The sequence below is a fragment of the Melanotaenia boesemani genome (assembly GCF_017639745.1).
Source record: "Melanotaenia boesemani isolate fMelBoe1 chromosome 2 unlocalized genomic scaffold, fMelBoe1.pri SUPER_2_unloc_1, whole genome shotgun sequence".
Taxonomy (NCBI): Eukaryota; Metazoa; Chordata; class Actinopteri; order Atheriniformes; family Melanotaeniidae; genus Melanotaenia; species Melanotaenia boesemani.
The window spans coordinates 337,805-409,893 of NW_024580582.1; the positions used below are offsets into that span (position 1 = coordinate 337,805).

Below are 72,089 nucleotides of genomic sequence, written 5' to 3' on the forward strand. Positions count from 1 at the left end.
TGTGCATCCAGTCAGTTAGCTGGTCAGTAGCATCTTGGCTTTAACATGAACACATGCACATACATAACAGCAGCTTCTCTCATTCCAGTTCAGAGGACAGTGGTACTGACCACTGCTAACGTTTCTTAGCTAGAAAAACGTTGGCTAACTCCTACCTACCAACATAAAGAGTAACCTAAGCTTAAATGCAGCAAACATGAGGACTGCTGATGATAAGAATGTGTTGGTATTGAGTGGTAGAAGTTAAGAATTGTGCCACATCTCCTGGTTTAAGCCAGGTTCTTCCACCACTACAGCAGACACTCAGGAAGGCAGCACCGCTCTGTGCAGAGAGCTCAGAGCCCGAGGTGGGGAAGGCAGGCGGGATCACACCATTTTAGAGAAAACAAGAAGAATATTTTTCTTGTTAAAATATTATGTTTCAACCAAGCACAGTATGGTTTTTACACATTTCTAGTTTGTTAAAAAGAACTAGAAATGTTAGGGGTGCTGGGATTCAGTTTAGGGGTTGTTATGTAGATAGATGAGCAAACCAGTTGGTTTAGGTGCTTTACGGTAAACAAGATGGTGTATGGGTCAGAATACAGGGAGGACGCGGATGGAGTATCTTTATCTTGAACTGTGGGTCCAGCTCCGTTTATTTACAGTAGTTCAGCTCAGCAGTGTCATACCAGTCCTGCAACCACAAGCAGACATCAGTCAGTAACTGGACTCAATATTACAGGCTGTGTTACACAAGCATGATACACACAATACCCTCAAGCAGACCTGCACTAAACATTAACATATGAACCAGCAGGTTTGAGGATAAACATCCCCCTTCCTGAAGAAGTCCAAGCAGCCAACTAGTCCCCACATAATGTCAGCATTACTATTAAGGATCGTCTCGCTGGCTGGACTAATCCAGATGGAGCGTTGGCGCCACCTGGTGGCCAGCGCGGGTATACGTCCACGGCAGCATGTGCCGCTCACGCTCTCCCATCATGAACATGGCACCGTGTCTCCTTTCCTCCTAACGAAACCCTCACCTGCACCGTGGAAGAACACAGATATCTAGGCAGACTTATGGAAGTGTCTGCTGACTAACACCCATACATCCACCTAACAGAGACTCCGCCCAGTTACGGGTAAATGTCTGAGCTTAACTTCGCTCGTATCAGATAGAACTGAGCCAACAGGAAATCCTCACTTTCCTCATCGACTTAACACTCAGGATAATGAACCAGCTGACATAAACCTCTGTAGGACGTCTCACGTAGGCAGAGGAGAACTTCTACAGCAGAACTCGTCTGCTTCACTCGTGGCTAAAACCGGAACAAACCCCAACTCTACTACGTCACTTCCCTCCAACCGTCACAGAGGCTCAGTCCTACACACCCACAACCCAGTCTTTACTACAGGGGCTTCAGCCCCCACAATGGGCTAGAAATGCCTCTGGTGTACACGCCATAGACTTTGCTGTAATGAAATGTGCTTTAAAACTTAAATGCTTAAATTCCTTTTCTAGACACAGAGATTCCTTCTGGTTCTGCATTCCCAGGGCAGTTTTCCAAAAAATGGGAGGTACTGACTTTGTACTACGATGTGACGATGATGTACGCAAACTACCTGCAAATGATCAGATTTCCACCAGAAAGTTCTCCTCTACTGGAAGTTATTGTTCTGCCATCATGTTACACCACACAATACACCCCTTTGGAACAACCGATGCATCCTATGGAATAGAAAATCAATGTTCTTAAGAACTCGGATGGAAAGGGAATCTGGTCTATCACCCACCTAATGGACGATACAGGTGAACTATTAAATGATCCAGATTCCTGTAATTAACTGAAATTTCACTGCACAATTCAAGAGTATAATAAAGTTAAAAGCAGTTCCCATTACTGTGAGAAGAATGATCCAACAAACCAGGGAGCGTTCTGATATTCCAGTAGAACTGAAGCCGCTCTGGATCAGCGGCGACACTTCAACAGTTTGACTTCAATAACAGATTCATTGGAAACGGCTTAACAGCCACTATTGCCCTTTCCACTTAAAAAGAAAGGACATTCTTAAGGACGATGATAAAGAAACATCAGGAAAAGAAGGAAAAGATATTTGTCTCATCCACTTCTACCTACAACTAAAGAAGTGTCTTTTAAAATCCTAAATGGAATATTCCCATCACACAACTTCCTACATGAGAAATTTAACTTGGAGAACAACTCATGTGGATTCTGTGAGACAGAAATGGAAACAACAGAACTTATTTTTCTACTGCAAACAAGCGTATGAATCTCGGACGTCTTTCAAAGTGGCTTCACTCAGAAAATATCCCAGCGCCCCTCTGAATATGTGCTGAGTCACTGCTGGAACATTAAAGGAGAAGAACTTGGAATTTCTTGGGAATAACTTGATCTGCTGGCCAAACATTTTATTCATAGATGTAAATCTGCCAGAACTAAACCCACTTTAATGGTTGGAAGAATGAAGTGAAAATCTTCTCAGAATGTCTTTGTAGAAAATGAAAAGAAGCCAAAGACTTCTTTCCTGGATAGACTTGTTCATGTTACTAGGCTGAGACCCACCTGCTGTTTGTTCTTAATCCCCTTTCTGTTCTCCTTTATGTTATTCCTCTGAGTTCAAGAGCCGCCTTAACACATAGAACACGGATAACATGGATATAGTGGCTTTTCCCACATGTTTGTAGACATGTTGTAAAGCAATAAAGCTTTATTAAAATCAGCTTGTTTTCTGGTTCCAGACAGTAAAGCATGTTGGAAAGAAGGTGAGAACGATGTTCTGTGCAGAACAACTCATGAAATGAACATAGAAGGAAGAACATCGTTACTTAGTTTGAACCAAAGAAAAAAATGATGCACTTTTGTCCATCTTTATATTTTAGGAGGAAAATTCCACATCCATAAAAGTACATTTCACAATCCAACAGCAGCATTTAAGCTGTTTCTGATTGAAGCTGATTTTACTTTAAGTCTCTAAAACTGATTTCTAATCAGAAATGCAGATCAATAATTAATATTCATTCACAGCTTTTCACCCAATAAACTGTCACAAATACTATTATTATATATAGAATATTATGAAGTCTGTCACGCCAGTTTTTCTTTCATTTCTATTTCTATTTGTTTACTTTCTATACTTTATTTTATTTTCTACTTTATTTTTCCTCTTCATTCCGTTTCTTTCTTCATGTGCATCTTGTACAAACTGGACTAGATTTACTTTCACTGTCTGTTTATTGTTTGTCAGGTTTGAATAAAGCATAAAAACAATGAAGACACAAAGCCAATAATGTGAGACAGGTCCAGTTTCTCTGAACATCTGATGACGTTCAGCTTTAGTTTCACAGCAGTTCTCTCAGAGTTTCTGTCATACGTGTTGTTTTCTGCAGCCTGTCAGGATGTCTGATCACAGAGGAAGGCTGTGCTTCTCTGGCCTCAGCTCTGACCTCCAACCCCTCCCATCTGAGAGAGCTGGACCTGAGATACAACCATCCAGGAGACTCAGGAGTGAAGCTGCTGATGGCTGCACTGAAGGATCCACACAGACTCAGGTATGGAGAGGCTGCTGCAGCCACACAATGTCTGATAGAGGAGGAAGATCTGCAGACATTTTCTCTGTCCTTCACTCAGTCCTGCTTCATGCTGGATATGAGTGTTATATGAACCATCACACATGTAGGAGCCTTTTTCCTTTGCTCACAGCAGATATGTGAGTAGGAGAGTCTCCAAGGAGAACATCTGCAGGAACAACAGTGATAACTGTCTGTTGCTCAGAGTTTCTTCAGTCTGGAAACATCTCTGCAGGTTAAAGGGACATTCTGTCATAGAAACATCTTTTCTGTCCTCTGACCCTGGATCAGACACAGAGATGCTCCAGGAAATGTTAGCTTAGCTTAGCACAGATATTTATAAAAGCGTGTGAACAGTCATGTTCTTGTAAAGTTCTCTTTAGAAATCAGTCCATGTGGAAATGTGCACGTGTTGATCAGACCTGTATTCCTACCTCTGTATAGATACATTTAAACACATGATGGATGAAAAGCTTCCCATGAATGATGATGCTCAGTGATTCTCCCACTTACTGGAGGCTCCTGATGCTGAATCACAGCAACAGACCCACAACATGAATTTAGATGAGACACATATAGAGCAGGAAGTATTCTGGTCCCTGAAGACTCGTTCCCTCTAGATTCTTTCATTCATGTCGTCTTCTGTTGGTGCCGCTGCTCCGTGCAACGTCACACATGAGTGTCGTTGCAGTTTTTATCAGTTTCCTTCAATTAGCTGCACACAGCTGATCACAATGATGGAGACAGTCAGTGGAGCCCCTCCCCCTGATCTGATCTGAAAAGAGGAGTTAGACAGGAAAACACAAGTTCTTTACTTCTTCATGCTCCTGAAGTCTGGCTTAGTGTTTGATGATCTGGACTCATAATGAGGACATGAATGAAAATGACTGAGAGAGTCACTGGATTTCTGTCCAGACTTTGTCTCTTTACACTCAATATTCACTCAGCAGTCACATGACTTAAATGTAGGTTGTTTTACCAGAAAATGCAGCGTCATGCTAAAGATTTCAGACCTGCCGGTGGACTGGATTCCTGTGGGACTGGATCAGGAGTCTTCCTGTATCAGTGCTGCTGATCAGTGGTGTAAATAGATGATAAGGACCTACTGGAGCCACTAGGAGGCGGAGTAGAGCCCTACTGTCCCGTAGGAATGGACTGATAACCACTGATAATGCTGCTTCAGTCATGTGATAACGGCTGGATCGGGTGCTGGAGGAGGTGATGGAGATGGCAGTGTGTGTGTGTTGTGATGAAGATGATGATGTTACATCAGGTTTCCTGGTTAACGTGAAAGGACTCAGTATGTTCACAGCTGATGTTGAGGAAAGATGAGACAGACTTTCCTGAATCCTGTCACATCCTGTATTTCAGCAGCTGCAGCTCCATGTCTGACCACCAGAGGCAGTCTAACCTCTCCTCTTCACTCAGGACTTTAGAGCTTTGATGATCCCATGCTGCTGATTCAGTAATTACTAATTCAATCATCCATCAGATGATCAATCAGCTTCAATAACAGTGTAGATGTTGGAGTCAGTAGAAGCTGGTGATGTGGCTGCACTTCAAACTGGAAATGAATCAGCAGACTGGATCAGATGTGGAAGAAGTGTGGTGAGTTGATGCTGCTGATCCCTCTGATTTGTTCCTGCTTTAGAAAGAAATGTGTTTGTGTCCACACAGCAGCAGGATCTGCAGGAATAATGTGAGGGAACAAATCCTCAGTGTGATGATGAAGCAGCTGTTAGTGGTCAGTAGGAAACAAGCCGTCACAGCTCCAAACACACACATCATGGCCTCAAACAGAGTCTCTGACAGTCATTTAGCTTCATGTGCAGGAAAAGAACCACTTTAACATTTCCCAGCTGAGTCACAACAAAGAATCTAAGCCAATCTGCTCTGCAGAGGAGATTATTGTCAGAAGCTGATCAATAAGACTTCAGGGCAGAGAGAAGATGCAGCTCTTGGTTAGATCAGGAGTTTCTGCAGAGTTCTTCATCTGTGAAGAGATGAAAAGGAGAAGATGGTTGAAAGAAGAAACTGGGACTTCCACAAAGCAGTTTTCTTGGTGTGGGTGTGGACCAATCAGCTTCCTGATTCTGCTCCTTCTAGTCTGGAGATGCTCCAATCAGGTGGACGTGTCCAGATGTTGGACTGTTCCTTTCTCAGTGTAGAACAAAGTGTGTATGAGAGCCATGTAATGTCCATGTTAGCATGCTCTGACCCCCTCCTCCTTTCAGGGTGGAGCCTGCTGGAGAACCATGGTTGAGACCAGGAGGTGTGAGGAAGTGTAAGTGTGTTTTTCATTGGATTCATCACATTCAACCATCTTCACACTGTCCCATCACTCATTCATCAGTCAGCATCAAAGTGTCAATAGATCAATAACTGCAGCTGGATTGTGTTTGTTCTCTCCATCAGATTCCTGTCCACTCACCGTCCACATGGACACAGTGAACAGAAAACTCAAACTGTCTGACAACAACAGGAAGGTGACACGTGTGGAGAAGCTTCAGTCATATCCTGATCATCCAGACAGATTTAACTGGTTTCCTCAGCTGATGTGTGAAAATGTTCTGACTGGTCGCTGCTACTGGGAGGTCGAGTGGAGAGGAGACGTTTTAATATGAGTGAGTTACAGAGAAATCAGAAGGAGAGGAAACGGCAGAGACTGTTTGTTTGGATGGAATGATCAGTCCTGGAGTCTGAGATGCTCCGATGATGAAGGTTACTCTGTCTGGCACAATAACCGAGAAACACACATCTCCTCCTCCTCCTCCTCTGTCTCTAACAGAGTAGCAGTGTATGTGGACTGTCCTGCTGGCTCTCTGTCCTTCTACAGAGTCTCCTCTGACTCACTGATCCACCTCCACACCTTCATCACCACATTCACTCATCCTCTCTATGCTGGATTTGGGGTCTGGTTCAGGCCTGGTTCCTGGTCTGGTTCCTGGGTGTGTCTGTGTTGAGTGTAAAGAGTGTGATGGTAGCAGAGAAACTCTGACTGGTGAACAGATAGTTCAGTCTGTACATGTCTGTCTCTTTCACTCAGAAACATCTTTTCAGATTCATGGATTCAATCAGTTTGTGTGTGAAACTCTTCTAAATGATTCCTTGGAAACTTCTTCCTCTTCCAGTCCTTTAAAGATGGAAGCTGTGCTTCTTCCAGGATCCACATGTTGTTTCCAGTCAAAGCTTCACACTGAATATCAGGATGTTGTGTTCACTTCATGTCAGCTGCAGTTAGTTCCACTTCATGATGCTGGAAATGAAAATCCTCCCAGTGTTTCACTCTTAGTTTGTTTGCTTCATTCTGTCTTTATTTGGACTTTCTCACATTTTCACATGTTGAATTAAAGATTCATTTTCACATCACAAATTTCATGTTTTGCTTCATTTTCACCACAAATGTTTGACTTTCTACTTGAAATGTAGAATTTAAAGAATTTTCATTCAAACTTTCACATATAAATTTTATGTTTATTTTCATTCAGATTATTTTAGACTTTTTATGAAAATATTTTATGTTTAATGAAAAATAAATACGATGTAATTTCTCTTATTTCAATTAATGTGGTTTTGATGTTTTATCTCAAATTTCATTTTTTTATTTTTATTTTATTTTATTCTAGTAACTCATTGGAATTTTATTTTAGAAGTTTGAATGCTTTCATGTTTATTTTTTATTAAATTTAATAAATCATTAAAAATTCTCTGACTCATTTTGAATCTTTTTCTTGATATTGATGATGAAGAATAAGATAAATAAACCAGGTTGTTTAGTTTTTATAATAAAGAACAAATATAAAGCTGTTCTAACTTCATCCAATGTAGAACAATGAAAGAAGTAAAATAGAAGAAGAATAAAATTAATGAAGCACCATAATGAGAACATGCTAGAACAATTATTATTGTAAAATATTAGAGGAAAATAGAAACAACATAAAAGAGATTAGGAAAATATTAAATGGTATTATTAACTATGGGTCTAAGGAAACATCATTTTCTGATTATTTTACTGAAAATGGTAAAAAACGAGCAACATAAACACAAGCAGCAGCTTTAATGAGTTCTTTGTTACCGTTGGACCAAAGCTGCAGAGAAATGAATGAAAGTGGTGCCTGAAGATGATGATGAAGAAACAATAGCAGGAAACGTTAGCTCCATGTTCACATGTAAAGTCCAAGGAAATGAGATAATAAATATAGTAAGTAAATGCAGAAATAAGACACCAGCAGACTGGAATGAAAGTGACATGGTAATATTCACAAAGGTTATTCTGGGAATTTCCAGTAAAATGAAAATAGAAAAAGTTTTACCGTCGTTCAGGAGACAAACACCAGTCTACAAACTACAGCCCGTTTCATGGCTTTCACAGTTTTCTAAAATCCTGGAAAAGTTCTTTATAAAAAGACTGGATAACTTTATTGACAAACTAATATGTGATCAGACTGTCAGTTCGGATTTAGAAGCAACAGATCAGCATCTCTGGTGATGACGCATTTAATAGAGGAAATTACTAACTGTATAGATCAGAAACTCTGCAGCAGGGTTATTTATTGACCTCAGAAAGCCTTCCACACTATTGATCATGGTGTTTGATGGATAAATCGGAGCGGTGTGGGATACGAGGGCTTGTGCTGACATGAATTCAGAGCTGTTTAACTAAAAGGCAGCAGTATGTGATGATTGGTGAACACAATCACATTGTTTGGACCTTGTTTGTGGAGTCCCCCAGGGGTCCGTGTTGGGCCCAAAGCTCTTTATTCTCTACATAAATGATATGTGGAAAGTCTCAGATACATGAAACTAATCCTGTTTGCAGATGATAGCAGTATTTTATGTCCTGGAGAAGACTTGCAGCAGGTTCTGGAACAATCCCACAGGAAATGAAGGAAGTAAAAAGATGGTTTGATAGAAATAAATTAGCAGTGAATTGAAATAAAACAAAGATGATGTTGTTTGGAAGCTGTGGTACAGATGCTGGGAGACAAGTGAAAATAAAGGATGTAATAAGTGAAAGGGTTTATGATTATAAATTTCTTGGTGTGATTATCAACCACAGAAAATGCTGGAAGTCACATATTAAGTTTGTTCAGACAAAAATAGCAGAAATACTGCAGTTCTGACCAAATCTAAATGTTTCTCGGATCAAAAATCACTTTATATTCTGTAGGGGAGAGTGGGGTCATTTGTGCCAAGGGGCAAATAGTGCCCCCCCTGTTATCTAGAAAACCATGGAAGAAATTGGTCATGTGACCACATATTTTTCAAGAGGCATCCATTTCACTCATCCTCCAAAGAAGGGAGAAACATGGCTTGAGGGGGAAGCACATTTAATTTCAACAAACAATTTTTCACCCTCCAGAGTAAAATTTTTACAATGAAGTTTTTTTGATTGCTGTGTTTGAACAATTATAGACAACTCTGAAAATAATTCACACACGTTTTAGTACTTTAGTAAGCGACACCATGAGTCTATACAGTTAGCATGATGCTAGCTCAAAACATCTGGGGGATGCATTTTTTTCAAAATGGTGGGCTTGGGGTGATTTGTGCCAAAGGGCCTGGGTTACCCCATCTTCTGATTATTTACTATGTATTACTTCATTTGAATTTTATTGTTAATTGTACATTGTATTCTTACCTTTGATCACTAAAACTATGCAGCATTCTTAATTTTAGACCAAAATCCATCATAGCACACAAATACAAATGTAAGACAGACACGGTTTCAGCTCCTCTTGAGGAGTTGAAAAGAGCAGTGAAAGAGGTCCAAGAGGGGAAGAGTTACGTCAGGTTGGAAAGGAATCTGCAGGATGAGCATAAAAACACACAAAAATAGGAAAAATGAAAAAGTCAGGCTATGAAAAAACAGCAGTTGCCAAACAAGTCTTCAATGAAAACATGGAGAAAGAGCCAGTTGACCACATGAAGATACATTTTGGATTTTTTTATTTTGTAGGATATAGGTAGGATGTAAAGTAGGATGTTAAGTTATAGGCCTAGTAGGCTGGATCTGTGAGGAGTAAGAGTCAGTTAGGTGTTCATGTGACAGTATAGGCTTTGTTACAGAAAAGTAACACAAAACCACTTTTCTTCTAAAGCTGTATTTCTCATACAGTTTATTTAAGATCCAAAGTGATTGTTCCTAGGGATGCACAACATCCTGAACTATATGTAGGGGAGACCGGGGATGGTTGTAACACTTTTTGCTGCAACCCCTGTAACTCATTGAATTTTTGAGCTACAGTTCTCAAACTCTTATATGAAATACCCACATTTCTTCACTACAAAATGCACCAATTCAAAAATCTGCAAGAACATCACAGACATCGTATGTTAATGTCAAACACATGGTTGTCCTTTGTTACAACCTACCCCACTACCGGGTGTGGTTGTAACACATACTGGGGAGGGTTGTAACAACTGGACAAAAGAAGCCTAAACAGATGCCACAACATATAATATGCCTCAAAAATGGATTTATTGAAAAGAAAAAAAAAGATCCCAAACAAAATCTTTTCTCTTTAACTGACTACAGCTCAAACGTTCAATGTTCAATGTTTAACTTGAATTAATGTGACTTTGTGTGTGAATAAGCCTACTTGAACAAACTTTCATAACAGGACTATGGCTGCTTAATGATAACTCTGCACTTGTGTAAAAAGATTCAGGTGTGATATTGACCTTACATACTTTTCGCATATAAAAAACAAAGAAAAAAGAAAACAGGGCTTGTTTGTACATATTTTGTTAGACTATGTTCTTAATCTTAATCACAATATTGACAAATGAAAGTTGGTAACCCTGGAGTGCAAGCTTGGTGGCCCCATAGACTACATTGGGTACATTTTACCCAAACTTCCTTTGGCCTTGAGCTGCAAGATGGCTCCATGTAGATCATACAAATATTCCCATCATCCAAGGTCTCAGAATCTTCAGCACTGCCTTTCAGCGTTTTTCATGTGTTTTTATTCATGCTTTTTTTTAAAAAAAAGCATGAATAAAAGCATTTCCATTGCCTAGATATGCTTTAAAAATAATAAAATAAAAAAAAAAAACTTAATTTTATGAATAGGGATGGTTGTAACACTGTTAACATAAATGTTACAACCCACCCAAACCCTGTCAGCCAATGTTTAGGTAGCTGTGTTAGCATAGTGATTTGAAATTAGCAAGGGGGGAATGCATCACATTTTGCCTAAAAGACAACTTTTTCATTTACTGTAAGTCATATGGTTTTATTTTAAGTTACAAAGGTACTAAACTAAATTAAGTGTTGGTAAAAAAAATTACTTTCTTATCCCAAAATCAGTTTTTAGTCAATAAAATCAGCGTACATGTGTTTTCAGCCTTGTTCACTGCCATGTGAGATTGAGAAGGAAGTGGGCAAACACTGGAATGATCATCTGACTCCTGTCTCATTCTTGATTGGTGAAAATAGTGGCGTTTCAACTCTCCCCATGTTACAACCATCCCCGGTCTCCCCTACATATTTTAGTTGGAGGAATTATTGTACTCCCCTTGCTTTAAAGGCACTTTAAGTAAAAGCTGGCACTACTTACCCCACTCTGACCTACTGTTCACTGGTTGTACCATATTTAAATGATGGTGTTGAGCTTTGGGGAAACACAAAATTCTCTGTAACCGTTAAATATTCAAGAAAAAAGCAATAAGGGTCGTCTGCAGAGGCGGATATAGGAACACACACATCTGCTACTTTGGAAGTTAAAAACAGTAAAATTCAGTGATTTGGTGGAGTTAAAACAGCAATAATAATGTACAAAGCTAGAAATAATTCATTACCGACCACATACAAAAATCTTCTTTAACCGTGAAGGAGAGATAATCTGAGGGAAAATTACATCTGAAGGTTTTAAGTGTGAGAACAACTATGAAAAGTACGACGGAGTATTAGGACCACACTGAGAAAAACATGTGGAGGAAGATTTTTTTTTCTTCCTGCTTCACTTAGAGAATAAAGTAGAAATGTGGAGAATAAAGTAGAAATGTGGAGAATAAAGTAGAAATGTGAATAAAGTAAAAAGAAATAAAGACAGAGGACGACCACATGCCAGATCCAACGTGTGTGAGCAGCTTCTTGATGTGAAAGTGAGCCACGGTTGAGTTTTATTAAAGCCTCATCGTGTCTCTTTATTGTGATTCTTCTCGTTGTGAACAGGTTTAAACTGTGGAAATGACATGAACTATATCAGGTATCGTTAGCTAAACACACGCCATTGTTTCTAACTTGATTAGCTATCGAAGATTACCTTAAGTGAACCTCACGTAACTTGTTTATGATATTTTTTTTTTTTTTTAAACCTGTCTTGTCCAGCATCGTTGCAAACAGAATGATTGTCTGGCTGCCGTCTGGTGCTGGGCAATTTTACTCTATCAAGCAGGGATTTATACTACATGTATAAAGTCCCTCTTGATGACATGAAAAACTTTATTAAATCAGACTCTTAATGCTGGACTCGACCGGAGGGGACAGAGAGAGAGAGAGAGAAAAGATAGTAGAGAGAAGAGGGAGGGGAGAGAAAGGGACAGAAAGGGTGTGGGGAGTGCGGGTGGGGACTTGAAACATCATACAGAAGACCATGTAATCCATACTACTTACAACATATATAGCTAAGATCATCCTAGCCAGTAGGTCATTACACAACTAGTTGATAATAGTAACAATAATAATAATAAGAGTAAGAGTAATAATAATAATAAGAACAGAAATAATAAAAAAAAGAAAAAAAATATGATAATAGATATAAGTGAAACTGCTGTATTCAAGAACACGCGCAGAGAAACCTGTGTGGATGTGTTGGAGAACTCGGCCACACGGCGACGCAAAGACTGTGTGGAGACGTTCAGGAAGGAGTGACCATGCAGAGTGATCATGCAGATGCCACCTCACTTGAACAGAGGCCAGAGTCAGGCCAGCGGTCCCGAGACCCAGGCCACCAGCCCCACCGCAGGCAACAGATCCCGACCGGTCCACAGAGACGACCACTCGCCCGCCCAGGAAGGCAGCAGCAGGAGACCCCAGCAGGAGCCGCCCCGCGGACACAGGGCACCGGCCCCGGCGGGCCGAGGCCAGCAGTCCCCGACCCCCCCGGGCACCGGCCGCCCGGGACAGACGGGGCAGAGGGCCCGGGCCCAGGAGCGCAGGGACACCCCCCTCCCCCACAGGCCGAGGGCCAGCACGCCACCCGGGGGGACCCGGCCCGCCCAGACGGCCACCACCAGAGGCCAGCCCCACACCCCAGCGCCCAGCCGCACACCCCGAGAACCAGTCCTGCCCCCCCCCCCCAGACCAACACACACACACACACAAACACACACACTCTCCTTCCACTCCTCCATTCATCCTCCCACGCATACACCATTCAACCCTCACATACTCTGTCCTCCCACACACACACACCATCCTCCCACACACACACACCATCCTTCCACACACACACCATCCTTCCTCCCACACACTCACCATCCTTCCTCCATACACTCTCCCACACCTACCCCATTCTCCCACACACACATCATCCCACCACCACTCATCCTCCCACACATACACCATCCTCCCTCTCATACACCATTCATCCACCTTCACACCTCCCACATACACACACACACACCATCCTTCCACTACCCATCCTCCCACACATACATCATTCTCCTACACATACACCGTCCTCCCTCTCCTACACCAAACATCCACCTTCACGTACCCCATCCTCCCACACACACACACCACCCCTCCATCACCCACTCTCCCAAACATACACCACTCCCCCACACACACACCATCCTCCCTCCCATACACCATCCATCCTCCCGCACACACACCATCCTTCCACCATCCATCCTCCCACACACTCCCCCATCCCTGCACCATACATTCTCCCACACATACCCCATCCTCCCACACATACATCATCCCTCCACCATTCATCCTCCCACACCCACACCACCCCCCCTCCCACACACCACGCATCCACCTCCACACACCCCACCCTCCCACACACCATCCCTCCACCACCCATCCCCCCACACCCACACCACTCTCCCACCCACACACCACCCCCCCCCAACACACACACACACAAACACCATCCCCCCACCACCATCCTCCCGCCACCCCACGCCGCGGGGGGACAGCCCCAGCCAGGAGGCGAGGAGACACGAGCCAGGCCCCCACCCCCCCACCCCGCCCCCGCCCCCCACTCCCCACCCCCAAAACAGCACCTTCCCCCCAGGGCCAGCAGCCAAAACCCCCCGGGACAGCCCGCCTACGCCCCCGGGCCATCCATGGAGACAGGGGCGCTTGAAGACCCCATTCCCCCTCCCTCCCCCACTAGTGATGGAATATATTATGTGCTGTTTGCAATTAAAAAAAGAGGGTTAAAATTGGGGGGCAGTAACTGCATTGAGGAGGGGGCGGGGCCACCTGAGCAGTCCCACCCACCTGACCTCGCATGTTCCACCCCCCAAAACGTGTTTGTATGTTGCAAATGTTATTTGTGCTCAGTGACTAAGTGGAATTAAAAGCTGGGAGGCATGCTGCCGCTCGGCGAAGCAACGGGGCCACTATGATGACCCCCCTGCCCCGCCCAGCGCAACAAGCACACCTCCCACAGCCCTACCTGTGTATGTAGTGAAGAGTGGGGGAGGGGAGGGGTCAGGAGATGTAGGTCCAGGGGGGAGTAAGCCTCCCCCCTGGAAGGCGACCCGCCAGTGGCTTAGGGCACCCCCGTCCCCCGCCGGCCCCGAAGGGCGCCACAGGCCCGGAGCAGGCACCCCAACCCAGGCACGCCACGAACCCCCCCAGGGGCCAGCCACCAGCCCAAGGGGCCACTTTCCTCTTTCTGAGTGGGAGGGGGGCGAGGCAAAGGAAGGGAACCCCAGGCCCACGCCCCCAACACCCGGCCAGGGCGCCCCCCCAGAGGACACGTCCTAACCCCCTGCAAACGCACACACACTCTTTTTTCTTTTTTTTTTTTTTTTCCCCTGCCACTCACACACCCTCTCACACACCTCTATACACCAACACCTCAATACCTCAACACACACACTTCACGCACATACCTATAAACACACACACCGGTGCCCACATACACACACACTCTCATACCCCTCCATACACATACACCACTACACACGCACTCACATACATACCCGCATATACACACATGCACCTCCATACATACTCACGCCTCCACCCACTCCTTCACTCCTCCACACACACCTCGACCTCCACGTGCACACACTCATATATACACACCTTCACACACACCCACACACACATCCCACATAGACCTCCACACACACACCCGCACACCACTCACACACACATACACGCACACACCTAGACCTTCATACACACCCACACACACATACAGCACACACATCCCTCTACACCCACCCACACACCAGCATACCTACGGACACACACACACACACACCCACCTATATACAAACACACCCCCACCCAGGTTCCAGGGCTGCGACCAAGCACCAGGGCACGGACCAACCCCCGGCACGGCACATCCGGACGGGCCCAGCCCCCCCCAGCAGCGGCAGACCCCCCACCCCCAGGAGAGGGGGGAGACCCGACACCCCAGAGCCCGGGGCCCCCACCCGGCCCACCCCGGGCCCGACCGGCCACCCAGCCAGGGGCCGACGGACACCGACCCAGGCACCCCGGCAGCCACCCCCCACCGCCACGAGGCAGCCCCACCCCGGGGCCCACCCAATGCCGCCCGCCCAGACCGGAACCCCCAGCCGACCCAGCAGCGGAGCAGCCGAGATCCCCACCCAGGAGACAACCGGAGACCCGAAGCCACCAGGGACCCCCCACCCATATCCACCCCCATCCCAGCGAAGCCGCAATCCTCCACCTACATTAGGTGATGTAGCCAGTCACAGGGGACCAGAGGGAATGAAAGTCATCTGATTGGTTCCTGGAGGAGGCAGACATTGTCTCAATGCTGATGTGATCTAACAGGAGATTTCTAAACTGCTGGATAGACAAATTATTCTTATCTTTCCAGTTCACAAGAATAGTTTTCTTTGCGATGCATAAGACTGCGAGGACCAAGTTTATGGAGTGTATTCCTATGTTAGTGTCACCCAGGTCGCCCAGTAGGCAAAGTGTGGGGTTTGCAGAAAAACTGGTTTTAAACCATTTTGAGAGATCTTCACACACCTTAATCCAGAACCTTTGGACAGGTGTGCAGGACCACAGCGCATGGATGTAGCTATCAGAAGTGTTCTCAGAGCAGTGTGGGCAGATATCTGATGGTGAAAGGCCCATCCTGAACATCCTGTGTCCTGTATAATGAGTTCTATGGAGAATTTTGAATTGTATTAGTTGTATATTTGAATTCTGAGTCATTTTAAACGTGTTTAAACATATTTGTGACCATCTTTTCTGATCAAAGTTATTAGATAAATCATCTCCCCATTTTGAAGTTGGGAGAGATATCCTGTCTTCTAGCTTTGCAAGTAATCTATATATTTTTGATAATAATTTTGGAGTATTAAGATTCAAGAATTCTGCTATTCTGACAGGAAGCTGCAAGTCTAACTGTACAGGGGTATACTTCTTACATATAATTGATTTTAGTTGGTGGTACTCTAAGAATTTATTGCTGTTGATTCCATACTGTGAGACAATTGTGTTGAAAGATACAAAGTTTCCATTTTCTATTATCTGTCCTAACTGTTGTATTCCTTTAGTCTTCCATTGAGTAAAGTTTATCATCTTTTTGTTCTGCAGGATGTCAGGGTTGTTCCAGATGGGTGTAAGTCTACATGGAAAGAGGGAAGATCTGGTTATCTTACAGAATTCCCACCAAGCCATTAAGGAAAAACGGATGTTAAGGCTTTTAAAGCACTTATATGGTTTAATGGTTGAGCTGATGAACGGCAGGTCAGAGATGACTAAGTCCTCACACAAAGCCTGCTCCCCATCTAGCCACGGCTCATCCAGATAACTGGGTTTGAGCCACTTTGAGATGTACTGCAGCCTGTTAGCTATAAAGTAGTGATTAAAGTTTGGTAGGTCCAGTCCTCCTCTATCTTTAGCCTGCTGTAAGGTTTTAAGACTGATACGTGACGGCTTGTTTTTCCAAAGAAACTTGGATATGAAAGAGTCCAGAGATTTAAACCAATTGGTGGAGGGTTTAGTGGGTATCATTGAAAATAAATAATTAACTTTAGGTAGAATCATCATCTTAATGGTGGCAACTCTCCCCATTAGTGAGATGGGTAAGCGCCTCCACCGTAAGAGATCATCTTCTATTGTTTTTAGTAGCTGAACATAGTTTAATTTTGTTAAATCTGATAATCTGGGGGAAATATTTATACCTAAATATCTAATGTTTCCTGTCTGTATTTTGATATTAGGGATGTTTTGTAGGTCACAGTTGATGGACATGGCTGTAGTCTTAGACCAGTTAATAGAATAATCAGATATTGATAAGAACTTATTAATAACTGTGATTGTCTCAGAGAGTGATGTTTGTGAGTTCTGAAGGAAGAGTAATACATCATCTGCATAAAGACTTATTTTATGTTCTATATTTTTGCCCTGGATTCCTTTAATTTCTATATTTTGTCTAATAGCAGCTGCTAACGGCTCTATGAAAATGGCAAAAAGTGAGGGGGAGAGTGGGCAGCCCTGTCTGGTGCCTCTCTGTAAGCGGAAGCTTGGAGAAGTTTGATCGTTGGTTTTCACACATGCATTTGGGTTATTATATAATATTTTAATCCACTCTATGAAAGCAGATCCAAACCCAAATTTGTCTAGTGTTGCAAATAGAAACTTCCAGTTTACCCTGTCGAAGGCTTTTTCTGCATCTAGAGAAATGATTGTGGATTCTAGATTATGTAAAGTAGAGTAATCTATGAGGTTTATTAGTCTACGCGTGTTAGTAGATGAATGTCGACCTTTTATAAAACCTGTCTGGTCCGGATGTATTATAAGAGGGGTTATTTTTTCTATCCTTCTGGCAAGAGCTTTACTAATTATTTTCAGGTCTACATTTATTAAAGATATGGGACGGTAACTGGATGGAAGTGTGGGGTCTTTGCCTGGTTTTAGCAATAGTGTTATATTAGCTAAGTTCATATTTTGCGGTATTTTTTGTTTTTCCTGTATTTCTAACAACATATTATAAAATGTAGGAGCTAGCGTTGTCCAGAATTCCTTGTAAAATTCTGCTGAGTAACCATCTGGACCCGGGGCTTTATTGTTGGGCATATGTTGGAGAGCTTCGTGGAGTTCATCTACCGTAATAGGTGCATCTAAATTTATTTTATTTTCATTTTTTAGTTTTGGTAGATTAATGTTGTTTAAAAATTGTTCAATATGTTCATCTGTTGGATTAATCTGTGATTCATATAATGTTTTATAGAAGCTTCTAAACGTGTCATTTATCTTGTCTGGGTCATGGCTGATGTTTCCGTCTTGGTCTTTAACAGAGGAGATTGTTGTTTTCTCCTTGTTTGTTTTTAGTTGATTTCCTAAAAACTTTCCAGATTTGTTACTATGTTCAAAGTTCTCCAAGCGAAGTCTTTGCACTAAAAACTGTGTTTTTTTATCTATAATTTCTTTAAGCTGCAATTTAGTTTTCCTTATATTATTCATTGTGTGCTCTTCAGGGGAAATGCGGTAAGCCTCCTCCAATGATTTAATCCTGAGTTCTAATTCTAAAACTCTTGCTGTTTCCTTCTTCTTCTTATGTGAGGAGAAGGAAATTATTTTCCCTCGCATTACTGCTTTTCCTGCTTCCCAAAGGAGACACGCTGAAGTTTCAGGCATGTCATTTTTTTCTATATAAATTGACCATTCTTTTTTAAAATAATCAATAAACTCAGGATCTTTCAATAAAGAGGTGTTAAATCTCCAGCTTTTACCAATCGGTTTATTATTTTTGTTTCTCAGACTGAATGAAACTGGTGCGTGATCGCTGATGCTGATTGGATGTATCTGAGTCTCTGAAATGTCGCCCATTAGTGAGTTACTATTTAAAATATAATCTATTCTAGAGAAGGAGTGGTGAACTGAAGAGAAGAAGGTGTATTCTCTTAGTTTAGGATGGTGAGAGCGCCAAGCATCGCAAAGACCAAAATCCTTCATGTACTGTTTGATAGTTTCTGACGACTGCCAGACTCGATGACTACCTGATGTGCTGCACCGATCTTGTTCAGTCAAGACTACATTAAAATCACCAGCTAGCACTATTCTGTTATCTGAATAATTCTGGAGTGTAGCAAACAGGGAGTGGAAAAAGGAGGGATCATCTGCATTGGGGCCGTACACATTGGTAATACATAATTTGATATTACAAATAGATAATAAAGTTATCAGAAATCTGCCTTCCGGATCCACTACTGTGCTATCTATGTCAAAATTTAGTCTCTTATTAATAAGAGTAGCTACTCCTCTCTGCCTAGAATTATAACAAGCTGAGTAAACATGAGGAAACTGAACTGTTTGAAGAAGGTCTATGGTTGAGTTTGTTAAATGAGTCTCTTGTAGTAAGACAATGTCAGCCTGCAGCTCCTGTAATTTATTAAAGATCTTCAACCTCTTCTCCCTGGAACCGGCTCCATGTACATTCCAACAGACGATTTTTAACATGGTTATTGTGAACGGTTTAATGCTTCATGCGTGTTACTGACGCGTGTGTCTTTGTGGCCCCTCTTGCGTGTTCGCGCATGTTTGCATGCAGCCTGATTGCGCGCGTTTGTCCGTATGTTAAATGTCCGTATATGTAGTCTACCTTAATGCGTGTTCTCTCATACATAAAACGCGAGTGTTTATATGTATCATGTATGGTGCGGCTGTGCGTCTTGACGGTGTTCGACCGGTTGCATGCGCTGCTGATATTACGAGCTGGATTACAATTAACAGTGAAGACGTGAAATAGAAAGATAGTGAAAAGTGAAAAGTGAGAAGAGTGGTAAAACAGAAAAAAATACATCGATCTAGGTGTAGAGGCTGTGGTGAGACGAGCAGTGTGTTCTACTGTCAGTGATCAATAATGGCGAGTTAAGAGTGATCATTTGGAGAGATTGACTTACAGCACCTGGGATCAGAAGAGCCACGGAGTGATGTCCGGGTCGCGGTACAGCTGTCCATTAATAAACAGTTTATCCACCGCGATGACAGCGCGAGCGCCATTGGCGATCGATTTCTGATATTTTTGATAGTATCATAAGCCGCAAGACTGGACCTTGTAAAATGTGGATCTCCGTGATGGACTTTCTTGGAGGTCGGGGTTTACCAGAAGAAGCTCTGGCACTAATGGAGGAGCAGAAGGTGTGTTATGGCAGCTTGGTAACTGCCTTGTATACTGGCTAACCAGGTATATTCATTTTACCTTCTTTCAGGAAAGTGTATCCAAAATAATTAAGATTATTATTTTAGCCATCTCAAATTTAAAGTCTATACTTTTTAAGAATCTCCAGATTATTTAAATATTATTTTCAGCCACATATCTTGATGTTGGAAAGTCCTGATTTAAGACTTTAATTTTATGATAATAGTGTGAAGATACCAGTGATAGTCTCCACATGGGATGAAAATTAGAGCTTGAAAGGACAAACCAGTGTGTCAGAGAGCAAAAAGTCTTTCCTTACACTTTATAAGCTGACTTTTCAAAATGTACTTATATGTTATAGTACTTATATGTATGTACTTATATGTACTTATATGTCAAAGTAAAATTCACTTGAATTTCACTTTAAGGAAATACATTTTATCTGCTTATATTTTGAATTTACTAATCCACCAAGAAGTGAAAAGTATTTGAGCAGAGATTGACTGCATTCATATATAAATATGAGTTTTTATGCTGTAGATATCACAAATAAAAAGCAAACACTTCTTCATAATTATTAGCAGACTTAGTGATATTTGATTGCCAGAGTTTCCCCATGAATTGTTCCTTCCTGAATTTAAGGAAGGAAATCTCTTTTTAATAAAAGCAACCTTAGAATTGTAGATTCCTATTAGAGAGATTTGAGATGGATGTGAGCAGTAGAAATGTTTGTTTCCATTTTGGGTAAATCATGAAGTTAAATGATTAGTTGATTTACCACTTAGATCAATTAGTCATATTCATTTAGCCGTTCATGTACCTTCTACTGTTTCCATATCATGTTGTGTCTATCGTGACCACAGCGAAGTCTTTGCACATTTACAGTAGCATGAAAAAAAGGCGAACCCCATGAATGAGACAGAAAGTCTAGAGCTTTTCTAAAATATGGTTTCTATCAAATTTATTCTTTGAGAAAATGAAAATTACATCAGCAAGAAAATGATATTTGATCCTAAAATGGGGGAGCAGGAAAAAGAAAGACATCTGCAGCTGATGAGTCCAAGTATGTCAAACTTCAGCTGGAACATTAACAACGTTTTTATTGTTCAGTTTACCGTTCAGGTGATGGCATGGTGCTAAAACACTGAATATTTTCCTCTTCAGCTATTTGTTGACCTTCCTGTCTGCTGTGCTTGTTTTCTAGAATAACAAGTAAGATTCAAAAGTATTGTACATTAAATTATTTGTCTCATTCAAGATATTCCTTTGCTTTCCAGATTGACATGGATGTCATTCAGCTTATGGATGATTCCGCTTTGGCCAACTATGTTCCCTCATACGGAGACAGAATCACTTTTACATTTTTACAAAAAGCAGTTTCAAAACAAAAATTGGGTCTTTTTGAAAAACTGGGTGAGAAAATGAAGTTAAGAAAAGAAAAGAGACAAAGTGAAGAGGAGCCGGAAACTTCACAACCACAATCCAGACGAAAACTAAACACACGGACAATTGAAATGGGCTGGATACACAAGGAGAAACATGAAACTAAGCAAGTCAGGACAAAACAAGGAGGTGGCACAAGAAAGGTTGTTATGGACATCAGTGCTGGAGATGATGAGATTCTGAAAGAGGGAAGAATCTTTTTTTCCCAAATGGTACTTGGAGTAAAGGTCATGAATCTGACTTCAGATTTGACGTTTGGGACTTTAAACAAACATCTTTTCTGATGGCGTCTCAATTGGCACAATTTATGACCCTGTTAAACTTCCCAAGCTGCGTTTCTACGTTGCCACTCAGCCAAAAGCAGTCAGTGAAGATTCCTCTACAAGTCAGTCAGAAGGCAAGATGGTTCCAGCTTTGAGGGTCCAGATGAGATGATTGAAGTTTCTGACACCCGATCCCTGTCTCAGGTGTCTCTTTACTCAAGACCAGGAACAGGTTGCCACAGTCCGCTCAAATATTACAAACCACACCGTCATATCTGATCTCCCAGTTGCTTCAGAGATCCATTTGATCTTACCAAAGATTTCACAGGGATACAATTTTTCTTCCAGACCAAATAACCCTTGGAGAAGAACTTCATGATAACTCTGACCCTGAAACTGTCTTTGGTCCAAACCGAGGGGCTGAGTTTGAGCCAGATGACACACTTATTTATCAGCCTGATACACCTGTTCACACTCCTCACACAAAGGTTATATATATGTATATATACACACCATGTAAACTGCTTTAATGACATGATTGAAGCATTTTCTGATCCAGACATTTTGACCAGTCCACTGGAGGTGAGGCGATTACTCCCAGATAACACTGAGGAAGCTGGTAGTGGTAGTGGGTCAGGCTGCTTTTTGGCATGATTTCTACGATCGCTGCACACTGGGGACAACAATGAAAGTACCTTCATCAGACATGATTTCAAGGCTGATACCTGGAAAGCCACTGGCAGAATTCTCCTTAGAGGACACCAAGATTACCACCATCTTCCCATTAAGCTCCGCCCCCCTTTTTGGAGGAGATGTTTTTTGGAGAAGTTTACTTGACAGAGGCCTTTCTTCAGTTTGTAAGCAACCAAGAGCGAGAGATCCTTCGGCATGCTTTACAAGATTTCTCCTCTGTCCAACCTGATGAGCTTCTGGAGGTCCTCGACAAGGATGCTTGCAGAAGAAGGGTCTCAGCAGACACCCTTAAAGACATTGTAATAGAAATTTCCCACAAGGAGCTTGTGCAGAAGCCAATGTTTGTTGTTGCTGCTGGAAGGACATCACAAAACCTTGGATCAATCTAAATGATGAACAGCTGACAATGATGTATGCAAACCTTAAAGCGAAATCTAAGAAGGTGTTAAAGATGTTGAGATTCCCAGCAGATGTGACAGCAAAGCAAAAAGAGCTTGAACATCATCTTAGAAGATATATTGGAGAACTTGATGAAGAAAAACTTGGGATGTTTTTGAGATTCTGCACAGGGTCAGATTTGATTGTGTCAGACAGTGTAACTGTGGAGTTTATAGTAACGTCTGATTTCACTAGACGGCCAATTGGTGGCACCTGTGGAAAGTTTGTGCAGCTACCTGACTGCTACGAACGTTTCCCAGACTTCCGTGCTGAGTTCAATGACATCCTTGAGAGCAATGTTTAGGTGATGGACATTATCTAGGACACAGTATGTTGCTTCATAGCCATGGCTGTAGCCATATTGTTGCCAGGCCAGGGTTTCTAAAGCAATGACAAGGACCAGTTTTTCTTAAGTGATATATTTCTCTTACTAAGTTACATGGAACCTTTAGATGAAGCTTGTTCAAAGCGTTCACTAAGTTCACTAAGCTGTAGGATGTTATCATTTGCTCTGTGAAACACAGAAAACATGTTAATGTCATACAACGTGTCATGCATGGTGGAGGGTTTTTGGTTCTGGAAATGCTGTGATTGCCCACAATTAGGGAGAATTCTCTAAACGGAAAGTCTTGTTCTTTGCAAAGAGGATGGAGCTCATAACTTTGCTTTCTTTTAAATAGCCCACCCTGGCCTAGTCCTGTTATCACACTGTTTAGACTTTATTTTGTAAAATAGAACTGCATTAATGGCTCCAGATAGCAGTGTGTCCATTTTCCTTGGCAGTTAAAGGTAAAACTGTCATGCAGGAGAGTTTCATCTGACATTTTTTCCTTTAAAGATTGTTCATTTCTTTATTTGTACATTTCTACAAAGATAAGATGTGAATGGCATAGTTAAGTTTAAAAAGGAGATATTTACTTAAAAACTGTGGCCAAAGACTGAATGCTGCTTGTCTTCAGGTCTCCTGGATTCACACTGCACACTAAGTGAAATGGAGAAACAAATTCTGTGTGAAATTCTTACAACCTAACATGCACAGGCATTTACAAATGAGGTAGTAAGCAAAGTTGTTCCATTTGGTGGCTGAGGAGGAAATAACCTGCAGTTTAAGAAATCTCAGTCTTCCTACAGTCTTGCAAGACAAACTGTTTTTGTGAATGTTCAGTTCATTTTTTCATAAATGTGTTAACAGTAATACATTTCCTAATTCACTATGTTTACATTTCTGCATATTTATTTCATTTCATAGACCCATTGTAAATAAATTGGAAATGTAAGTGGTCATGCACATTAATTTCTTATAGAATTTGTACAGGTTTTGTTATTTTTCCATAAAACCTTTACTTATGGTAACTTTATTATGGTATATTAAGTATTGGTCATTTAAGTGTTCATTAGATTTTTCTTGCGTTTTGTATTTGAAAGGCTGTTTAAATGTTTGTTGGAAACACTAAGCAGAGGTATTTTGTGGGTTAGTCTTTTACAGAAGTTGACGAGAGAATGTCCATGCTTTGATATTAAAAAAGAAAGAAAGAAATTCTATTTAATCTGTGTGTGTTCTTTTTTAACAGTTCATCAAGTTAAAGGTGGATTCACCAACGCGGAGGCGTGAACCGGTTGCCTCCGCAAAGTCCATTAATTTATGATAATGGCCACCTCAGAGGGCATTATCCCGCTTAAACCATGGTCCATTAAGAAAGAAAAAATATTAAATAAATTATTAATGTGTTAATGTTGTTTTTTTTAACGGTAAAATCGTAAGTTTTTCATAAGAAGCAGCTGAGTGGACTATTTTGTTGTGACGTGTTGCTACGGTAACCGGCTCTGACACAGAACCTGCAGCTCGGTCGGCTGCAGTTATGTTACGTGACAGAATCATTTCAGAGGCGGGTTCAGCTCTTACAGCTTGTGTGTGTCCAGAGGATGATGCAACATTTTGTTTCAAACAGTCAAAGTCCACAGATAGTTTCCTACATGTTCAATAAGCCTGCAGGCTGCTCTGATCTGGCGTCTGCATCTGAGTTTCTGTTGCCACGGTTACCAACTACCGTTTAGTCAGCACATGCATGTAGAGGACAGAGGGGGCTTGCTGAATAGGTATATTTTTAAAATAATTCCATTTCAGATGGTATGTCGCGTCAGCTCTATTAGGCGTTTCATTTAATATATTATAGAGAAGTTTGCAAAAATGATGCAAAAGTTTATGAAGACAGGACATAGTGGCCGTGAGAGCTCTACTAACTGCAGCTTAGTAAAATACATTCAAACAGATAAATGATCAGCAAATTAAGAATAAATTTTCATCAACTTGACTGTACAACAGACAAGCTGGTGTTATGCTCCAGCCTGTTGAACTCTCTCTGCTGTCATACAGCAGGGCCATTTTTACAGAAATAACACCTAAACACAGTCAAGGTAAAATGATGCAAAAGAAAAAAAAAAACAGATGGAGACAATGTGTTATGTGTGTTTGGTAAAATGTAAGAGGTGACAGGTCTCAGACTTACTGCGGATAGGCTGAATCCGATGAGGAATGACAGGAAGGATCTTGGACCCTCCGCATTCCAGCATTTCATGGATTCCCTTACAGGCCAAGAGCTCCAACGGATGATCAGTTTCAGATAATCCGTCAAAGAACAGTGGCAGGTTGTAATCCAGCTTCTCAATATCCATCTGAAGACAGAAATGCTCATTTGTACATTTATGTTCAGGTATTCTTGGCAACTGTCATTTGCAGGGAAACAGAAAGAGGGGAGGGGGGCAAGAATCCTCGTAATGAAATTGTTTTTCTTTTAGAACAAACCACAGACACATGCTTTCAGTTATCAGATTAATGTCCTAAAGCCATAAGTCAAGCTTGATGTCACCACCCCGTCGCGCAAAATAGATCAAGAAAGCTTTTTTTTCCTTATAGAAGATCAATATTAAAGAAAACAAAATGATATTTCAGATTGAAATCAGATATGCTGAGTCAGCTAGCTTACCATGTAGTGAACTGGCAGCTAATTAATGTTGAAATTTACCACCCTGTCACATTTTTCATTATTAAGGGGTGGTACTGATGAAGCATATATATCTGTGCAGCTGTTTTAAACTTGAATTACGTTTTCATATATTAATTTCTAATAAAGGACACTTTACTGGTAAGAAAACACACAGTTTTTAGAAATGATTTAATGTATTGATGGTCATTGTGTGCATAATGTCCATAACAGGGTGGCACAAGAATGACTCCCAGGTCTGAATAATTATAAGTAATATTAAAATTAAAGGTTATATTAAAATATTTTATACCTGTGGAATAGATTTATTAAAGTGGAAATGACACCCGTTTCATAGAATACCTCAACAAATATACTGCATTTCCACCATCAGCCACAAGAGGGTAGTATTTAACAAACTGCAGTTCCACCACCAGCCAGTAGAGGGCATGTAACTGGCTTATTCTATGAAACTGGTGCCATGTGAGTCCTCAACAATTGATGACATTAAAAATCCATAAAAATGTGTCCAACTGTATTTTAAAAGTTCCAAGCTGTTAAGATATGTGTTTTTAACACTAGAAAACCCAGAGGCTTCCCATTTGGGATTTTGATGGACAAAGCCCAGAGAGGGGCCAAGTGGGAGCACAGATTTCAGCCAACATTCTGTCTTAGGTGCGAATAGCTGCCTTTGTTTTGTAAAAGAGGCCATTACAGGTGAACCCTGGGGGGCACATAACACCTTTAGCAAGAAGCTGCCACATTATTAGCATACTGGTCAGACCACATTCCAGGGCAGGAGGATCAGATGAAGAGTCTCCAGAGCTCCTGAAATGGCATTTGTTTCTTTACAATTATGATGTATTGCTGAAATAAAAAGAAAAAATGTATAGCCTACGTTTTCAAAAGATATACCACAAAGATTGATTCATATTTGTAAAGAAAAATCATTTTCGTTTCATACACAAGAAAAAAATAGTTTTTTTCTGAATTTTCACCAACTTTGCCAACTTTATAACATGATGTTATGGCACAAAAAATTAAAATATTTTTTAATTTTAAAAATGGAACCGTGTCCTGGTTTTACAGCCAAGGGTCTTAAAATGACCTGAAAAATTAGTTTCTAAGTAAGGAGGACTGAAATGTCAACATGACAAATGTACAAAGATACCTGTCATTTTTTTTCCAAAGCATTTTATTTTTGTCATTAAAATACAAAACAAATGAAAAATGGACATAATATAAAAACTCCACATATTTACATTAGGAAATAGTGACTTGAGCTGGCATTTTAGTGCTCTTGCAGTCCATCTGCAGTGTCAGTGTCACAACATGCTTGGCACTCCCATGGTGTCTCCTTCTTGCATTTGCCACAGGTGTACTTGTAGCAGCGAAAACATCTCACAGAGGCAGAATTCTGTATGCACTGTCGCTTGACCTGACACTTGGCTCTTTTCCCAGGGCTAGGTGTGAGAGGTTGCTGCAGACGCACTTCCTCTTTGTGTGCCTTCTTCGCGATCATATGAGATTTGGCCAACTCTTTGGCCAGCTCAATCAGGAAGTCCACCCGTCTCTCCTGCACTCCAGTGCATGCCTTATGCACAATATGAGCATTCAATGCTGCCATGTCAATCATATTGTAGAACACGGCGACTGGCCATCTCCGTGTTGGTGCGCTTACACTGTACTCACGCACCATCTGGTCCATCACATCCACTCCGCACTTTGTGGTGTTGTACTTTGTCACAGTGTTTGGCTTCTTTTTGGGGGTATCTTCATCTTCATCTTGTTGACGGTGCCGAGGATGGAGGTTCTACGGCTACGCAGGCGTTGTGCAAGAGACAGAGATGTGAAGAAATTGTCTGTGGTTACAGTTCTGCCCTTATCCATGAATGGCTCCATCAGCTTCATGACAACACTCTCAGACAGTCTCTCTCCGCTTGGACGACTGGGGTCCTTTCCAAGATATGGGAGGACGTTGCAAATGTACTTCGATTTCAAGTCACAGGCTACCCAAAACTTGATGCCAAACTTGTCGGGTTTACTTGCAATGTACTGCAGGAAAGTGCAGCGAGTCTTTGATGGGAAGAGTTGTTCGTCGATGGTGATGTGCCGACCAAGGTTGTAGGATGAGATGCAGTTATTGACGAAAGATCCCCAAACATCCAAAATTGCTGCAAACCTATCAATCTCTGCTCTCTGGCTGCGTGTGAACATGTGATCAAAGCGTAGATGTTGCATGATGTTTTGGAAGCGGTTTCGGGCCATAGTAGCAATGATGTGTGGGTTTCCCAGATTGGTGGACCAGCTGTCACGTAGGGATGGAACATGGGTCACCCCCCGCAAGATTATGACTACAATAAATGCCTTCAGTTCTGGGAGGTCCATGAACCAATCCACTTGCTCTGTTTGCCGTGCATGCTGATTTGTCCATTGCTGAATCCTTCGAAGCATGTTGAGCGTAATGAAACACAGGAAGCTCTGAAGACGACTCCCGATACTTCTCCTGGCCTTAGCTGTTGGCTCTCCATCTGCGTCGTATGCTTCTATTGGAGTGAAATGGAGATGTGTCCCCAGCTGTTCTTCACGCCACTCTGTACCATCTTTAGCGATTTCTGTCGGCTCACCCTCCAACCAAGCTCTTTTCTGGAGGAAGAGTGGAAGTCTCCTCATCTGCACGTAAACACATAGAAATTAGTTAATCTTCTTTTTAAATTACCAAATCAAATTATAGATCCTATACCCTATTCCTCAGTCGATTGATTGATTTTACAACTTGGGAGATTCACTCAAACAGGAAGAATTTGTTTTTAGTTCTAACTGTATACACAACAAAACATTTCTTATTTGTCTATGAAAACACCATATACAATGAAGAGGCAGACAATATATTTATTTTCTTTTACAAGACAATTCGAGGCATCTTTACTTTATATCCCCCTTTTCTCTTTTCATTGGTTAACTCTAAAGTTTACAACTGTCTCATGGTTTGAGTACAAAGTAATCATGGGATGAAAATAGTATTTTTGGGAAAGCTTACCTGAAGACTGCTCAGAGTCTGAATCCACCTGAGGGTGTATCTCTTCGTCTTCTGAGTCACACGGGCTTGTGTCCGCCAGGATCAGTTCCAAGGCCTGCTTCGTTGTATAGTGTCTCTGCATTTTTCCTTCTGTGCGTTCAAGGTGAAGCAAGCGGGCAGCAATATATACCCCTCAACACAAAAGGCTGCATGTAAATTTCATCCTTACAAAACCGCTCAAGTTCCTTTAGTTTTGATGGAGAGTGTTTGTGCACAGAATTGAGCAGAGTCCTGCCCCCTGCTGAATCCTCAGGTAATGACTGCATTTGCAAATGAAAAGATGCTAATTGTGGCTGCCAGAGTCGTTCAGTTTGGACTAAGGGCCTTTTGGGAAGGTTCTGGGTTTTCTGGGGGGTTATAGAAATTCCTGGGTTTCCTAGTGTTAATCACATAATAAGAGGCAATGCTCATTTAAAAGAAAAATATACAATCTTTCATCATCTTTAATTGGCACATGGAATATACATGTGACATATTAACAAAAATATATATATTTTTTTAAACAAATGTTTCATTAGTTTCAGGATAAGAGGGATTTTCTTGACATTATGAACTATATTTACTAAAAGAATAAATATTATTTTCATTTATAAAAATTACAACTTGAGCGTCTCCCTTAGTATAACTTATGTTTCCGTCACACTTACTTTTTAGTCTTTAAAGAATATACTCTTATTTTACACGGCATCACAAACAGAAAATGAGATCATGTGAGCCTAGGAGCCAAGTTCAAAAGCAGACAAGTTCCCACATTATCTGATATTTGATGTTATTATAGGTTGGATGTGGTCTGACAAGCTTGATGTCACCACCCCGAAAAGCAAAATAGATCAAGAAAACTTTTTTTTCGTTAATTTTTTTAGTCGCACGTTATTAAAGCATTTTGTTTTTTTTTTCTGGCCGCTGGCTTTGATGACAGAAACATGGCGTCCATGTCTCTCTTCCCTGCTGCAGCGGTGCGTCTGATGTAATCAGGAGAGAGCGGGTTTATTAAAATGAAGAGACGTTTTCTGTCTGGAACTTAAGGAAGAAGAAGAAGAACCGACTTTTCTCTTTGTCTAAACCCATGCAGATGGCAGAACATCGTGATTTTTGGATGGGAAACTGCTTCCAAAAGACCACGAGGAACTTTTTATTAAGTTTTTTAATAAATGCGGTTTTAAATTTATGCAAGACAGCAAAGCTAAGACATGCTTTCTGACTTTTACAAACGTGCAGCATAAATCGGGTCTTCTTCTGCCTCTGGTTCGGTGAATCTTGGTCGTAGCGAGATGAAACTTCCAGCTGTGGAATCTGCGAGATGTGAGCTTTCAGTAGAGGAGCCGTTTGTTCGTGTTCATGGGGAAACATCATCTGTGTTTATGTATTTTTCAGACTTTATGTAGCTGCTCTTTGAATTATTTGTTGTCTTAACTGTGTTTGTTGGTGATAGAAATGGTTTTACTGAGCTGGTAGCTGAGATTCTGGACTTTCTGTGGACATCACACATGTTTATATTTACATCTACAGACCTGACGTTACACCCGAAAACAAGATGTTAACCCCTTAACTCCCGGTAGCGGAGGCTGCAGGTGCAGTCAAGCTAAAAATGAAAGTTTAGAGAATTTATAGGCCAGAAATGTGGATAATGAAGCAGTGAAGGTGCATGGATGGAAGTTATTGTGCATATAGTGAATATTTCTCTCTCCTCACCATCTAGAAGCTGTGAGATTCTAATCCTGCTTTCTGTCTGTTCACCTGATGCTGATATTCATCACATATTGTTCCTTCTGTGTTTAGAAGGAAGCAGCTTCACAGCTTTAAATTCATCCTGCTGACTTTTTACCTTTTAGTTAGTAAATCCTGAACATTTCATCCTTCTTTCTCATAAATATGTGATTTTATAAATATATATGAAGAAATATTTTAACTGTTGCTGTTTAAAGAGAAAACTGCTGCTAAACCTGTTTATGTGTTTAGTTCAGGGGTCTGCAGCCTTTCCAATCCAAAGAGACATTTTTCCCTCAGACAGCTAAATAAAACTCCTTTAGAGACGCAAATGTTACCAGACTTTTCAAAAAGGAAACTTAATATATATTTTTAATGAAGAGCTACCATAGGATGTTTGTTATTTTTAAAGAACCACATTTTTATTTCTGTTTTTAGGTTTTAAAATAAACAAAAACATAAAACCTTTATTTAAAAAAAGAGGATAGACAGACTTTCTTCTAAGGGATGTAGATATTTGTGGAAAATGATGTAAAGTAAAAGAAAATAAAGTCCCTGGTTTCCAACCTAATGACAAGAAAGAAAGATTTAAAAAATATTTTAGCCAAGTATTTAGAGACATTGTGGAAGGTCCAGAGAGACACTTGCAGCTCCAGAGTTGCAGGTTGGAGACCCCTGATGTCGTGTTAGTAAACCAACATTTACTACATTTTCTTTATATAACCGTAGGCCTTCTTTTAAAGGAAAGAGACATTTTGCACGTAACAATGCGATTAATCGGGATTAAACATTTTAATGGTTGCCCAGCACTACTTTTTTTTTTTTTGTATAAGTTTGTTATAGAATCTTACAGCATCACATTTATCCAGTCTGTTTGAATACTGCTTTAATTATGTGGCCTGTATGGAGTCTTATATGATGAAGTCTGCATTAGTGTTCCTCCAGAGCTCAGGTACAGTTGTCCAGCCTTAGATATTCATCATAATTTCACTTCTTAATAAGGTGTACAGTTCAGCAGCAGAAGATGCATCTGTAGGAGCATCCATCCCTTTTCCTGCATTAAAAGACAGCAGAGCTCAAACACACTTTCATCACATGGGTTTTGGCCTTTGGGTGAACACTCTTGCTTGCAAAGGGCCAACTCCACCATGTCACAGGGTTTCATGCTGTCCTCGGCACCATACATCTCGGGAAGTGTGTACATGAGAACAGGGCGACCTCCAATAACACCATGGCCGGACTTTGCTCTTATCTTGTGTGAATTCATCAAGTTCATCCTGCATAAAAACAAACAAACAAAAAACTTTTTATATGAACCAATGTTTGCATTACACACACACAATCCAACCGTTGCTGCGTAAAACCAACTGATGTGGGATTTTTTGTAATAAAGCCACGGAACAAAGACATGAAGTTAAAATTGACGGTGACAGGACTTTGCGATTCGCTGCTCTCCAAGGTGCTGACCCGCGTACAGGTAGAAACATGTTTATGGTCAAAATGCTCTTTTTCTTTTGCCACTCAAACTGCCAAAGCTTTTATTGTCAAAATGTAGTTTTCACTTGCTTAGTAAGATTGCTCGCTCCTCTCAGCATCACAGTTTTACTCTTTAATTCTATTTCATAGAAAAATGTTTCAGTTTTGTTTTTCTTTGTGCATCATTATTATATCATTACCACATGAAGAGCATCGTGCATTTAGCTGCTATTCCCATTGTTATTCTGTAAACTAGGTTTTACCTTTAAAATGTTGATTCGTGTGTTTTGGCCATGGGGCAGTCATGACAGACAGTAAGCTATAGAAGAATAAGAGGACAGATGTCTGGAGACTTACCTGAACTAGATTTATGAAGCAGAATTGGATAAGACTTTTATCTAAGAAGTCACCAGAGAAACGTCCATCACCTTGGAGAGTTTGGAAAAGGTTTATCCAAAGTGGTGCACTTTGTTTCCTCAGGATTCTCCACCACGACTCCATCCGCTGGTTTGCAGTACTGCAGCCGTAGAGGAAACTTTGTCTCTTGCTAAACTATCTGCTTGATTCCTGCACAAAAAGACCATCATGTTCTCGATGTGGCCGTTCTCAGTACCTCTGTCAGCACGTAGTCGCTCTGGACGTCCTCTCAAGCGCTCAATGGAAGTAATGAAATAGTCCACAATTACTTTGGGGTGGTTGTTTGTTCTGTAGGCTTCCATCCACACAACATAGCGACTGAAACCGTCAATGCACCCGTTAATGGCAGTGCCATATGGCTTCAGTTTATCATAAGAATCCACATGCCATAGAGCGTTGGGCCTTTGTTGTGGTGATGCCTGCGTCTCAGGTGCCGTGCCCGCCTGAGTTCAACGTCTTCAGGGTCGAACAGCTTGATCAGCTGTCTTACTGTGTCTTGTGTTACCACATATCCTCTCTGTATTGCACGCAGGTGTAGCCATCGATACCCTTGCATCTGTCCATTACCGGCTGTTTCCTCTTGCAGGAATGCAGCCACGTCTTCCAAGTTGGTTTCTCCTCCTGAATAGTTGCAGTTTCTGACACAGTCTCTTCAAAGACGAATACTTATTATAAAGCTGTGTTTCTATCTATCTATCTATCTATCTATCTATCTATCTATCTATCTATCTATCTATCTATCTATCTATCTATCTATCTATCTATCTATCTATCTATCTATCTATCTATCTATCTATGGGATCTGGTGGAAAATAGAAAAAACCTAAATAATAAAATAATATTTGAATACACATTAAAATAATTCCATGTAAAAATATACAAGTTATTAAATGAGTAATTATAGAAAATAAAATAGATTTTCTTTGGTCGGGGTTGATGTTGGAGGGTTGGGGCGCCCCCTAATATAATGATCAGGGAAACACTGGGTTTCATTTATTCATAAATGAATGAATGAATATTTTATTTAAGTGTCATACACCTGCGTTCCAGCTCATATTGGCTTATTAGACACTATTAACAGGGACCCCTTGTGCTCTTTGGGGGAGGTCCCAGATCCCAGATTGGGAACTACTGTTTTAGAGATTTAAAACATCAAGATATATATTATGTATCGCTAAAGCGAAAAAAACAAATCTTGATATCAGTTATAGGCCACATGGCCCAGCCCTACACATAGTCGGGCTTTTTGAAAAGACCCTTACAAACATGTAGACTTTGGGAAACTTAATGTTTGAGGCAAACAGCCAGCAATCACCCAGCGAGCAGATGATACCACCATGTTCATGAAGCAGTTAGTAAATGGACTGTGCCAGTGCTTGCAGGTGATTGGCTGCTGATCCTGTGTCTGCAGCTCCGCCCTCTTCCAGGATTGGTCGCCAGCAGCTCCGTTGTCTCTGTGATTGGCCAGTCAGGAAGACTCCTCTATATAAGCTCCTGATCTCCTTCATTCTGGGCAGCTGTGTCAGACTGGAGCAGTTCTCCACTGAGGACTGGGTTCTGGCTGTTTACTTCTGTCCCAGGACGCTCCAGTCCTCAATACACCTAAAAGTAAACACTAAAGAGCGTATGGATCCATAAACATGTTTGAGAGTAAAGGATTGTTAGCTTTTATTTCCATTTAAAATGTCCCTTCTGGGTGGTAAATAAATACATGTAGAGAATTATTTATTCCCAGTCAACATGACCAGGAAACGTCCAGATAGCAGATATTTTATGGCCAGTTAATGTACTTCATTAGTGTTCTGTGTATTTAATTAGGATCCGTGTTTATAATCAGGGTTTTCCAGGATCGGGACGACTTGTGGAAAAGTGTTCAGTTCTTTGTTTGCTGGACTTTTATTTGTGATTTATTTTTTCTAATTTCTTTCAAAGACACTGGAAGCCGAGCTGCTGTGTTAGAGTGTTTCAACCATGTGAACAGTTGGACGGCACAAAACTTTCTACAAGTCAACAGTTCTAAATCTGAAATGATCTTCATCAACCCTCCTCACTCCACCGCCCATATTGAAGACAGTCTTGGTCCTCTCTCCTCTAACATCACCCCCTCTGCCAGAAACCTGGGTGTTATACTTGATTCCAGTCTTAATTTTCATCTTCACATGAAAAAAGTCACCCAGTCCTGTTTCCTTCACCTCCGCACCATCAGTAAAATCAAACCTGTCCTCTCCCGGCCCGATTTAGAAAAAGTTATCAATGCTCTCATTTTCTCCAGACTCGACTACTGCAGCTCCCTACTCTCCGGTCTTGACAATAAATCCTCTCTCGCCTCCATCTTGTTGAAAAGGCAGCAGCTCGGCTTCTCACTGGTTTTAGCAGAAGACAACATATGACCCTGTTTTAGCCTCGCTGCACTGGCTCCCTGTACGTTTTAGAATTGATTTGAAGGTTTTACTGATTACTTTTAAAGCTTGTTTAGGTCTGGCACCCGGCTACATGACAGAGTTACTGACACCCTACGAGCCTCCCCGCAGCCTTAGATCCTCAGGCAGGTCCCTTTTAGCTGTGCCAGGGTCCAAACTCAAGACCAGAGGTGACCCAGCTTTTTGGCTTCGAGCCCCTCGACTCTGGAACGACCTGCCTGAGGAGATAAGGCTGGCACCATCAGTTTCATCTTTAAGTCACTTCTTAAAACACACTTTTATCCACTGGCCTTTTTATAACCTTTTTATTTACTTATTTACTTTATTTCTGACTTATTTATTGTCAGACTTCTATTTGTCTGTGGAAATGTACTCATGCATGTGTCTTTTCTTTGTTGGTTTTATTACCTTACTTTGCTGTGTGCTGTTCAGCACTTTGTAAACCTTGTTTGTTAAAAGTGCTATACAAATAAAGATTTATTTATTTCTTTATTTAAAAGAACAAATGTTCAGCTTTCATGTTTAGAGTGTGAACTCTCTTTATGTGTGATGGAAAGAAACTCTGGGTCGGCCTGATCCATCACATCTACCTGTAACGTCCAGCTGCAGCAGACCCAGAAAGAGTTCTGACACCAAGACCACCAAGAGACCAGGACCACTAGAAGAAGGACCTGTCTGGACAGAACCTGGAGAACATCAGAGAACAGGTTTATTGTGAACAATAGACGTCATTGTTGACTCTCTTGGTGCTGTCCAGGTCAGGTGTTTCTGGTGGCCTCAGGTGCAGCGTTGACTGCACTACAGTAGCTACTTCCACACTGTCTACATGTGGACTGTCTTCTTCTATGGTGCTTTTAAGAGCTTACTTATCCCAAACGCTGCTCCTGCCCCTATCAAACAAAGCCGCTACTGCAGTTTTAAAGCTGAGAGAGTTCTCACTTCACACAGTTTGTCCGTTCAGAGACACCGTAGTAAAAATGGTGGCACAAATGTGGCAGCTGCACGTCTGTGGACGTACGCCACGTAGATATAAACGTCTCATTGTAAAAGAATAAAGCATGTTATTTTAGTAAAGTGTTTAGATGCCAATAGAAGCAGTTTCTGATGATATGTGACATTTTCTGTCAGTGACCTTTGTTTTTGTTCCACGCTGCACCTTTAAGCTCAGTTTTGAAGCTTCCTTTAAAGAACTCTGACATGTTTTTATATTTCAGGTTGCCTCACTTTAGTCCAGCCACGGTCATGTTTTTCCCAGCATGCATCATTCTGACCAGTAAACAGGGATTATTGCTTATATCCAGGTAGAAGTATGTTTTCAGACGGCCTGTACATGTTTTACTTTTCCCTGTGAAGAAATGCTGAGTGAAAAGTTGATGCTGAAATCAGTGGATCCATTCAGCTCAAAGACGTCATAAAAACTTGTATTTAGACTCAGTTTCAGCTCAGATGAATTAGTTATTAAACTGCATGTTTCTATGTGCAGTTAAAATGTTTCCAGTAAATTCCTGCATGGTGCAAGTTGTCAGTGATGTTTCCAGCTTTGATCCGTCATTATGAGCACGTTCCAGCCTGATGCAAAGCTGCCGTCTCCCTTTCACACTCGCTGCTTTAACACATTTATTACATGTTTATTACAACTGATGAGAGAACGCTGAAAAACCAACAAGACACATTTAACCAGCTTTTATTTTCATGTAGCTTGTGATAAAAAGGTGAAGTATTAAATTTGTCTTAAGCTCTGGTTTTTGGAGGCCATGTTGAAACAAAGTGTGAACGGGTTAAACATCAGTATTCTGCTTTACAGTCATGGTGGCCTGGAGCTTCCAGCTGCAGTTGGTAAAAACAGTTAAAAAGCAAACATGCCCACATTAAAACATCCAGTCTGGAAGCAGCAAACCTACCATGCAGGTTTCTGGACTTTGGGAAGAAAGCAGAGATCCTGGGAAAAGCCCACATGGGCAAAGTGAAGAGGAAACTTCCACATAGCTGAGGTTTGACCACGGGGCCTTCTCTGGGAGACGATAGTACCTGCAGGGGATTTTATATCGGTGGGAATCTTTGACACAGTATTGAGGCCTTGAAGAAAAGTAGACTTGTATTTCCACTAAATAGACTCAGATGTGTGTGTGGGCAGCCTGAAGGAATACATGCTAACAAAGTAGCCTGAAGTGTTTGATTCACACATAAAAGCAGCTGCTGGAAAGTTGTCCACCTCCTCATGGCCTCAAACAGACGTCTCTGTTTTCTTTTAGCTCTGTGCTTCATTTGATGGAATTTCAAGTGAGTTCGCTTTGAACATGTGATCAGAATGAAGCAGCACTAGACTGTCTGAAGGCGTATTTCCACCATTGTAAAGCTAAACTGAGCTGATGTCATTGGGACCAGGTCACAGATGCTTTAGAAATGACTTTGGAGGGAGAAATCATTGGTTTTTATCTTTTTATAAAGGTGGATTTTACACTGGAAATAAAAATGTAAAACTTCAGATTATCTGGTTTAAGGTGAAATTCTATGTCCAGCTACAATAAATATTTAGTGAAATCCCTGCAACGGCTGCGGGATGTGAAAGTAGATTTTAGAGCCTTTTTGGAAGCAGAAAGTAAACTGAGAAGTTTTTATTTTTCTTCATTTAGATCTTCACTTCCACTTTTTTGGGCTTTTTGGCATCAAACTTGCATATTTGCTGCTTCTGCCATGTGTTTGCCTCCATATGTTGCTTTTATGTATTTATCCCTGGAAAGTTCCTCGTCTTCCTCCAGTTTAGAAAAGCCAAAGTAAACACAAAGAGGGGAAATAAAATGGCTACTACATTTTGAACCAACCTCAAAATGAACCCAAACCCCCCCAATGACTCTGCAGTGTCATAGGGGGGTTGTGGTGGAATCCAATGAAGCTGCAGTAGTTTATCAGTCCTCAGACCTGGACCAGGCCTTTGCTGCACCAGGAAGGAGAGACTGAACCCAGGTACCTGAAAGAAAAGAAACACATGAATACGAACATAATCTGACCTCACAGCGTGAAGGTGTGTTCAATATTGTAGGTATGAGGAATGAAAGGAAGGAAAGAGGTGTGTGAAATAGTGTGTATCGTGTTTAGACTTCTGCCAACATGACAATGAAAGTGGAAATCTACTGGTGGTGAGGTGGAGATATTAGCATGTGTGGCTGGCCGTCACGCTCATACACAGGAAGTGGAGGAGAATGAAATGTGTTTATTGTCACGTCTTTGTTCCAGTTTGAACACAAGAATCTTCATGATGCAGTTTCCAGAAGTTTCCAGTCTGAAACGACATCATCACAACACAAGCACCAACATGTTGATAGAAGGAAAGAATCTGATGGAAAGGCCAGAACGTTCCAGATGTTTTTCCTGCTGGGATTAATGCATCATCTGAGCATCATTAGAACTGTTCACACTGAACTCGGATTCAGGTTTAAGTCCAACTTTAGATCATGATGAGCCTTCAAACAGCCATGAGATGAGCTCTGAACTCAGAGGATCAAAGCTTTTTCTCCTCTGAGTCTCCATCGTTCCCTCTAACATCTGCATCATCCAGCTGTGTGTGCATGGCTACAGCGGTCCAGTCTCATGAGTCCAGTCTCAGGTCCTGCTGGCTCTTCTTTCTATGATAAAATGGCAGCTAGAATCAGAACAAAGTGCAGGAAACTGTTGTTCCTGCTGCTGATGGAAACATCTTTTAATCCCATCAGTGATTCATGTTGAAGCTGATTTTAGAAGCTGAGTGTTTCTAAAAGGTTTCCTCAGACTTCCTCTGCTGGTTTAGTGTCGCTGCTTCTTTTCCGTGTAAAGGTTTGTCAGAAATGAGCTCTTCTGCTTCAGCATCACTGTTGGCTTGATTGTGTAGAAATGACAGAAGTTTCTAGTTTAGCTCTGAAGTGTAAACTCTGGTTGAGGTGATGGCAGGATTAGCAGCTGCTCTCCCTGTTTGAGCCGCTACATGCATCAATACTTCACAAAGGCCTTAAAGGTCTGAATTATTTCAATGTGCACAAATGAGCTGCTTTTCCATCTTTAAATTCCCTGATGGTTCATGCAGGTTCAGCTTTTACTGCCAGGTGAGTTAGAAGCTCCAACCTTCAATTATCCCTGTGAGAAAGTCAGGAATGTTCAAATAAAACCATCAAAATCTTCATTTAAAGAAACATGAAGCTGAGTGAAGCTGATAAACTACATTTAAATGAAACAGTGAAAGTTTTCAGCTCAAACATTTAAAATTCACCTGCTGACTGAAAACAGATTCATGAAAGTTTATTTGAAATGTGGAGTTTGAAGAATTTAATCCAAAGTCAAACATCTGGAGGCAGAATGGGAAAACTGAACATTCGACTTTTTGTTTCAGAAACTATTTCTGATGTGAAAAAATCTCTAATTCAACATGTGAAAGAGTGAAAAAGTCAAATGAAGGACAGAAAGAGGCAAACAGAGCGACACACTGGGAGGATTTTCATTTCCAGCATCATGAAGTGAAACTGACAAGAACTAAACACAAACCATGTCCAGTTGATCCTGGAAGAATCCCAGCTTCTATCTTTAAAGGAGGGAAAACAGGAAACATCCAAGGAATCATCTAGAAGAGTTTCATACGTGAATCTGAAAGGCTGTTTCTGAAGAAGACAGACGCTTCCAGACTGAACTCTGGTTAATAATGTCTGACAGGATCAAACTCTTTACACAACACAAACACTGAGGAAGAAAACAAGCTGAACAAGAAGCCAAACCCAGGAAGCAGAGGATGATGAAGGTGCTGATGAAGATGTGGAGGAAGATCAGAGTCAGAGGAGACTCTGTAGAAGGACAGAGTTCCAGCAGGACGCTCCACATACGCTGCTACTGCTGGAGACGGAGGAGGAGGACATGCTGTTCATCTGTTATTGTGAGAGACAGCGTAACCATGACGATGAGAGCAGCTCAGACTCCATGAGGATTCATTTCCTCCCAACACGCCGTCTTTACTGGTTCCTCTCCTTCTGGTTCCTCTGGAACTCACTGACAAACGTCTCCTCTCCACTAACATCCCAGTAACAGCGAGCAGTCAGAACATTTCCACACAGAACCTGAAGAGGGCGCCATCACATCTGTCTGGATGATCAGGACATGACTGAGGGACGTCCACTAATGGAAACTTCCTGTTGTTGTCAGACAGGTGGAGCTTCCTGTTCACCGTGTTTGCTTCCATTGACTTTCCAGGAATCTGATGGAGAGAACAGAACCAATCCAGATTCAGGTGTTGATCTATTGACACTTTGATGCTGACTTTGAAAGTGATGAATCCAATGAAAACACACACACACACTTTCTCAGACCTGGTCTCAGCCATCGCTCTCCAATAGGCTCCACTCTGAAAGGAGGAGGGGGGTCAGGTTTGGCTTCTGTCTCCATCTAATCCCTTCTCCTCTACATCTGACTGTTTTTAAGCAGCTTCATCAAACATGAGGGAAATGAATGAAATGTCTGAGCTCCTTGTGTGTGAGAAGCTTTCACCCCCAGCCTCTAAGAGACCAATCACCACTTTGACCTGCTTCTACTTTAATATGAGACTCCTCAGTGAGGACATGATGGAGGAGATGAAAAGATGCTGCTGACAGGAGGAAACTAGACAGGTGAGGTAGAAGTGGACAGACAGGTATGAGGAGCTGTATAGGCCATAATTCATCCTCACACACACACAGTTTTATTCACACATACACACATTTTCTCTCTCACATACTGTACATATATTCTTACTCTCACATGCTCACATTTTCTTTCCCTCTTTCATTTATTTTCTCTAATTCAGTGGACGTAGTTAATACGGTAATATCTGCATGTAAGAATAGAACATGTATGTAGAAGAAGAGTGTGTGTGTGTGTGAGGAAAGATATGGTGGAAACGGAAGGAGTTTGGTGGAAAAGGCAGGCAGTTTATGCTGCGCTGTGATTGGCTGAGAAGCAGGTGCAGGTCGTCTCTAGTTCCCGCCTGACATGGATGGAAGAAATGAGACGCAGTGGTTTCAGAAATCTTTCATCATGACATGGTTGTGTTGGTCTCTTGAGCAGCAGAGGACGGTTCATCCGTCCCTAATAAAACTCAGACCGGGTCCAGCATCAGATGAGAGAACTCTTCAGACCTAAAGCCTCAGCAGTCCAGGCATGTACTCAAGACCTGGACCGGAGGGTCGCCACGGTCTTTAAGACACAAGACTCACAAACACTTTGGCAGCTGGACGTCCCGACCGAGGAAAAGGTGAAAATAAAATGTGAATAGAATCTCCAAGTGTTAGTTCCAGTGGACTAAGTCCGTCCTGTAGTGTGTGTTTGCTCATGTAGCTGCAGGCTGTGCTGCTGCTCCCATTAAAGAGAAACACACTTCTGAGAGTCATAGAAGCATCAGCAGTGGCAGCTGGGGAATAACGTGTTGTATGACATGTTGTCAGAGGACAGAAAGTCTTTCTTTGCTGGAGGCTGCGTTCACACCTAATAACCTGCAGACTCTAGACCCGGTCCAGTTGGGGGTCTGCTCCATTCTTCCTGCCCCAGTTAATGGGACTATTTTAATAACACACTCTCCTCACCAGAGCAGCTGTTACAGTCGTCTTTCCACCACTTATCTGGATCACACATTACATAATTAGTTTATTCACAAGCTGATGGGATAAAAATAAAGCTGGTAAAATGAAGCTGCTCTTTTATTTTTAGTCTTTTAGTAAAACACAAAGAAAAGTGACTTTTCTTTTAGGCTGAGTTTTATCAAACATGTTTCTGTCAGTTCAGATAAAGAGTTCTGGAAACTGCTTCCATCAGTCCAGTCACATCACTGTTGGAGCTTAGTGTGTGTTTAACACAACTAGCGGCCGTTTGCTCCGTCCGTAACCACGGCAACATGAGGACGTCTCAAAGCATTTACACTGGCTAGAGTTTGATTTAGTTAGTGAAGGTTTGCATGATTTATTTAACATTTAACAACTGTGGGAACTTTCTACAAACATCAAATATTAACTATAAAATGAATGTGTTCTATTTTCAGGCTAAAATCAGGATCATGATACTGGAAACAAGGACGTCGTCCTTCTTCCGGGACATCCAGCTGTTCTGTCATCAAACGTGGCACAAAGCAGAAGCTGCTGAATGAGGGCATGAACTGAACGGATCTGAATTCCAGAAATCTGGGACCAACGGAGTTCCTGAACCAATAAGAGACGCCTTTGGAGGGAAGCTGTCAGCTGATGTCAGGTCTGCACTTATATGTCATTGTTGTTTCTATCAATGTGTAAACGTGCTGTACTGACTACTGACATGGATTTACCTTCATGATTCATGTAGTAATTAATAAAGTACATGTGGTAAATTCCTGCTGACTCATGTTATTGACGGTAGACCTGCTGAGTCATGTCCTCATGAAGGATGGAAAACAAGCAGATGTGTCGCTGTTTTATTGGAGCTGCGTGTTGAGCATTAATAAGTTTGTTGTTGTTGTGTTTTTTAAGGACTGTTTACTTGAAACTTTTCTACATTGTACTTGATGTTTTCCAGCCTAGAGTTTCTGACGGCATGTGGCAACAGACTGATTTCAGCCAAACTGCAGCTGGACAGCAGCTGGATGCAGATCTGATACACAAAGTCTAGAAATGGAAAGTTGTGTCCATCAGACCAACACAGCGGATTCTGGGATGTTCTGCTCTCTTGGTGAAACAAGCTAAACATTGTCAGTCAGCACTAATCTTTGTAACGTCAGCTCTTCATGAACTTTCTTTAAACTTTGTGTCTATGAACAAACTGAAGACGTGTTAAATTTCTAGCGAGGAGTAAATGTGGGGCTTTGCTCTGGAATTTGACTGAGATCTAATAATGAGGGAATCTGGTGCTCTACAGAGATGCCGATCACCAAAGTCTGGACAACACAGCTTTTAAAGAAACCAACTGCTGACTTTTCACATATTTTTCAGTTTAACGTGTAAATGTCGTCTTTTTGTGCATTTTTACTGAATTCTATTTGAGTTTTTTTCTTTTTAAACCAATAAAAGCCTCTTCAATCTGTCTGTCTCTGTCTTAGATTCAGAGATGGACTGAAAACACTTGGTGTGCTGGACTAAATCCAAGCTCAGCTCTTCTGTGCTGGTCTCCTGCAGCCTCTCAGCTGATGTGGCTGACAGTCTTTTCATTATCTGCCATCTCCAGCTCGCAGCAACAGAAGCTGCTGAGGAAGTTCTTCCTTTCTGGAGACACATGCAGAAGTAAATCAATGGAATTTGACCATTTCTTCTTCCAACTGAAATATTTAGCTGCATCTGGTCATTGTGTGTCAGTTTAGAATAGTAAGAGATGTTCTGCTTTCTGTTTATTGTCCAGTTTCTTTCTTCCTTTTCCACCAGATGAGGAAGGAACAGAAACTGGGAACGATCCTCGCCTTTTCCACAGGAGCCAACACTCCTTCACCGACTGGGTTCTCTCCTCCACAAAGAGGAGGATTCAGGAAGCTGCAAAGCTGCCGCTGCAAACAGCTGCACTAACTGCTTGAAGCTGCGCTGCAGACCTCATACGGAGACCTTCAGGAAAACAGGGGCTCTGCGGTGGGCGGGACCCTTGGTTTTAGCCCAGCGTAATATGTGTACAGGTCTGGATCAAAGTCTTCTGTGTTAAGGTCAAGTTCATGTTCAGTTAATTACACAAAGCAACGTGAAACTTTTCTTCTTTTCTCTTGTTTTTATGTATTTTGTACAATAAATACAAACCTGCTGCATATTTGTCAAACTGAAGTTAATAGATGTGAAGAACGGTTCACATTTTCAGCTGCTTTCTGCAAGTAATGTTGAAATCGAACTTCACTGCAGCTTTTTAGTCAGACACTATTCCACTTTTAAATTTATCTACAGCTCACTATTTTCCTCTTGATTTTATCGCCTGCTTTTCAAACGGATCAACCAACAAACACTTTGAAATACTTCTTCTTTTGTTTGTTTGCAGTTTTTATGTTTTGGGAAAAGTTTTAGGGTTCATTAAGTCTTACTGCCTTTATTTTTACTGTACAATGATGTAAAATCCACATGAGCCACTAAGTGAAAGAATCTTCTGGCTTTGCAACAAACTGGAATAAAGTTTACAATAAGACGGGGTCTCCCAGGCTGCTCATCAGGGGCCACTATCCTGCAGGTTTTGGATGTTTCCGCTGCAGCACACCTGAATCAGGTTAATGGCTCAACATGCTTTGGCAGAACTTTAAAAACAAGCTGCTGAGAAAAGCCATTTAAAGTGAATTAGGTGTGCTGGTGAAGGAAATCTCTTAAAACCTGCACAAGTTCAGCCTTGGAGGACTGGAGCTGGACAGCCCGGCAATGACGAAGCAGAACTTTCAGTCTGATGAAACTCACATTTACATGAAACTTGTGTGCTTCTAAATGATCTGTATAATAACTGATTTCTGGATAACAATTAGAAGAAGTTCATGGATGTGATTTAATGTGATGTGCAATCCATTTCCTCTTACATGAACATCTTCATGAGCGTCTGAGTGCAGCTTCTATGAAATGTAGATGGACACATGTGGCATATTGTACAGTAAGAAGGGCAGCTCATCTGGTAAGTTCTACATATTTGTGCTACTTTGTGAACGATGTGAAACAAGCTTCTTCTAGCGGCCGAGCAGGGCTCTATTTTTCTCCTGCATAAAAGCTGAAGCTTTGTTTCTGCAGGTCGTTGCACATGTAATGTGAAATGTTTGTTTCTGCTTGACTCTTCAGCTGTTAGACGGTTTTTCTCCCAACTTCTAGTCTCACATCAGAGTCCACAAATTTAGCATTAATGATGTTTTTATTTTAGTCTTTCTGTTCAACAAAGGATGTTAAATGTTAACGTGATTATTTCTTTATGGCAGTTTAGTGAGTTCTCCAGAGCCAGAAGCTTCAATAAAATGTTTCCTGTGGGACTATTTTTCATACCTGGAACCTGTATAAAAGAAATATCTTTCAATGTCAACATGGAGGTTTGAGCTTGGAGTCACATTTAGAGACAAAGTTTCTGAACAGACCAATAAAAAACTTGAAATGGAGCCATTACAAAGCTTGGCACAGTGTTACTTGACTGGAACTTTATAAACTGGATGATATTCATTTTCTATTTGTCACATGATGGAAAACTGTTAAAAAGCTTCTCAGCATCAATCATATGGATAAAACCAGGAATTCCTCCTTCCAAGAAAATGCACAAGGCTGCAGAATAAATACACCATGATTTCCATCATCTTCACATGGATGAAGGTGCTGAAGAGAAGACGTTGTGGCATCACTGAGAGGAATATTAATAGATGAATAACAATATTATTGTGTGGAACTGCTGCAGGATCATCGTTGCCAAAGCCACTAAGGTAAAAGTGTCCTTCATACTTGGGTTATGTGTTCCTGCATTGTTGTTAACACCCTGCTGCCACAGCTGAAGAGGAGTTTGTCCTCCTTGTGGTGAAAGACGTGGTTACTCCACCCATTCTGAAACTCACTGGCAGCCCTTTGACTTGGTGGCAAATAGATGTAATGAAGACAAACGTAGCTCATGAAGAGAAACTAGTACACCTTGCTCCTCCATAAAACTGAACAGATCAGCAAAATGAAACCACACAACTGGATTCAGTTCTGCCCACAATCTCTCAGTTCTTCTGCTCTGACCTGCCAGTAACAACGCCGTCTATTTAATCCTCTCCTGTGATGCATGAAACGGCAACACCAGTGTTTTCCAGTCCGTCATCACGTCTCACTCTAGATGCTTTTACAAAGTTCTGATGCCACAATGAAAAGGGACAAAACACTTGAGGCTCTGCTGCTGTCTGGACCAGCGAGGTAGATAATGGTCCAACTGAAGCATCAACACAGCCGTGAAACATCATCTTCAGTCTCACCAGCGTGTGCTTTCCATCTATGTGCCTGAGAGAAAGTCACATCAGTGATTTATTAGTGGGAAAAGCAGAACAAGGCCCAGATTATACATCACAACTTGAAGACAAAACTATTTTAATGGCATTTTTCTTTCAAAGCTTCATTTAGTTGTATTTTCCTAAAACTGTGAATCCAGTACTTGTACTGATAGATTTACATTTGTATGTATTTTATGTAGTTCTGTGTATTATTACTACACATGGACACGCTTAGCGAGTCTTGTTAAAGGACTTCCTGGTTTGAGAGTCACTTCCTGTTCAGGGAAGAACTTCCTGTGTCAGTGAAAGTGAGAGACACCAAGTAAACAACAAAAAGGGTTAAATACACAATATGTGTGTCAGAGGAGAATATATATGTGTGTGAGTACAATATATTTGTGTAAGAGGGTAAATGTGTGTATATGTGAGAGGAGAATGAATCCTGGCCTCTACGGCCCTCATAGACAGGTGAGGTAGACGTGGACAGACAGGTGATGTGTGGTCAGCTTCCAGATGAAAACAAGACTGATGGAGAAAAATCTGACCCTTCAGATTCAGATGAAATGAAGTCCTGGTCCAGTTCTTTGCAGGTCTGTTAATGAGTCCTTCATCTCAGCCTGGTGGGTTAAAGTGTGGAAACATGGAGACATGCAGGACGGGGTCCTGAGGACCAGGATGGAGAAACACTGCTGGAGAACATCTCAGTGGTGCAGGTGAGGCTGTTAAAGAGGAGGAGGAAGGTCTGATGTTGCTCCTCCTACCTGTCCTCCTCCTACCTGTCCTCCTCCTACCTGTAACCCCTCCTACCTGTCCTCCTCCTACCTGTCCTCCTCCTACCTGTCCTCCTCCTACCTATCCTCCTCCTACCTGTCCTCCTCCTACCTGTCCTCCCTCCATCACAGGTAGAAATGTGACTCATTCCAGGAAGCAGCTCACCTGTGTATCAGTGGAGATTCTTCTTCTTCTTCTTCTCTGAACAAACTGTAAGTGTGAACTTTCCTCTTTGTTTCTGGAATGTTTGGAGAACGTGTTCACTTCTGATTTCAGCTCCAACTTTGATCTCTGCTGTTTGAAGACAAATCTACATGATGATCAGATTATTGATTATTGATCCTGGAATCAAAGTGTGGTCTGCAGCAGTAAAGTGGGAGCCATCAGCTTCCTGCTGCTTCCAGTGAAACATGGATCCTTGGATCAAACTGCTTTAGTAGATAATGAGGCAGAAATGTTGCTGCAGAACAACTTGAACTTTGAGCCTCTCTTTATGTTTCCAGTAACAGGAGTCAGAGAAGTTTTACAAGCTTCATGTTGCAACATCATTTCCTTCGTCATCGTTCACCTTCATGTTATTTCAGAAACATCCGTCTTTTCTGTTTCATGTCTTCTTAAAAATCTCCTTCCATCTCACAAGCAGCCAGCAAGGCCTCCACCTCCACTATGTTTTACATCTACTTTACTTAGAGCTTCCAGAACACGTCCATTTATCTGTGGATCAGTAGAAATAAATTCATCTTTAGCTAATTTTTTCAGCTAGAAAAAGCTGAATATTTTACACTAGTTCACACATGACAGTAAACTAAATATCTGAAGCATTTCCAGCTAAATAAGGTGGAAAACATCACCTTCATCTCTAGAAATGATTCACACATTGTAGGAAACAGTAAAATGTCTGAAAGATGATCAATATTCTGGTGTATAATGAAGCAGTTTGGATGTAGTTTTAATCTAAATTCATGTGTAATCAGCTGAAGTGGCTGCAACCAGTCCCAGCACCAGGAGAAGCTAACAGGCCGGGCAGCTGGTGGTTACTATGGATACGTGGCTCCTGTCTATCAATGAACTTTGACTTGTTTATAAGAGGATGAATCCTGGTTTAATCATTCATTATGTGGCTTTTATGAAGCAGATTAGATATAGATGCCATAAAACGTATTCTCCTCTACTAAAGAAAAAACCTTCATGCCGACACGTAACCCTCATGTTCTGTTAGAATAAATTATGTTGGGAGTCTTATCTACTAAATTTCTAGTTTGAACTTTAAGCTGCAATAAAATGATGAAAGATTCATATTTACAGTTTATTTTTATTTAATTTATATCATGATTAATGCATCAGCATAAAAAATTAAGATGCCAGTTTTGACCAAACACCACTAGCAGCTTTATGAAAAAACACATTAAAATGAAATATTGTAAAAACTAATTAGACCTGCATCAGTATCAGAAACACCAACTGGCCCATCTGATAGATACATGAGGAGATTCATTTAGTTTCATTATTACTGTTTTAATAAAGTCAGATTGAACAAAACCTGTATAAACCAGATGGTGTGAACTAAAAACTCCACTAAAATCATGACAGAAACCCCTTGATGCCTGTGGTTGTTTACAACAAACCACTTCTGGCCTTTATTTTATTTATTTATTTCCTTTAATTAATCTATCCTTATATATTAATTGCTAATAATTTATTAAATATTTAATTGCATTTTATTCAAGTCTTTTTTGTGTGTTATATATTTCCTGTATTTATGTTGTTTTGGATTATTGTAAACAAATTCAGGCATTTAGGATTTAATATTTACATTGCAGTCATGCTTTTATCAAAAGCAACTTACAATGGTTAGGCAGCTGTGTTAAGCGTCTTGCCTAAGGACTCATCTGGAAGGTTTTAATGGTAGGCCCCACAGGGATTCAGACCCTGGTCTCCAACATGGGAGACTGATGCTCTACGAAATGAGCCAACCAGCCATCGTTGGTTACTTTTTCAGGAAATATTTCTCTATAAAATAATATTGTGATTTTAACTGATGAAAATAAAGATTAAACCTTTATTAGACTGAGGCAGAGGAGGAGGGTTACTGCAGCGGTTGCTAGGGGGTTGCTAGGTAACATTCTAGGTCTCGTCTCATTGCTGGAATCATCCGAGCTGCTGGAAGTGGTTTATTCTTGCAGTGAGACAGTTGATACATGTTACTTTCTTCATCTTATTGTTTTACCACTTTCTAATGTCCTATTGGCCAAAAGGAATCAGTCTATACTAACTACTAAAGCTAGCCAATGACTGAGCCACAGATACTATGGTAACTTAAACACTTAGTTTATTTATTTAAATCAAGAATAAAGACCCACCTGTTCTCTGCTGCATTTCAATAGTTTTTATTTAGAAGTCAAAATCTACATCTAGTTCTTTTAAGCTGGAATCATGTTTCAATATTGTCTTTACCTTTTTTTTCTGCATTTTATCTATTTTATTTTAGCATCTTTCTTCTGCTTTTATTTCATTAATTATATTTCTTTTAATCTTTTTTTTAATGCATTTGTATTGCTTTCTGCACCCTGCTGTAATGATTTATGTAAAGCCCTTTGAATTGTCTTGTACATGAAATGTGCTATACAAATAAATTTGCCTTTGCCTTTAAATAACACACACTCACACACAAAGACAACTTGCAAATATCTCTAGAGGTAATTTTTTCTCACAGCTTTACAAGAACTGATTCTAACTATCAGTATAACAATAATAATAATAAATTCTATCTGAAAGTACATAGCAGCCGATCTTTGTACAGCAGATGATGGAAAGGAGGATTTCAGTTGATATTCAGATGAATGATGTGTGTTTCCTCTGCAGGTGAAGGTAGAAAGTTTGTGTGAGCTGATGTGAATCCAGCATCATGGATCAGGACAGAGAGGAGGGAGTCCCTCCCTCTAAAACCACTCAGAGGTAAGATGTCCATCTCTAACTGTCCATGACTCTCCCCTTCATGTCAGAGATCACAACTCACATCACCAAACATCTGGATTCACAGGAACCAGCCTGGACCTGGATCTGGACTCAGATCTAGAACAACACCCGAACTTAAACCTAGACCTAGACCTGGGCATGAACCCAGCTGTGTGTCCATGAAGAGCGACCAGTCAAAAGGAGATTTCATCAATTTCCAACAAAGTAATGAATCTAAAAGACAGTAAGTATTTGTCAGTATTATTTATTTATTTATTTATTTATTTATTTATTTTTACCTTTATTTAACCAGGAGGTCCCATTGAGATTCAAAATCTCTTTTTAAGAGAGACCTGGCCAAGGTAGCAGCCAAACCACAAAATAAATGCAGCATACATATTATAACAATTTACATTTTCATAATGAAACAACAAGTACATATTCATAAAAACATCTCAAGCAAAACAAGTACATGTCTCCATCACCACATTCTTTATGGCAGATTTAAATTCATTTATGGACATAAGTGCTTCTAGTTTAAGATCTTTCTTTAAAATATTTCATCCCCAAGGTGCTGAATAGGAGAATGCAATTCTGTTGCAACTCTGGGAACATTAAAAAGTAACCACTTTGAGGAGCGTAACTGACAGGTATTAAAGCAAACAGAGAGGAGGTTACAGAGGTATAGCGGAAGTTTGCCAAGTATTGCTTTGTAAATGAAAATATACCAATGCTGTTGTTTACGAATTTTGAGAGATGTCCAACCACCTAAATCATAATGAATGCAGTGATGAGTGAGGGACTTGGAGTTTGTAATGAATCATAGTGAGGCACGGTACACTAAATCAACATGACGTAAGATTGCGTATGCAGCATGCATGTACAATAATCATATCAAAGACAGAAAAGTAGCTTCCACAAGTTTCTTTTTAGCACTAAAAGTATTAAAATGTAAAAGTTGAAGCTGAACTCTTAGAATCAGGTTTTACTGTGAATCTTTGCTGCTGCATCATCTGATCTGATTCATCACCTCATCACCACACAGTAAAGGTCTCTACACCCATCACTGCATACATTCTGGTCACTTACCGCCCTCCAGGTGGCAGTATAGCTGAGTTTGTCTCTGAAATGGACATGATTCTCTCTGACATTCCTGATGATGGCACAGCACTAATTGTCATGGGCGACATGAACATTCACATTGGCAAACCACAGGCAACTGACTTTCTGGCTCTCATCTACTCTTTCAATCTCAAACTGGTACAGACTCCTCCAACACACAAAGCTGGCAATACTCTTGACTTGGTGCTGACCAGAAACTCCTCCACAGCCAACCTGTCCGTCACCCCACTGCACCTCTCAGACCACTTCCTGTTTAAATTCTCAGTCTTCCTTCCTCATGTCAATCAAGCGGCTCCAAAAATGGTGTCCTACCGCAGAAACTTGAGATCCCTCAGACCTACACAGCTGTCTGATGAGGTTTACTCTACCCTCCCTTCACACTCAGACTTCTCCTTACTGTCTGTTAATGAGGCTACAGAAACACTCTGCTTCTCTCTCACCTCCTCTCTGGACAAACTCTGTTCTCTGGTGTCAAAACCAGCCAGACAAAACCTTCCCAGTCCATGGCTCACAGAGGCTCTAAGGGAGCACAAAGCCGGACTCAGGGCTGCAGAAAGAAAGTGGCGCAAATCAAAAGAGCACACTGACTTGTCTGAGTACCAGCAAAATCTTGAAACTTTCACATCCAGCCTAAAGGCGGCCAAGATAGCCTTTTATCAGAACAAGATCCGCAATGCTCCCAACACACGGCAACTGTTCATGGTGTTTAACTCTTATCTGTCTCCACCACCTGCCCAGCCTCCCACTGTCTCCCTCTGACTGCAGAAATGTTTGCTTCCTACTTCACTGAAAAGGTTGCCACCATCAGTAACCAATTTACTGAGCCTGACCAACTCAGCCTTACCAAACCAGCTACTGGTGCCTCACTCTGCTAGTTCCGCTCTCTAAATGAGGACGAAGCCTCTACACTTCTAGTCAGCTCAAAACCCACAACCTGTCCTCTTGATCCTGTTTCCTCTGACATCCTGCAGAGCATTTTACCTACAGTCAAAACTGCAGTAACCCATATTATCAACTCCTCTCTTAAATCCGGTGTTTTTCCCTCTGCCTTCAAGCAAGCTCGGGTTACCCCGCTGCTGAAGAAACCCACACTCAACCCAGCCCAGGTTGAAAACTACCACCGGCCGGTCTCACTGCTTCCATTCATGTCTAAATTACTAGAGCGTGCCATCTTCAGTCAGTTCTCACAGTTCCTCCAAGACAACAACCTGTTTGATCCATATCAATCTGGTTATAGGCAAGGTCACTCTACTGAAACTGCCCTCCTGTCAGTTACTGATTCCCTACGGCTTGCCAGATCCACTGGTCAATCCTCAGTCCTTATACTGCTGGACCTATCTGCTGCCTTTGACATGGTCAACCATCATATACTGTTCTCCAAACTCTCGGAGCTTGGTATCTCAGGATCTGTCCTCTCGTGGTTTACGTCCTCCCTCACAGGAAGATCATTCAAAGTATCTTGGGGGGAATGTCCAGATCACATGGGCTGACAACAGGGGTGTCTCAGGGCTCTGTGCTTGGCCCTCTTTTCTTTTCACTATACACCTCCTCACTCGGTGCAGTCATTAGCTCTCATGGTTTCTCCTACCACTGCTATGCAGATGACACTCAGCTTTTCCTTTCTTTCCCACCTCACGACACAACCGTCTCAATGCGAATATCAGCATGCCTTGCTGATATCTCCGCATGGATGAAGGATCGCCACCTTCAGCTAAATCTGTCCAAGACTGAGTTTATTGTCTGTCCAGCCAATCCTTCCCAGACTAGAAAGGCAGGAGGGACTTTTATCTAAAAGGGTAGCCGAAGTTTCATGACAGACGGGTTGATTACCTTGACCATCTCAAACAGTCCAAGATATCTAGACAACTTTCTAGATTCAAGCCTAAAGGTAATGTGTTTTGAAGACAGCCAAACCCTTTGACCTGGACTGTAGGTAGAAGCCAATGCACACCTGGAATCAGCTAGGCATTAATTGAGTTCAGAAGTTCTGGGGAGGGCACACTTAGTCTCACGCCATAGTTTCTGGCAGTGACAAAGGTGATGTTAAACAAAGGGCACGGCAGTCTCTCCCTACTGTATGGGAAACAGGGGCGGTTGGTATCCTAGAGATGCCTCAACTAGAGAGAGTCGTGGCCGACAACAAGAGGGAATTGTGAGCATATTCAACCCAACTCATATTGTCACTCCAAGAAGAAGGGTTTGCAGCAACAAATTCACTGCATGTCTCCACTATACTGCTCTTATCACGGATGTGTTTTTTAAATTATTTTTTTCCTTTGACACTGTCGCTCTTTTCACTTATCACTCTTCTTCTCTCCGAACCCTTTCACAGTAAACAGTAATCCCACCTGTCATTATATTAATGTGACTCGCGTTGCACGCACATGCTTAAAAATCAGGCCCAGCTTGCTAGCACACATTAGCACTTTGCATGATTCACACAAATGCACACGCACAATGTATGAGGGAATAACACAAGCGCACATGCAGGCATTTGATACAGAAATCCATGGCGCACACTCAGCTGGCAGAGACACATGCACACAGAGAGGCAGTGGGACGCACACGCACACTACAGTAATATGCATGTAGCTCTCTTTTTATTTGTCAGATGTCGGACACTTTCAGGTATGTTACCTGGAATGTGTGTGGAGCTGGTACAAGGGAAAATAGGTTAAAGATTTTCAATCTGATGCAGAAAATTAAGGCAGACATTGTTCTCCTTCAAGAAACCCATTTATCAAACTCACACAATAGATCTTCCAACAGCCACATGTGTACTCAACTTGTTATAATTCTAGGCAAAGAGGAGGAGCAACTCTTATTAGTAGGTTAGATTTTGACATTGATAACACAATCATAGATCCAGAAGGCAGATTTATAATAGTTATATATTCAAAATGTTATGTATTGCAAATGTAAATGGTCCAAATGTTGATGACCCCTCCTTTTTTCACTCCCTCTTCACCTCAATCTATGGTCACTTATATAACGTATTGATTATAGGAGGTGATTTTAACATTATACTGGACAAACTTAGTACCACATGAGCTCATTGAGTCTGGAAATCCTCAGAAACTGTAAAACAGTACATGAACAGTACAGCCTCTGTGATGCTTGGCGCTCTCACCATCCCACACTAAGAGAATACACCTTCTTCTCTTTAGTTCACCATTCCTATTCTAGATTAGATTATTTCTTAACTAGCAGCTCGCTGATGAATGACATGTCAGAAATCAGAATCCATCCTATTAGCATTAGTGATCACGCACCAGTATCATTCACTCTGAGAAGTAAGAGCAATAAACCATTTTTATATAATTATATAATATATATATTTTTTTAATAAACCAGATTTAATACGTCATTACTTAAAGATCCTGAGTTTATCAGCTACTTTAAAAGAGAATGGTCCTTATATCTAAAAAAACAATGACTTGCCAGAAACTTCAGCGTGTGTTCTCTGGGAAGCAGGAAAAGCAGTAATGAGAGGGAAAATAATTTCCTTCTCTTCCCATGAGAAAAACAAGGAGGCTTTGAGAAATTCAGAGTTAGAACTCAGAATTAAATCCTTAGAGGACGCTTACCATGTCTCCCCAGAAGAACACACACTAAATGCTATAAGGAAAGCTAAACTTGAACTTAATGAAATAATAGATAAAAAGACGCAATTCTTGGTGCAAAGACTTCGCTTTGAACATGGAATTAAAATCTGGAAGGTTCCTGGCTAATCAGTTAAAAACAAACAAGGAGAAAACAACTATCTCCTCTGTCAGAGATCCAGAAGGAAACATCAGCCACGACCCTGACAAGATAAATAACACTTTCAAAGAATTCTTTAAAGCATTACATACATCACAACTAACTACAACGTATGACAATATTGATAAATTTCTTAGTAACATCAATCTTCCAAAATTAAAACATGAAAATAAAATGGTCTTGGCTTCACCTCTTTAGTGGGCGAACTCCATGAAGCTCTCCAGCAAATGCCCAGCAATAAAGCTCCAGGTCCAGGTGGTCCAGGTCCAGATGGTCTACATTTTATTAATAAATGTAGATCTTAAAATAATCAGCAAAGCTTTGGCCCAAAGGATAGAAAAAATAACCCCTTTAATAATACATCCTGACCAAACAGACTTTATTAAAGGTAGACATTCCTCTACTAACATGAGTAGATTAATTAACATCATAGATTATTCTACACGTACATAATCTGGAATCCACAGTCATTTCTTTAGATGCAGAAAAAGAATTTACCCGAGTAAACTGGAAATTTTTATTTGCAGCATTAAACAAATTTGGGTTTGGCCATCTTTTATAGACTGGATAAAAATATTATATAACAACCCAAATGCATGTGTGAAGACCAATGATCAAACCTCTCCAAGCTTCTGTTTGCAGAGAGGCACCAGACAGGGCTGCCCACTTTCTCCATCACTCTTTGCTATTTTTATTGAACTCCTAGCTGCTGCCATAGGACAAAATAAAGAGATTAAAGGAATCCATGCCAAAAATATAGAACATAAGATAAGTCTTTTTGCTGATGATGTATTACTTTTCCTCCAGAACTCACCAACATCTCTCCCCCAGACAATCACACTTATTAACACATCAATATCTGACTATTCTATTAACTGGTCTAAGACTATTGTTATGCCCATTAACCACGGTTTACAAAACACATCTAATGCTACAATACAGTCTGGAAACATTAGATATTTAGGCATTAACATTTCCCCCAGATTAACAGAACTAACAAAGCTAAATTATGTCCAGCTACTTAAAACAAGAGGATGATCTCTCACGGTGGAGGCACTTACCCATATCACTCATGGGGAGGGTTGCCACCATTAAAATGATGGTTCTACAAGTTTTTAATAGCCCCGATCCGACTGTAGGCACCTTTTGCAGTTCCTATAACCTTTTCAGGCCATTTTTTCGCACATTCAGACAATTAGGAACTAGGGGTTAGAGCCTTCAGTTCTATAACCATTTTAGCTCCTACTCCAAGGCAGGGTCTTTTCAAGGTTCCATAGGAACACTCATGACGTGACTGGTAGCTATTCTCCTTGCCAGATTTCTGCATCTTGTGTCTCCGCCACATTTAAAAAACACAGTTGCAGCTATGGAGGACAACAACAAAAGAGTATGAAATAAATGGACCAACGAGGAGCTCAAAATTTTCTTCTGACCATCTATACCACAGAGGACATTTAGAGAAGTTTTAAAGGCTTGCAGCGGAATATAAAAATATTTGCGATGATTCTTTCTCAGTCAGAGGATGTGGGGATTATTATAACGCAAAGCAGCGCACATGGAAAACTCACACAAGACTACAAATAAATTAAGGACCACAACAACCAGAGTGGGACGAACCGAAAAACCAGTAAATTCAACACCTTGGACCACCGACCTGCCTACCTACTCAGGCAATGCCGCAGCAAAGGACTCCTGTATGCGGTTTCTGGAGGCGATCATCCGCAGTGAAAACACTGGATCTTCAGAGGTGTTTGAAGGTTAGTAAACAGGACAAGAAGTATTAAAGCTTCTGTATAGACCTATGACATATTCTCAGATACCACCCAAATAACTGAGCTGGTCTACTTCACTTGTTTTGCATCTTTTTTGTATATATTATGGTTCTGATCCATGTTCACTTCATCAGAGACGGAGCGGAACAGCATCCTGGATGCTCCTGCTGCCACCAGCAGCCCTTGCTGCATCGATCAGGTAAATAAAACAGCTTTAATGCACATAAAAATATCTGCTCTTGATGTAATAGGAATAACAAAAGTCAAATGTAAACAAACCATTTGCTCATATACAGATACTTGTTTAAATGGAAAAAGGGGACCTGATGAAACCACACAGAACTGATTGTAATAGCAGGATCAGTCATTTCAAACTTTTTTTTTTTTTTTTTTATGTTTAATTCCAGTTTGAATGACTGCCATTACTACTTGTGCACTCCTGGACAGTTGAGAATTTTTACACTATATATTATAATGAAAGGTTGGCTATATTAGCCATTCTTTATGTTTATAACCTGTTTTTTTATTCCAAAATGTTTACCCATTCAGCAACTAAACCAGAGCCAGCGTCGACCACCATCAGCCAGCACCAGCCAGTTGCCAGCACCCTCTGCCACCCTAGACCTTGTAAGAAAAAAAAAACAAAAAGAAAACCATCCTATTGTATTGTACATGCACCTTGTTGAGTGTCACTATATTACAATTCCAAAAATTTTAATCATAGTTGCTGTGTGTTAAGTATCTGTCTCCACCCTCCCTATGTTTTTTTTCATTAAATAGGACAAGGACTCTTCTGGCTACTGTGCAGGACAAGTTTTAGATGCTGAACAGCAGAGGCAAAGCAATCCACACTTCAACATCCTGAAGTCTTTCAGGAACAGGCACAAAGGAGGCAGAAGAACCAGTGGCTTGACGGGCAGAGCTGAAGCCAGCAGAGATCTATACTGGACAGGATGGCAGGAAAAGCCAAAGTCAGATGCAGAATCATATATGTACACGTAAATAGTTATTTTTGTACTGCTGTATTCACTATAAAAAATAAATGACTTTGTAAAGAGTCAGAAGTATGAATTTTTTGTCAGATGTGGTTTGGCCACATCTATAAAATATTAGCTAATAAAAAATTTAAGTAACTATTAACCATTAATAGCTATGAAGTATTAAGTAATCCATCATTGCTCGGTGTTTTAAGTCTTATCCTGGGGTGTGCATAACGCAAGTTTATCAACTTTTTAATATGCACTACATCACTGGATGAAGTTTATCATGTTTAACAAAGATCTGGCATCAAATACACCACTCTTTCTACATTTTAACTTTTATATACAGCTAGTTTTGTGTGACTGTGTCCTCATAATTCTTCTCAACCATAAGTCAGTCACCACCAACCCTTCAGTGATGGATTACTCCTTCACTTTTGCTACGGATAGATTCCATAATGTACACGTAGCTTAAAAACAGGTAATGAGATCTTTATTTTGCACATAACAAAAAAAAGAATAAATGATGCATTTTCTATGGAACATTTTCTCTTTAAATGTGTACATCATGTATATATGTATGCTCTGTCTGTCAAACTTCCAGAACATAATACTTCTTATGAAAAGGTGTGTTGTGATTTTTTGGAGGGAAGGAGGTAAAGCATCTAGACTGCACACACTACAACTCCTTCAGTATCTGCAGCAGGTGGTTGTGTCCATCCTCTCCAGTGCAGCTTTAGGTGGCCACAGATGTGTAGAAGTGTCTCCATGGACGTATGCAAATTCTCTATCCACTGCTCATCGATAAAACTGGGAACAACCTTTCCCACCAGTCATCAGCTTTGTTCCGGACCAGCCAGACAGTGAGGAGTATTGTTCAGTGAGCTGCAGCAACGTCTGAAACGCACACAGAAAAACAAGTTACAATAAACCTGCTGTCTGAAATATTTGTAATCTGCTCAACGCAGATAGTTGAATACCATTTGAAATGTTTACTGTTTACTGACTTTCAGGAGCCTTCCATCCTCGATGTTAGACTTCTGATTTTTTTAGTCCATCAGTAACATCTTCGTCAAGCAGAGCATGAACACGGCGATGTCTTCGTTCTCCATATTAGCTGGTGGTGTTGCTTTGTGCTGTCGTTTTTTGCGTTTTTTATTTTATTTTTTTCCCAAGTCATTGTCGCAGACGGTTGTGTCACATTGTTCCCCCTACCTCCCCCTAACTCATGTGCGAATGCAACATGAAACAGTTCCACTGGGGAAGGCAGTTCATAGAACTAGGACAGTTCTTAGAACTGCATTCTTTGAACCTCTCTGTCCGAATGCACCTAATGATACCCACTAAACCATCCTCCAGCTGGTTTAAGTCACTGGACTCACATATATCTAAATTTCTATGGATAAACAAGCCATCACATCTCATTCTAAAAACTTAACAACAGAATAAAGACAGATGTGGACTGGACCTACCCAAGTTTAATCACTATTTCTGATTCATGATGCACTCCCTGTCAGTCAGCTGCCACCAGGCTGCAGTCCTGCTGGTCGCTGAGCCGGCAAGCAGGCAGCTGTAACACTAGGGGTCTAGATCAACCATTGTTAGATGTCAAGCAAGCACTGTGTGAGTATCTAGTTATCGCTGACTTGCCATTCATCAGCTCAGCCATCAAACCACATAAGTGTTTGAAAAGCATTAACATCAGTTCCTCTTGGCTTGGTGGGAATTTCTAAAAATAACCAAGTCTTCTCTTATTCCATGTAAGCTCACACCCATCTGGAACAACCCTGACATCCTGCAAAAAACAAACAAACAAAAAAAAAAAAGCTGATTAATTTCACTCAATGGAAAAATATATTTAAAAACAGTCTTTAAATATGTGTCCTCTGTAGTGGACACGATGCATCGAAGGGTAAAGGCTATCGCTATTGGGTATATCCCTTGCGCACACGCACAGTACTGAAAACTTTAGTCCACTCCCACCTGCTGGATGGGGCCCACCTTGGCCTCAAGTATAAATTAAGACGAGACCGGACAATCGGCTCCCATTTTTCTTCAGCTACGCATGCTAGCAGAACTTATTGCTCAATCGACCATTATCATCATGTCCACCAGTGTCCGCCAGTGCGCGGTCTACCAGACCGGCTACATCCTCAACACTGACCTCCACGGTAAATGCAAAACTGCCTCGACATTCATCATGCTGGCTTTGCATTGAATCCCCAGGCTTCCTGCCCCTTCTGCAAGCTCCTACCCCTGGAGGAGAAGCAATACAAGATGGACTTCTTCACTGCTACGGCCAAGGATGTTTTCCCTACAGCACAATATGATCTGGACACTGCGGTGGACCTATTCGACGCTGGGCAGGAGTCAGACAACTCATCCCCCCCAAAAATCACTAAGCTCCCAGCCCTTCTCCACCTTTCCACCGGAAGGGTCTGAGAAGGCGGGTTCACAGGATGTGGACAGCGAGTACCAGGCTTCCAGGGTTCCCCTATCAGCCTCCACCTTCCTGCCGGCCATTGGCCCATTCCTGCGAGAGCTCCCCAGCATCATTGAAAAGGCTGCAGCCTTCAAGAACCTCACCGTTCCTTCAGCACAGGAGCCACCCCCACCAGACGACATGGCGGGAAAAATTTTTTCAGAGCATTCTGGCCACCATGATCCAATCTTGTCTCATACAGCAGCTAAACCAGGGAAGCTAAGGGCACCTGTCTCCATCCACACCTCGATCACCAGGGTGGAAGCTTTCTCCGAACGGTGTTTTCTACCCATCCCACCATTGTAGGCGAGCCTGTCTTCCGTCTTTGGTGTTAAAACTGCATGTCACGATGGCCCTGCCCTCCCTCTGCCAAAGACCTGCACACCACCCGCTTCTTCGACCGGTCACATGAGTGTGCTTTTCAGGCTTCAGTAGCAGCAAATATTGCACTTCTAGCCTATGGCATTATAAAGATGACAGAGGAACCCGATCTTCCTGACGGGGCCGAAGACATCACCATCGTGACCAGGGCCATCCTGAACCTCTGTGCGGCTACGGCTGTGGCCACAGCCTATATTGCCGCATGGCAGCAAATGGTACACAGGAACATCTGGCTGTACCTATCCTCCTCTGTCCAAAAGGAAAACAAAAAAGAGCTCCTGGAGGGTCCTATCAACCCAGATGGACTGTTTTCATTTTCAGTCTCTCCTCGAAGACATGCAGAAAGCTTCAGAGGAAGCTAAAAAGTTCAGGAGACACGTGGCATATCCGCTGCCTGGTCCACATCCCAGTCGACCTTCAGGTCACTGGCGGGACTGCCAGGACCTCAGGCAGAGACAGAGGCACTCCACGGCAATGGCTACGGGCCCCCGCCCTCCTCCTCTTGCTCAGCAGCCCCAGCTGCAGCGGACGCCCAGGGACTGACAGCTTGCCTGTTCCTGGACCAACCCGCCTCAGCCGCAGAGGAGGCCCATGAAACAATGACTCCTCACCTTGAGAGCCACATCCTTGACAACAGGTCTGTTGACAGGTCAATCGACTCTGCCGCAACTGTTTCACATCCGTCCCCCACACTGGCTGAATCGGTGACCGCTAACTTGCCAGTTAGTAGGCGTCGTTATCTAGCTTGTTAACAGAACCGCACCCTGTCTGTGACACACAAAGGATTATTGCGTTTACATACACCAGTGGCGCTTGGTTATAGCCCCTCTATCGCTGGTGACATGTCGACAAGAACAGGGTCTTCGGTCTATGATCAGCGTCCCTTCTTCTCACATTTCTGTGAGCATGATTTCAGACGCTTGGCCCCGTCTTGCTTCCAGGCTGATGTTCTGGAGTGCTTTTCCAGCAGTGCCTGGCTGCAAGTCAGTGTGTCAAGCGCTCTCTGGAGACTACTGATCAGCCCTTTCAGGCCGAGCCCCACCATTGGTCGCCCCGGAGCCCTCTCTGGTCCCAGCGATAGCCTGTGGCAGCCGATCCAGCCCATTGAAAAACACTTGTGTTTTATCCGAGGGGGCGCCTCTGAGCAGAGCAATGTCTCATATTTCAGTGTTTACAGACGCGTCCCTCTCGGGTTGGGGTTGAACCTGTCTGTCCCAGGTGATGGGAGGTCAGTGGCCACTCACATGTCTCTCAACATAAACGTGTTGGAACTCCTCACAGTGTGGAAGGTGATCCAGCATTTTGGATTAGCATGTTCTGATCCACACAGACAACAAGGTGACAGCAGCAGATATCAACCGTCAGAAGGGAGTGTGCTCCGCACTGCTGCTGAACGTGCACGCTGTTTTGTTATGTTGAGCGCCCAGCTGCATTTCATCATTCTCAACATCTGTTTGCTCACCATGGAGGAAGCTCTCTGGGTCAGCCACTGTCTGCTCAGCACTTGTCACACTGGCTGCATGAAGCCATCTCCCAGGCTTATGTTTCTTCTGGATCGGATCCTCAGTCTCAGAACTCATTCCACAAGACGAAAAGAGAAAATTTGTAATGCAGCTTCACGGTCTTCACCATGCCCTTTTATCCATTTTTATCTGCGGGATGTCTTCAGCTTCTCTCTGAGCCATTCTGTCCTGGGGGTTTTACTGGAGTGAGTACGGTTCTTCTCTATCTGCCTGTTGGCATTTGGAAATTGTACCTTTCTCACCACTTGCCACACGTTTGGACCTTCATCATGAGTTTTTTCACAGCAGTAGCTTTTTCATCCAGCCTCGCCCTGGATGCTATTCTTCCTCTCTCTCTGCTATTCTTCTTCTTCGGGGCCGCCATGCTGCGTCATTACGCATGATGCGTCATTACGCATGATGCTGCCACTGGACTTTTCTGGGTTATTACTTTCAGGTATGTTTGTGTTCATGGTACTAAATGGTGACCCAGTGAGGCATGGACTACATCCTGCTTCACCTTTAACCCAATAGCGATAGCCTTAAAGGGAAATAGTTTGTTGGTTACGTATTGTAACCCCAGCTTCTATGAGTATAGGCACAGCCCTTTAAGTTGGGGGCCTCACCTAGAATGGCTGAAGAAAAAGTTGGGAGCCAAGTCATCCTAATTTATACTTAAGTTTTCAGTACTGCGTGTGAGCGTTAGGGATATACCCAATAGCAATAGCCTCAAAGCCTTCTGTCTGTGGTGTTTTTGTCCGCTCTTTGTTCTTTCTGCTATCCCTTTTCCTTATTTTGCTGTCTTCCTCCTTTTTTTAACTTAGAAGTGAGCGGAAATGGCAGAAAAATAAACTCCTAAGACAAGAAACAATTTGGCATTTAAAATCAACAACATGCACTCTGGACATGATACCATCCAACTTTTTAAAAACAATTTTTACCTCGTAGAAAGTGGTCTTCTACTGATAGTTAACAGCTCACTGGCATCAGGCATTTTTCCCAAGTCACTAAAGATAGCTGCTATTAAGCCACTCCTAAAGAAAAGTACTCTAGATACCTCTATAATGAACAACTATAGACCTGTCTCTAACCTCTGTTTTATTTTAAGATTATTAGATTATTGAGAAAGTTGTATTTCACCAGCTCAATCACTTTTTAAATGAAAGTGGAAATCTTGATAAATTTCAGTCCGGCTTCTGACCTCATCACAGCCCTGAAACAGCTCTGGTCAAAGTGTTAAATGACATTAGGTTGAATACTGATTCTGGTCAAGTATCAGTCCTGGTTCTGGTCTAGTATCAGTCCTAATTCTGGTCAAGTATCAGTCCTGGTTCCGCTGGGTCTCAGTGCTGTGTTTGATACTGTAGATCACAGAATCCTGTTGCACAGGCTGGAAAACTGGGCTGGATTTTCTTGAGCGGTCCTGCACTGGTTCAGGTCCTATTTAGAAGGCCGGAGTTATTTTGTTACGATCGGCAGCTATGAATCCGAGCGAGTGGCCTTGACTTGTGGAGTCCCCCAGGGGTCAGTCCTTGACATACAAATTCATCATGTCATCGCACTTTTATAGCAGTGTGTGTGCAGTCGGTAGCTTCAAGTACATTAGGAAAACCAGCTGTCGCTGCAAATTATTCTTTAATGTTGACCCGTTACGCTTCATTGTGGGAATGTGATATACCTGGCTGACGTGGATAATTCTGTCCCACACTGCTGGCATGGCTAGGCTCAGGGTTGACTGACACACATTGGTCTGCCAGCTCCCTCTGGAATGCCCCAGTTGCTAGGAATCCCAGTGTTGTCAGCACCTGAATGGGCACAAGCAGCGTATTGCTCCTTGCTGTGTTGCACTCAAAGGCTGCAGCTGCACACAGTTCAGCTGATGAGTCAGTTGTTATCACGTGCCAGTAAATCCTCTCTGTTTCTGAACACATGCTCTCTTTGTAATGAACTATTCACAACAGCTTCTTATACTGCTAAAGCAGCCATTGGTTTTACATTAATATTTGCACCATGTTGTGCAGCTTTTATAGCCACTCATGTAAGTGCAGGCATGTGGGTGTGTTAGTTGCTCATCAGTGTTCATTGTTCATGTGTCTCCAACATGCACATTACTCAGTCTGAGGACTGTTTTCAGATTTATTTATTACAACAGTTTTTCAGCATCACCTTTAGGTGTTGCCAAAAGCATCAAAAGCTGTAGAAACGTGCATACACCAGCCATGAAGTTGTCCCACATGTTTTCATGATCATTTCACTCTTGATACATCAGTGTCAAACAGCATAAGCCACATTTCACATTGGCGTTTTCCGTACCACCCGTGAGAGGCTCTGACAGTATTTTACATTTTTTATTGTTTTTTATGATTCTTTACGGCTTTTAATTATTTTTTACCAGTATCATAGTTTCTGTTGAAGCCGTTTTAAAATTTTACACTTGAAACCTGAGTCTCTAGACACTAGTAGAGACAAAATGCCTTCGTCGCTGTCTACCACGGAGGACCTGGAACATTCAAACACTGACAGGCAGCTCACTAACCTCAAAGAGGACATCCGTAAACTTTCTGATGAACTGAGGTCCAAGAACAAACTGCTTGATAGCCTGCTGACATTGGCCCACCAGCAACGCTCAATGCATATTGCCTCACTGAAGGCGGCTCTCCAGGATGCGGTACCCTGGGATCAGAATATATCGCCTTGGCCTCTGAGCTCAACACCCGAAAGCCGACTCTGGTCCGAAGTTGTTTGCCAGTGGAAGAGGGCCTCGGACTGTGGCAACCTTGTCCTGTCAAACCGCTTTAACGCCCTATTGGTACCTGTGTCCAAAAGGGAGTTAACCAGCATGTGATGCGGAGGCCGCCCGAGGTGTGGACTTGGCGTTGAGCGGCAAGCGACCAGCCACTGCTTCTGTCCACGCTCACACCAATGGGGAGTCCCGGCGCTCCCAGAGGTCGTCCTCAGCAAAACTCAGCTCCACTGAGACGCGGTGAGTAAACACTCTGGAGCACGGCATCACTGTGTGGGGGGGGGGGGGCTGCAAGCACATTTTCCTCTGCGCCTGCTGCAGGGATTTCCACAAGGAGGACTGCCGGCTCCTCTTCCGCGGTGCCTGCAGCAGGAACCTCCACCCCAGAGACCGCATCCTCCTTTTCTGCCGTTGCTCCGGGGGCCTCCAGAATGTCGCCTTCGGCTGCTGACCGGAATGTGTCAGCTGTCAGAACCGGGTCAAATGACCAAAGCCCAGACGCTTTCATCATCTATGGTCAGGCATATTCGAGTCAACAGGTGCTGCACATTCTGTTATCCAGGTGCACTTGTTAAGGACGTTACTGACTCCACCCACATACTCTCCCATCAACACGCTTCTGTTTCCACATTTATTGCCCATACTGGTACAAACGACATGAAACTACAGCAGTCAGAAACCCTTAAAAAACACTTCATCCACCCCATCCACAAATTATACATTGTTTCAAACAAACAATGTATAATTTCCAGACCACTGCCGTCCCCCATTTTGGAGATGTCACATTCAGCTGCCTCCAGCTGTTCCATATCTGACTTAAAGGTTTCTGCAACTCCATCAACCTTCCATATGTCAACAACTTCTCATCCTTCTACAATAGACGATACATCTTTAAATCAGATGGGATTCATCCAAATCAAACAGGATCACAACTCTTTTCCATGAGTATTAAACTCACATTGTGTTCCTGCAAATTATTCTCTGATTGACATAACAGCTAGAACACATCCCCATCATATACCAGCACTCGTCACCAATAGGCATTACAAACACCCTCAGTCACATATCTCTATCATTTGATGTCTCCGTCACATTCCCATAGCCCCTACAATTTCTAGATCTGTTACTCAACAAAAGAACTTACCTACGAATTTTAACATGGCACTTCTAAATGTCCGCTCTCTTTTAAACAAATCTTTTATAAATAATGATCTTATCTCAGATAATAAAATTGACGGTCTCTTTTTAACTGAAAACTGATACTAATGCTCCAGCTATCCTCACTGAGGCTTCTTCCCCAAATTTTATATTTTTATTTTCAATCAGGGGAGGCAGAAGAGGGGGGGGTACTGCATCAATTGCTCGAGGATCAATTTTAGCAAAAGTATTGTTGTCTGATAAATACTAATCATTTGAATATCATGTTTTATTTTTAGCAACCCACCTATTTTATCTGTGACTGTTTATAGACCACCCAAGCCCCTCTCCTGCTTTATACAAGAATATTCTGACTTTTTAACTATAATACACTCAAAACACAGCAAAATTTTAATAACTGGTGATTTTAACCTACACATTGACAACAGATCTGATGCTCTTGCAGAGGAGTTTTTAAATCTTCTAAACTGTTTAGATTTCAAACAACATGTCACACAGCCTACTCACAACAGAGGACACACCCTGGACTTGGTCATAACCTATGGTCTGTCCACTGGTGTGCCCTCTGTTGTTGACCTGGCTGTGTCAGACCACTACTGTGTTTTTTTTTTTTTTTTTAACATCACCACTTTTAGCCAACAGGAGGCCTCAGTAAGAACCTTTAGGAAACTATATACTTCTGATACTTCTGAAGTGGCTATCAATTTTATTGACATTTTAAACCAAACTCCTGCTCAGATTTTACCTGCATCGTGATTTTATTGTGGATCATTTTAACAGCAAACATCACGTAGTAGAAAAAAACAGGAGCCCCTTTTCAAAACAAACCGCAGAAGAAGAAGTTGGAGAACATCGTGACAGATGTTTTGCGAAGACTTATGCTGTATTAATATTTGTTCATTCGCCTGGAAGTAATCTCGGTAAAGCAGCTGGCATCTCCAATACTATTCTGGCCTCAGCAGAGACTTTTAAGGGTTAACGCGACATCAGCCGGACAACCGACAGTAGTAAGTCTGAATGGGGACATGCTAACTAGCCACCTAGCATAACTCGGCCATTGGGATATACAGTGCTGTAAAACGAAGACCTAACAGCACTGTGAGGCATATTCTGGAGAATACTCCAAACGCAGATGAAGAGTATGTTGTCCAGTGCTGTCCAGGTCTTCCTTTGACATCACTGCATATCTTAATGGCCGAGTTATGCTAGGTGGCTAGTTAGCGTATCCTCATTCAGACTTTCTACTGTCAGTTATCCGGTTGCTGTCATGTTAGACCTAACCCCTCTAATAGTATCTGCTGAGGCCAGTATAGTATTGAAAAAGCCAGCTGCTTCACTTGGTCATCATAAACTCATGACCACATCAATAGAATTAAACAATCCCACTGCCATTGAACAGAATCTACACCTGCTATGCTTTCTGCAAACAAAATGACAAGTTGAAAATGTCCGTGTCCCGGCCACAAATTTTAATATAACGTTATAAATACAACAACACAGTTACTATCTCAGTTACATAAGCAGGGTGCTTCAACACTGACTTAAACACTGACAAATAGCAGTAACATAGGGTTGAGAACTTCCTTTATCAAACACTGAGTCAAGGATGAGACAGGGAGCTGTATATTATGTGAGAGCATTTCAGTATATTATGTGAGAGCATTTCAGTATATTATGTGAGAACATTTCAGTATAGTATGTGAGAGCATTTCAGTACAGTATGTGAGAGCATTTCAGTACAGTATGTGAGAGCATTTCAGTATATTATGTGAGAGCATTTCAATATATTGTGTGAGAGCATTTCAGTACAGTATGTGAGAGCATTTCAGTATAGTATGTGAGAGCATTTCAGTATAGTATGTGACAGCATTTCAGTACAGTATGTGAGAGCATTTCAGTATAGTATGTGAGAGCATTTCAGTACAGTATGTGAGAGCATTTCAGTACAGTATGTGAGAGCATTTCAGTATAGTATGTGAGAGCATTTCAGTATATTATGTGAGAGCATTTCAATATATTGTGTGAGAGCATTTCAGTATAGTATGTGAGAGCATTTCAGTATAGTATGTGACAGCATTTCAGTACAGTATGTGAGAGCATTTCAGTATAGTATGTGAGAGCATTTCAGTACAGTATGTGAGAGCATTTCAGTACAGTATGTGAGAGCATTTCAGTATAGTATGTGAGAGCATTTCAGTATAGTATGTGAGAGCATTTCAGTATATTATGTGAGAGCATTTCAGTATAGTATGTGAGAGCATTTCAGTATATTATGTGAGAGGAAATTTCAGTATAGTGTATAAGAGGCAGTTTCAGTATAGTGTATAAGAGGTTTTACTATAATGTGTGAATGATTTCAGTATGATATATGCAAGGTTTCACCATAGTGTATGAATGATTTCAGTATAATATATGAGAGGTTTCAGTATAATGTGTGAATGACTTAAATTTCACATGTGTCTGTGAGAGGGTAATTCTGAATAATGTCTCAAACGGCCCCTCATAATTAAAAGTGCTTTCTAAATAAAGTTTGATTTGATTTCTGTAAATTAACTTGTACTTACATAACGCTTTTCCAGTCAGTTTGACCCCTCAAAGCGGATTACACTACATATCACATTTGCCCATTCACACATATCCAGATAGGCACATCGGAAGGCAACTTGGGGTTAAGTGTTTTGCCCAAGGACACTTCAACATGTAGTCAGTGGAAGCCTGGAAATGATCCACCTACCTTCCGACTGGAAGACTACTGCTCTACCTCCTAAGCCACCCTGCATACATACCCTTTGTACATGAGGCTGCTGGACTCTGATGGGTTTTAGGCTGAACACCGAGACTAAATAACATTTCTGCTTTTCTAGCAGGATCATTCAGAAGCTTGAACCTGGATCTGGACCTGGACATAAAGTTAGACCTGAACCTGGACCCAGCTGTGTGTCCATGAAGAGTGACCAGTCAAAGGGAGATTTCATAAATTTCCAACAAAGTTGTGAATCTAACAGACAGTAAGTAGTTGTCAGTATTAAAATGTAAAAGTCAAAGCTGAACTCTCAGAATCAGGTTTTACTTTGTGTTGTGAATCTTTTTGCTTCTACAGTTTCTGAGAATCAGGACATTCAGATGGGCTCAAATGTTAAGACGAGCTGGATCAGATGGTTCAACCAGCAAACAGCTGCAGTTTGCTACCTAAACTCAGTCAGACCAATCTGATCCAGTTCTTTCCAAACTCAAACAGCTGGATTTCTCTAAGAATTCAGAAAGCTTCATGTTTCCAGTGTGAACGAGCTCCTCCTTACTGTTCATGCTGTGTGTTACATATGACATCCAGTCCTGACACTGTTAGGAAATAACATGCTGCTCCATGTAGAGCTTCTTTTTCTGGCTGACTTTGTCTCTTTAACAACTTTAGCTGATTGTGTTACTACTTCCAATAAAACCTTTGTTTCCATTTCCTAAACATAGTAAAGCTGCTCTGTGAACATGTAGAAAATAATACACTGCTCAAAAAAATAAAGGGAACACTTAAACAACACAATGTAACTGCAAGTCAACCACATGTCTGTGAAATCAAACTGTCCACTTAGGAAATAACACTGATTGACAATCAGTTCCACATGCTGTTGTGCAAATGGAATAGACAAACGGTGGAAATTATAGGCAATTAGCAAGACACCCCCAATAAAGTAGTGGTTCTGCAAGTGGTGACTACAGACCACTTCTCAGTTCCTGCTTTCTGGCTGATGTTTTGGTCACGTTTGAATGCTGGCAGTGCTTTCACTTTACTGGTAGCATGAGACGGAGTCTATAACCCACACAAGTGGCTCAGGTAGTGCAGCTCATCCAGGATGGCTCATCAATGTGAGCTGTGGCAAGAAGGTTTGCTGTGTCTGTCAGCGTAGTGTCCAGAGCATGGAGGCGCTACCAGGAGACAGGCCAGTACATCAGGAGATGTGGAGGAGCCGTAGGAGGACAACAACCCAGCAGCAGGACCGCTACCTCCGCTTTTGTGCAAGGAGGAACAGGAGGAGCACTGCCAGAGCCCTGCAACATGACCTCCAGCAGGCCACAAATGTGCATGTGTCTGCTCAAACGGTCAGAAACAGACTCCATGAAGGTGATATGAGGGCCCGACCTGTTTCCGTTTATAAATCAGAATCAACTCTGAAGCGGGCACATGTGAGGGAATGCCTTCCCACGCCCACATGGGGGCTATAAATGGTCATGTGAAAACCTGTAATACATGTTCATCATATCATTTCCATGATGGCTCGGGAAAAAGAGGGTTTTTCGGGGTGTGAGACAGAGATCTTGATGGACCACATTGAAAAACGTAAAATGTTTAATTGGTGGGCACAACGTGGGCATTACTGTCAGACACACAGAATAGTGGTAGCAGGTGGCTGATGCTCTCCTACCAGCATTAGAAGGCAACACACGCCAGAGACATCAGAATATGCGGCTGGATATCTCAGTTGGTAGGGCATCACTCTGATGATTGAATGAATTGAAAAATTCAATTCCCAGAGTGGTGAATCACTTTGGAGAAAAGCGTCTGCTAAATGACAGTACTGGTAATTTGGTCATTTGTTTTAATATATAAAATAAATATGTATAGATACATCTGAGATTGATAGCAGTTTATTTAGTGTTAAATAATATTTCTTTCTGGTTGCTGGGTGCTCCAGCTGGGTGGGCGGTGCAGAGGGAATCAATCACCAATATTAATGTGGTGGACAAGGAGTTGCGGGAAATAAAGACTGTCTGGAGAGAAATTGGGACAACAATTAAATAAGAATTGTATAAGAATAAAAAAAATAAATGGAATTCCACCTCTTGTGTTTTTCATTAGCGTTGCATCACTTCTAGACCTCCAGCCTCCAGACTATCACCTTATTTAGCTGCATGGATTTATAATATGGAAGTTTTGTTACACAGTAACAGAGCATATTTTAGTGGTTGAGGTTCTTTTAAATATGATTCCCCCTCCCCCTGAGTGTGCACTCTTAAGAGCATTCCATCCATTCATCCAGTCAGGTCGTGGGGGCAGCTGCCTAAGCAGGGAAACCCAGACTTCCCTCTCTCTGGTCACATTCACCAGCTCATCCGAGGGGATCCCGAGGCATTCCTAGACCAGCCGAGAGATGTATTTCGTCAAGCGTGTCCTGGGTCTTCCCCGGGGCCGGTTTCTGGTGGGATGTGCCCAGAAAACCTCACCAGGGAGGAGTCCAGGAGGCATACTGACCATATGCCCGAGCCACCTCATCTGGCTCCTCTCGAATCGAAGGAGCAGTGACTCTACTCTGAGCCTCTCCCGGATCACCAAGCTTCCCATCCTATCCCTAAGGGAGAGCCCGACCACCCTGCGGAAAAAACTAATTTTGGCCGCTTGTATTCGCAATCTTTTTTTTTCGGTCACTACCCACAGCTCGTGGCCATAGGTGAAGGTAGGAACGTAGATCGGCCGGTAAATCGAGAGCTTTGCCTTTTGGCTCAGCTCCTTCTTCACCACGACAGACCGATGCAGAGCCCGCATCACTGCAGACGCCACACCGATCCGCCTGTCGATCTCCCTCTCCATCCTTCCCTCACTCGTCAACAAGACCCCGAGATACGTGAACTCCTTCACTTTGGCCAGGACATCATTGCTGACTTGGAAAAGGAACTCCAATCTTTTCCAGCTGAGGACCACGGTCTTGGATTTGGAGGTGCTGATTCTCATCCCAGCTGCTTCACACTCGGCTGCGAATCGCTCCAGTGAGAGCTGAAGATCACGGCCCAATGAAGCCAACAGAACCACATCATCCGCAAAGAGCAGAGACCCAATCCTGAGACCACCAAACCATGTTCCCTCAACACCTCGGCTGCGCATAGAAATTCTGGCCATAAAAGTTATGAACAGAATCGATAACAAAAGGAAGTCCAACCCTCACCAGAAACGATTCTGATTTAATGGCGGCAATATGGACCAAGCTCTGACACCAGTTGTACAGGGACTGGACAGCTCGTACAAGGGGGCCCGGCACTCCATACTCCTGGAGTACCCCCCACAGGAGTCCCCGGGTAAACGGTCGAATGCCTTCTCCAAGTCCACAAAGTACATGTAGACTGGTTGAGCGAACTATCATGCCCCCTCCAAGACCCCAAAGAGAGTGTAGAGTTGGTCCACTGTTCCACGACTGGGACGACAACCACACTGCTCCTCCTCAATCCAAAGTTTACCTATCCAACAGAACCTCCTTTCCAGAACCTTACCAGGGAGGCTGAGGAGTGTGATCCCCCTGTAGTTGGAGCACACCCTCTGGTCCCCCTTTTTGGACCTGCCAACTATCCCCAATGTCCACATGATGCTGCAGAGGCGTGTCAGCCAAGACAGCCCTACACCACCCAGAGCCTTAAGGAACTTTGGGCGGACCTCATCCACTCCAGGGGCCCTGCCACCGAGGAGCTTGTTAACCACCTCAGCGACCTCAGCCCCAGAGATGGGAGAGTCAACACCAGGGTCCCCAGACTCTGCTTCCTCATCGGAAAACGTGTTGGTGGGATTGAGAAGGTCTTCGAAGTATTCCCTCCACCGTCTCACAATGTTCTGAGTCGGGGTCAGCAGCCCCCCATCCCCACTGTACACAGTGTTGATGGAGCACTGCTTTCCCTTCCTGAGCCGACGGATAGTGGACCAGAATCTCCTCAAAGTCATCCAGAAGTCAGTCTCCATGGCCTCTCCAAACTCCTCCCATGCCCGAGTTTT

At 42.0% G+C, this 72,089-nt stretch overlaps 2 long non-coding RNA genes across 5 annotated transcripts; one reads left to right on the top strand and one right to left on the bottom strand.

Moving 5' to 3' along the window:
• Window positions 1-31,680: 31,680 nt before the first annotated feature.
• On the bottom strand, window positions 31,681-39,940 carry LOC121636038. The gene is made up of 3 exons (XR_006009587.1): window positions 39,329-39,940; window positions 37,639-37,784; window positions 31,681-31,780 (listed from the first exon to the last, which is right to left on the bottom strand). It is a non-coding gene; the product is annotated as an uncharacterized LOC121636038 (long non-coding RNA).
• Window positions 39,941-40,129: 189 nt separating this feature from the next.
• On the top strand, window positions 40,130-42,973 carry LOC121636035. 4 transcript variants are annotated; one of them, XR_006009583.1, is made up of 4 exons: window positions 40,130-41,060; window positions 41,841-42,046; window positions 42,347-42,518; window positions 42,867-42,973. It is a non-coding gene; the product is annotated as an uncharacterized LOC121636035 (long non-coding RNA). The 4 variants fall into 4 exon arrangements; XR_006009584.1 differs by having other exon boundaries at window positions 42,347-42,499; XR_006009582.1 differs by lacking the exon at window positions 42,867-42,973 and having other exon boundaries at window positions 40,130-41,073; window positions 42,347-42,664.
• The last annotated feature ends 29,116 nt before the right edge of the window (window positions 42,974-72,089 follow it).